Below are 70,459 nucleotides of genomic sequence, written 5' to 3' on the forward strand. Positions count from 1 at the left end.
GCCTATACATCTTACAAACAGTCACAAGAAATCTTGAGAGCATGGGAATGGCTCCCTGTTATTATTTCTTACACCAGATAACATTTCTCTGGGCGTGAGAAGTTTGCACAGAACTCCAGGTGCCTGCAGTAAATAAGCGCCTAATCTCTGGGGTGGCGGGACAGAGAGCTATGTTTGCAAGCAAACCCTCAAGGACTGAGGCAGCTCCCAGAGCTGTGTCCTTCGGACAAAGGACCCCGTTCTCACGGGCAGCTCCCCGAAGGGAAGCTGAGCTGTGATGGATTTAAGTGGGAGAGACCGCATCCCACTGTTCCCCTGGGGACTGAGCTTCTGGGCGAAGATGCCTGGGTACTGGAGCGAGTGGCCCCTGTGTGCCCCTGCCCTGGGATTCCCAACCTCTACTCCTGTCTCTAGAACTCTGCAGGCGGCCTCTGCAGACAGAGGAGGGGTGCTGACAGCTCAGGCCTGCAGCCACAGCAACCAAATCAAGACCACTTCAAGGACTGGAAGCAGTCAAGCCACAGGCTGCACTCCTCCCCACAGTCAGACGGTATGGTGAGCCCTGCAAGCAAGGTGGCTGCTAGGTGGCATCACTCATGAGAAGCTTAGCATATGTTCTGGCATGTCCTGGTTGCATAAATTTGAAATAAAATGATACTGTTTGTCGTGTCCGACTCTGCGACCCCACGGACTGTAGCCCACCAGGCTCCTCTGTTCCTGGGATTTTCCAGGTAAGAATATTGGAGTGAGTTGCTATTTCCTTCTCCAGGGGATCTTTCCAACCCAGGGATGGAACCTGGGTCTCCTGCATTGCAGGCAGATTCTTTACCATCTGAACCAAATAAACTAAACCAGTATATTAATAATAATACTAACGATGATGCCGTCATGCTTGATAAAAGACAGAAATGAACATTTTATAACTGACATGAAAAAGAATAAACCTGTTGCAATCCAGTTATTCAAAACTACTTGAAAAATGAAATATTTTGAAGTATTTCATCCACTTTACATAACTATAGGTTAGATACAAGTAGCTATTAATGACCATGACATTTAGCTTAAAAGCTTGATGGTTTTTATCTGAATTGCTCCTAAGCAAAACTGGGAGCTTCCGCAGGCAGCCCATCACACACAGCAGCTTCTTGGAAAAAATGAACAGCTTGGTCTTCATTGTCTGAGCCTCTTTGGTTCCTTGAGAAATCAACACACAGGCCTTCGTCTCCTCTGTAAGCAGGAATCTGCCGGCCCCACAGAGCACATGTTTGTTTGGTAGCGTTTCCTCCTCTCTGAGACAATGGTGACAACTTTGCTTAAATAGATGAACATCCCCGTGTCTCCGTTTGCACGTGGCAGGAACAGTCAGTGAATGTGGATAACGAGTTCTCATCACTGAGGCTCCCCTGGACTGGAGTGTCATTGCTGCCAAGTCACTTGGTTCTTCTCTTCCTCCACTGCTTTTCTGTCTTCTGCCTGTGACTTGATCATGGGATTCTCCAGGCAAGAATACTGGAATGGGTTGCCGTTTCCTTCTGCAGGGGATCTTCCCGACCCAGGACTGAAACCACCTCTCCTGCATTGCAGGCGGATTCTTTACCACTGAGCCACCAGGGAAGCCTGTGATGCTGCCACATGTACCAAATATTAAGTGTGCAATACATGCCCCGATGGATACTAGTTGCCAGAAATAAAGCCAGGATCTCTATAGCTAATGAATTTGACCATTTCAACTAATATTTCACTTTGGCATGCTTCCTTTTAGTACTATTTTGAAAATTCCTTAGATCTTCAATCCATGGAATGGATACATGCAAAATATCTAATGAGGTCTTTGCATTGCTGTTAACTGTTTTTAACAAAAGTTCCCCATAAATTCTATGAAAAGGGGAAAGGACAGGAAGAAGAGGAGAGGCATTTTGCAACTTACCAGAGATCTTAGTAATGATGACTGTAAACAGAAGCACTGACTAATCCTTTCCTAGGTTGGGTGGGGCATCTGGAAACAGGATTTAGTGGAAGAGGAGCAGATGCCTCAGCAGGTCCTTGGGGTGTCAGGGGAAGTGGGGGGCACCTTTCTTAGAAGCTCTGTGTATATCACTGACTGCCCCAGCATCAGATGCCTCATGTTGAAAAGACAGACCCAGAGTATCTGGTTAATCTGGTTATTCTGAGCTGTTTATGTTGGGAGTTTGTGAGTAAATGTGTTAGTCACTCAGTCGTGTCCGACTCTGCCACCCCATGGACTGTAGCCCACCAGGCTCCTCTGTTCATGGGGATTCTCCAGGCAAGAATACTGGAGTGGATAGCCATGCTCTCCTCCAGGGTATCTTCCCCACCCAGGGATTGAACCCAGGTCTCTTGCACTGCCGGTGGATTCTTTACTGTCTGAGCCACCAAAATAGTCACACCATTTTCACTGCAAAGAAATATTTTACCATGAAAAAATTCTTTTTTTCCAAAAGTGCACAAAACTCTTTGGTCAAATCAATAGACATGTATCAAAGCATTAACTGTGCTTCCACTATCTGTATGATCAAAATATTAATTTTTTTCTTTGCATTTTGTTACATAGGACTTCCCTGACAACTTGGTAAAGAATCCACCTCAATGCAGGAGATCCTGGTTCGATTCCTGGGTTGGGAAGATCCACTGGAGAAGGTATAGGCTACCCACTCCAGTATTCTTGGGCTTCTCTTGTGGCTCAGCTGGTAAAAAATCTGCCTGCAGTGTGGGAGACCTGGGTTTTTTTGTTGTTGTTGCATATGAAGTCTTTTTACAAGCTGGTTGTTCTTTTGCTGCAAAACCATCTTTTGCTGATGTATGTGTGTGTGTGTGTGTGTGTGTGTGTGTGTGTGTATGTATTCTGAAGAGCAGTATTCATGTTTTCCTTTTTCCAAGCCTGCTCCTACAGAAGTTTCAACCTTCCAGAGGCATTAGATGCACATTATTTTGGTTGTGATTTTGTTTTACTAATCCATGAATGCTTTCAGCTGTGACAATACTGCATCTATAATTTTCAGTCTTCTATTTCTTAGAGCCGGCACGCTACGACTTCAGCAGCTTTTAAAGTCAGCTTCTGAGAACTATGCTGTCTGTGTTTTAGAAGTATGTCTAGATGCTTCTAAGGCTTGGATTTAATACAACTTTTGAAAACCTACTATCTTCCAGATATGCTAAGAACTGAAGGTACAAAAATGAAAATGATACCTTAAAAGGTACTGTAAGGTTGAATGCATGAATGAGAATGCCTGTTTCTGGTTTCCAGTAACAGTAAAGAACAGTAGAGCCCCACGTCCCCCATCTAGCCAGCCGGCCCCACGTGAATGTGAGGACTTAATGAGACCGCATCTGGCAGGTGGTACTTTTGGCTGCACAGGTGTGTGACTGGGGCTGCAAAAGACTGATGTGTACCTCTTGGTGTGCTATAAATGCATGGTCAATAACTTCAGGGCAAAAACAATGCCTTGTGACCCCAACTCTCATAGAAGACTTTTGAAAATGCCACTGAGGCAAGGACAAATCCTACCTAAGTGGTAGCTTCCATGACTGCTTTGCCAGGAAAGGAATATGAGAGGCCTGATTAAGAAAATTCCAAGTACCTGAGAATGTTTGGTAGCAAAACACAGATAAAACATCTTAAAACGGTTAGTTCTCAAATATTTTCAAATGTTCATCTCGAGTCTGATTCCAAAATAGATGAAAAGAAGCTGCTTTGGGCATCTTTTTATTCAGTTCAGTCGCTCAGTCATGTCTCTTTGAAACCCCATGGACTGCGACATGCCAGGCTTCCCTGTCCATCACCAACTCTCAGAGCTTGCTCAAACTCATGTCCATCGAGTCGGTGATGCCATCTAACCATCTCATCCTCTGTTGTCCCCTTCTCCTCTCGCCTTCAGTCTTTCCCAGCATCAGGTCTTTTCCAATAAGTCAGTTCTTCTCATCAGGCCAAAATATTGGAGCTTCAGCTTCAGCATCGGTCCTTCCAATGATTATTCGGCACTGATTTCCTTTAGGATGGACTGGTTGGATTTCCTAGCAGTCCAAGGGACTCTCAAGAGTCTTCTCCGACACCACAGTTCAAAAGCATCAGTTCTTCGGTGCTCACTTTCTTTATGGTCCAACGCTCACATCCATACATGACTCCTGGAAAAAACAATAGCTTTCACTAGATGGACCTTTGTGGGTGAAGTAATGTCTTTGCTTTTTAATATGCTGTCTAAGTTTGTCATAGCTTCTTTCAAAGAGCATGCATCTTTTAATTTCATGGCTGCAGTCACCATCTGCACTGATTTTGGAGCCCAAGAAAATAAAGCCTCTCACTGTTTCCATTGTTTCCCCATCTATTTGCCATGAAGTGAGGGGACTGGATGTCACGATCTTAATTTTTTGAATGTTGAATTTTAAGCCAGCTTTTTCATTCTCCTCCTTCAGTTCCATCAACAGGCTCTTTAGTTTCTCTTTACTTTCTGCCATAAGGGTGGTGTCATCTGCATATCTGAGGTTACTGATATTTCTCCCAGCAATCTTGATTCCAGCTTGTGCTTCATCCAGTCCAGGACTTCGCATGATGTACTCTGCATATAAGTTAAATAAGCAAGGTGATAATATACAGCCTTCATGTACTCCTTTCTCAATTGAACATCTTATTAGTTTCAATTTTATTTCACAGATTTTATACAACATAAAAAAGCATTGATTACTGAACTTTATTTTATTACATGGTGTAAAACTGTTAATAACAAAAATTTATCACAAAAGATGTTAAGTACAGCAGAAACTCTGACCATTAATGCAAAGATTTAACATAAAGTATGCTCTATTTCATGATCTTTCACTCTACGAGAAAATCTCTAATTCAGTTTGTCTAAATGTAACAACTACCCCGTAGCCTTCACTTTTATGAGTTTTACTCCCTCCTGTTTTATTCAAAACAGAGGCTGGCGGAGGGCTGTGATGATCAGAGCCTGCCACACTCATCAGGAAACACAAGCTTGCTTGTTCTTCTGATTGTCTCAGGATCGATTATCTTCAACGACAATAGTTCTAGAATAGGGTTCAAGTTCTACAAATATATACCGAAATTCATATTCACCACTTTCTGGGTTCTGGAAAAAAAAAAACAAAAACAAACGAAAGAGCATCAAGGCCGTGCTTTCCCCTCGGCACTTCCCGTGAGTCCGGGTTCGGGACCCCTACCCCACACGGCTCACCTCCTTCACTTCAAGGTGCACGGTTCCCTGCTTCCCAGGCTCCCAGCCCTGGATGTAGAACTTCACTCGCATGTGTTTCAGCCCATCTTTCTTGTATTCAATAAAGCTGTCAAGAAAATGAAATAACACAAGCCTGACTTCCTTTCACTTAAGCCTCTCCCACCAGCCCCCCGGATCCCGGCTGATCCGATACCTAACGTGCTGCCTTCGGCCTCGCCGTGTCACCTCCCCGTAGCCTTTGACGGGCTCGCCGAAGACACTGATGACCTAGAGCACACAGACCAGGCCTGCTCCATCAGGGTTATGGTTTTTTAAAGCTTCCTGGAAAAATATTTTCTGACAAACCAAGCGACCCCACGAACTGCAGCATGCCAGGTTCCCCTGCCCTTCATTATCTCCCAGAGTTCACTCTAATTAATGTCCACTGAACATTTTTAGCAACATTTACCCAATGGTGTCTGATACTAAAACTTATGAGAGCAAAATGATACTTTAGTCACTAAACACACATATAAAAACAAATGACCCTATTTAAAGCAAACCAGATCGAGGGGTAGGAAACCATTATTCCTAATGGGAAAACTCAATGAAGTGGAAATGAAATTTTCACTGAACTGAAAATGCAAATACTTTGGAATATTTTCATAAAATACAAATTTGATATGAAAGTAAAACAAATATTGCTTCAACTCTGGAAATATTTAGTTTGTTTGCTGAGTGTCTTCAGTATCAGAATTTTCAGACATAAAGAAAAAGAAGTAATAGGTAAGATGAGACATATTAAAGAACTATGTAACAATAGTAACTATGAAACAAATGGGACAATTCTTCAAATAACTCACTATAATAGATTAAACATGTCAGTATCAGAACATTAGAATTTTCTGTTTTTCAGTCAGTCACAGTGCCTGGCAAAGAACAGGCCCCTAATAAATGCTGACAAAATCAAGTTGTTAAAGTTTAATTATTCTTTGTAGAGCTCATTCAGGCAGCAAATTAAGTTATGAGCTTGAAAACATCCCACTCCGTGTTTATTCAGGGAAGTTCTCTTTTGTTCCAAATGCTGAGGATCACTGAACGGCTAGCTTGTGAACAACGCAGCAACTCTTCATCTCTTCCAACATTTAACTACGTGACTGGTCATATTTATCATTGGAGTGTGTAAAGCGTATCTTTTCAGGTAGAATTAGGTTTCCCAGGAACTACAATGGGAACTTCCTTATTCCCTGCTGAGTTTCACTCAGAGTGGCATCTCCCCACAGCTCTCAGATCGCCCAAGTTCAGTACGAAGGAAAGACGTCAGAGACCGTTAGCTCCCGAGGCTTCTGTCCCGACAGGACTAGACACTGATGGAGCATATGGAGGCGGTGTCCAGGGAAACCCAGGGCAGGGCATGGATGCTGACAGGACTTATGCTGACAGCGTCTGCAGGTTCGAAACCTTCCCGCTCTCCCCAGGGACCGTCTCTTTGTTATTAGTCCTTGGTCTATATGAGAAACAGCCCTGCGATTTATGATGCTATATGCCATATTCTTTCAAAGTACAAGAATTAAGCTTTAAATGAATTAGATTTTTCAATGCCGAAGCTTTGCACCCAGGGAGTAAGAAATCTGGGCCTTCACAGGCTACACTGGCTTTCTCTCTGTGACTGGAAAGCCCTATGGAAAACTTCCTTCTCGATGGGATCCTTTAAAAAAAAAAATCAACGCGGTTTTTCTGCGCCTGCCTACTCCTGGGGTGTGGTTCAGGCAGGCTGTGCTTAAGACATAAGATCTGGAATCAGACAAACTTGGACTAGGTTCTGGCTCTCCCTCTTACCAGGCTTCCACCCTGGCTCAGAAGGTAAAGAATCTGCCTACAAATGTGGGAGACCGAGGGCTTGATCCCTGAGTCAGGAAGATCCCCTGGAGGAGGGCATGGCAACCCACTCTAGGATTCTTGCCTGGAGAATCCCCTGGACAGAGGAGCCTGGCAGGGTACAGTCCATGGGGTCGCAAGGAGTCAGACACGACTAAGAGACTAACACGTTCACTTTCTCCCTCTTACTGGCTTGGTCATCTTAGCTTTGTTAATTTACTCTCTTTAAATGTCAGTGTTCTTCTGCACGCAGGATAGAGACTGAGCGCTTAGAGCCTGGGCAGAGCGTGTGGTGTGCACTATGCTCTCAGTAAGCTCCAACAATTCCCACTATGATCATGAGGTCATGGATCAGGTTTTTAAAAAGACTGGACACTTACTGCATGAGTTTAACATGCTGATATAGTCTAAGCTTTTACAATTAGAATTGAAATGTCCCTGTATGGACCTCTGGGTGCTGCCCATAAATCAAAGTATTTCAAGTAGCGAACAAGGAGCTAATAACATAATCAAAACCTAACCATTCCGATTTATTACATAAATTTCACCAGTCTTGGAACCACTATGTGACTTCTACCCACCACTCCCCCGGTCACCCCAACGTTTTTTCCTTCCTATTGTCGGAGTCTGTATAACTCAGCCTTGAAGACTAACCTCGGGATGTGATCTGCACTTTTCTAGGGCTTTCCCATATATCTTATTCGGACTAGATGAAGAAAAAAGTTCTCTGAAGATCGTGTAAAACAAGCCACCTGAAAATCACAGAAAAAGGAGATCTAGCAAAACAAGAATGAGACAAATGGAAAGTAAAAAAGACATTCAGGAGGTTTATACTTGCTGTGATTTCAACCTGTAATGCTGATTCCAATAAGCACCACTATTAAGTAGGTAAAATCTCTTCCGGCTTCTTTCACTGTAAAGAGAAAACACCCCTGGTTACATGTGTGCCGGACATGAGCTGGATACTCTTGGCTTCAGGATGTCTAGCAGATGAGATGTGGGTTTGGGACATGGGAGGGGTCAGCGTGTGTTCTGGAGCAGCTGCTGTCAAATCTGCGCATTGGAATCACCTGAAGAGTTATTTGCAAAGAACCACAGCCGACTCTGGGAGCAGGGCTGAGGAGTTGGTACTTTAGGTACTTGATCTTAATGCCTCCTTACTGTCTAAGATGAGGAAATCCTTTGATCCAGTTCCTCTGAAGCCTCCCACATGAAGTGGCAGCTCATGCCTCCCTGTTAAAGGCTAGCTCTTCCTCCTGCTCGAAGACCTGGTGGGGGCTTCCACCTTGCAAGACACGTGTTCTGGCCAGGGTACAACGTAACTGGAAGGAAGGAGGAAACGGGCCACCCCAGCCCTGAAGTGGCTGGAGGCCCCACCAGCAGAGCCAGCTATATCCCAAGGGAGATGGGAAGGGGCACAAAATACAGACCGGGACGAATGGGAGCTGACTGATCAGCACTCTCCGATCAAACACTGAAGTCTGACAAGCAGCCTGGGAGCTGGTGCACAGCTCGGCTCGTGCTTGGAAAGATGGAGCGAGCGGGGTCCACATTAAGTGAAGTAAAAATGACAGCACTGCCACAGCGAACTGTGGGTGTGCTCGAGTGGATGTCAGACACTAAGGCCGGCTGTCCCGAAGGAGGGCCTGGAAAACACTGCTCACAAGGTGCTCTGACAGCCCTGGGGATGGCCCAGCACTGAAGCCAGGTGGGAACAGTCGTGACAACGAACAGCTCGGTTTCTGGACCTGAACCGCTCTTCACTCCTGGCATTCATTTACCGAAGGAAGGCCAACTCCATCAGGAGGCACTTGCGCAAGTATAAGATTCCCCTGGTCCTTCACCAGAGCCCCTCGGCCATTAACTTGGTGACCCTATGCTGGAAAAGGGGACACTTCAAGGTCCACTGGACAGTGTCTAAGCTGACATCAATAACCTAAGGAGTCTCTACGGTCCCTCTGTTAAGTACCTGTGGTGGCTATGTAATAAAGAGCCTGGCATGTAAGAGGGTCACAGCTGCGTGGACTTACCAGATGGTCATTTCCCTGATTTTCAAACTATAACTGGAACGGCTATACTCAGTCATCAGCAACAACAGTCCCTAAACTAGGTCCTTTGAGGTGCATTGCCCACCATACCATAATGAGTAAAGTCCAATGGAAGCCTCTAAAACTGCCTCCCACTGATCAAAATAGTAAATAAAAAACAGCACTGCATCTAAGGGCCATATGTCAAAGACAGCGCTATTCTTAGAGGCTAAAGACAGGTGTGGTTGTCCCAAGAGGTACTGGCATGGCTATTAGGAAACTGAGATTAGAAATACTCACACTCAATTTTCAGTTGTGCGAAACCGGGGAAATTAGCCTTATACATACTACTGAGTCCTGTCTGAAAAAGTAAACGGTGAAATTCAAATGAGATGAAGTAACACCTGGGAAATCTACTTGTCTGTTACAAAACATTAAACAACGGTTTTATAAGCTCTCTCCACACCAAACTAATAAAAGTTGAGAAAAATCTTACAGGCATAATTCAGCAAAGTTGCATCAAAATCAAGCGTCAAATGTGAGTTCTCAAATCTGGGAAGAAAATTGTAGGCCTATCTTCTCTGCTTCTGAACTGCCTTCAACGGTTCTACCTTTTAATTTGCGTGTACCGCTTATTCTCGGTTCTGAACTTATATAAAGGGCACTGGCAGCTCCCGTCACGTTTGCTGAGACTGATCGCTACACGGAATCCCCTTTACCTTTCTGTGACGTTGAGAGGACGGTTTCCCCGCCCTGACTCCTGTGCACAGACACTTGCTTGCTGCCGTCCTCCTTCGCGCTCTGGGGGCTCCGTACTTGCGTCCAAATGGATCTCTGGGTGACTCCCCAAATACACCTAGGTCGCGCCGTCGTGTTCTGCTCTTGCAGCCCCCATCTCCACCTGGGCTCAGTCTGCGAGCAAGCTCTGTGAGGCACAGAGTGTGGCAGAAACCATGGCTTCCCGGGGCACCCATGCAGCCTCTCCGTGCACCGCACAGCTCTCAGGAGAGTGCAGATCATGCTCCCGGAAGGCCGCCCCGCTCAGGGAAGACTCCAGCTGTGAAGAGGAGACCTTCGCGACCTGCCACACACCCGGCCGGACGCGGGCTCCAGCGCTCGCGCGCACACCGGTGACGCTGCACGGGTGTGCTCGGCAAAAACGTTAGCTCCAACTGCGTCAATCAAGACAGAACGTCTCCCGAAAGGAGCTGACGCCCACTTTCCCTTCCCTTCGGCTCTCCTTTCACTGGACTGAAAATACTTGGATTCCTTTCTCTGCTGACATTCACCTGATGTCCGGCAGGCCCCTTGCAAAGGGACCTGGAAGACCGCTAGGAGTTCTGGGAGTGGTAGTTCGAGGGCGGCACTCCTCCCGGAACTGCCGCGGCGCGGGACGCTCAAAGACTACATCTCCCACAGTGCAAGGCAGCCGGGGCGCGCGCCGATGCCGTGAGGTCTCCCACACGCCCCTGCGCGGACGCCCCTGCGCGAACGCCGCGCGGCTCGGTCTGACAGAAAGGCGGGGCTTTGTTGGTGGCGGGCGGGATGGGAGCCCCTGGCGCTGCGTACTTCAGGAACCTGCAAAAACCAAGTTCGCGGTTACAAACCGTCTATCCCGATGTCCCTCTAGAAGGGGCCGTGCCAACTGGGGAATTCTCGGTCTAAATGTGGCCCTGCTGTTGCCTCTGGGCAGACGATGTAGCCTTTTCGTTTGGTGTTCTTAAACAGTCGGGCAGGAAGCAGCCCAGACTACCCCAGAGCCAGCAGGTGGGGAGGGCGAAGCCGCCTCAGCCCCCGTGGGAGCACAAAGTCCAAGTTGTGTTCTCGCCGCCGCCAGGCGTCCTCGACGTCGGCGTCGGTGCCGAAGCCGGCTGACAGGCGGAGTTGTCCTCGGCCCCGCCCCCCACAGTAACTCTGCGCACGCGTCAGCGTCGAGGGGGCGTGGCCCGGGGTGGTGCGACGGCCTGGAGGAGGAGCGTCGGCGCTGGGTATCCATGGCGATCGGACGCGGCCGGCTCCTGCAGCTGCAATGGCAATGCCTTTTGGCGCGGCCCCCGCCGCTTGGCTGCTTTGGCTCAGCTTTCGCGAGCCCCGGGGCTGCCGCGGGGCGCGCAGGGTTCAGGTGACTCTCCGGGGGTGGGGTGGCGTGGGGGCGGGCTCCCGGGAGCCCCGACGGGATTAGCCCCTCACTCCCCCGCCTCCCTTTCTCTTTCTTTTCATTGATTCCGATCTGTTTGCGCGGGAAAGGTCTGGAAGGACGGAGAGAGGCAGTGTCTAAAACTTGGAAGCCTGGGGTAAGCCCAAGTCACGGTTCAAGTCGAGGAGCTTCCCTGGAATATTCTGTCTCCTCGGTTCATTCAGTTAGTGGGCCTTGGGGCTACGGGGGCGTGCGAGGCCCTACACCTGGAGCAGCCCTCGCGGAGAGCCGCCGCGTGGACGCGCCCACCTGCGGGGGCAGGTGCGAATCTCCGCGCTCCCGCTCCGGGTAGCCGGCACGGCTCCCCTCCAAAGCGTGTTCCCGAAGTTATTTCCTAATTCTGGGGCCGGGTTTTTGTCTTTTTTATGACTTTATAAAAGTCGATTCTACTTATCAAAACATAATCAATTTTCTCTCCTGCACCCAGTTCAGGAACGGAGGACTCAGCCCCTAACCAGGTAACGCTGTTAGGCAGGTTGGTCTGGGAGCTGCACCTCCGCCATCAGGGCCAGGTTTGCGTTTCTGAGCAGACCCTGGGGGGATGCCTTCTGTTAATAGACAGACACCCCTCGGTGCTCGCTCCCTGATTCTCTTCTGCGGTCTTCCTGTCCAAGCGGAGGAGGGTGTGTGTATGTGTGTTGTTGTTGTTGTTCTGGTGACAGGGGGCTCGTCTTTGCTCCAGTTCTCTTGGGGTACCCTGCGCCTGAAGGGTGGTCCTCTTCTGCAGTCACAGAAGGAGATTGGAGGAGTGAGATCGGGAAGGGGTAGGGCGCAGGAGGCGGCAACTGCTTTCCAAAAGGAACTTCAGCTTAACTCCAAGAACAGTGGCCCACTTCACAGAGTGAGTGGCCCAGGTGTCAGAGGAAGTATCCCTGGTGCTGTCTTCATGTCTTATTATATCCCTTTCTTTCATCCTGAGCTGTTCCCAGCTCTGGACTGGTCTTCCCAGTTAGATTGCAAGGTGGAGGAATAGTGCTAAGGACCGTTTGCATTCTTGAAGACTCTCTTTTTGCTTGTAGATCTCGATTTATGGATATAGAAAGTCTGCCATATTATGCCTTCTAATAAACCAGATGTCTGTGTTTAAGCATAGAAAAGGATTCTGTTACTAAGCAGTGACTAACACTACACGACTACTACTTACCAGCTCAACTACTTAAGGTATATTTTTTTCCCCCTGAATCTCCAGGACTGTGTCCCGTGTCCATCCTGCTGGGATCCATTACCCCGTTTACCCTAGTTTCAGAAGCAGGGCCCCCCTCGCTAGGTACTACAGTGATAGTTGGTTCTTGAGAATAGCTGTAAACGCTGTACATATCACAAGCCTCGTGACAAAATGGCGACAATGCCTGCAAAATTTCTATTATGTAGGAAAGAAAGACAGGAATTTAAAGTAGGAAGATTGAACTTTAAATCAATTTGCCACTGTTACTAAAATTAGTCTTTATATATAAGGTTCTGTTAGTGGGAAGCAGGATGATTGTTACATGATGAATCTTCTATTACTTTGTAAGTTGAGTGAACTTGTTGAAATGATGTAATTAGAATGCCTGTAATTATGCCTGGCATGGAAGTGTGCATGGCAGTCTGTGATTTGGTGGTATATAAATTCTTCTTGGTCAAGAAAAGTCAGATCTTAAGAATGGTTGTAGTCTAAGTAAGTGGTTATTTTTAATGTCTGGAGGCAGAAAAAATTAGATTTTAACAAAGAATCACACAAAGTGTTTAATATGTTTAGATCTTTTTAACACAAAATATGAATTTGTATAAATAAATATCTTAAACTGTAAGAATATCACAGAAAGCTGTCAAGTTGGTGTAATTTCTGCTTGGTCTAATTTCTTTGATTTATCAGATATTAAGAATCAGGCCCAGAAAGTAGGTTTTTAAAATACTGAACTTAATTCAAAGCAATCAGGTAAAGTTTGTCACTTGAAAAAAAAATCGGTTTTAAACTAAATGTTATCTTCCTAGTTATAAAGCTTAATACGCACTGCTTAACTTTGTAGCCATACAGAGCTTCATGTCATGCATGGGACTTCCTGTTGGTGAACTGTGTAGCCCTGAAGAATGTGCAGTTAGTTTATTTTATGGAGAAATGCAGATGTGCTCTCAATGGTGCCAAAGTCCAAAACGATAAGATGTATGGTGACACAGTCGTCACTTAATTACCTCACTAGAGCCTCAGTCTTCTGCTCTGGCAATGAGGGGCTCAGGAGATCTAGTTTAATCATGGAAAAACAAAACAGGAACAAATAAATAGGCTGTACTTTTCCAACAGATATGAGCTAGTGGGCCGGGAATTCCCTCTTGACCTGGAACACTAGTGTAACAGTTTTGGGGAACAATGTTAAAGAAGTTTTGAGGTTTCTGCAGGGTGTGCTCAGAGGACCTGGAGCCCAGAATGCTTGGGGGCTTTGAGATTGAAGGCTCCAGCTGAAAGGATGTTTTTTGCTGTGATAGCTGTGCTCCCAGACCTTCTTGTGTGTGGGGTTTTTAGTTTTGAGATGAGAACAACAACCCTCCCTTACAATTCATTACATTTTCAGTACACAGGAAGTATTAGAGAGTACACTGTGTTCTCTCCAGTCTTCCAAGTTCTATTTAAAAACAAGCACCACCAAAAACTCTATAATCCCCTAATCTTGTGAATCAGATGTATTATCAGTTAATACCTTGTTATCTTTCCTGGCAGACTGCTTTTCTTTTTGTGTGTGTGTGTGTTTGGTTTTTTCCTCTGAAGAGAGAAATACAAACATAAGATTTTGTAATGTATGCTGATAGAATGTGCATTTTAGATCAATGTGTTATTAATTTAGAAAATATTTATTGAATGCCTTCTTCATGCTGGGGGTGTTGTGGGTGCTGAAGAATAGGCAGCGAGCAGACCTCATGCAGAAGCCCTGCCAGCACAGCCCTTCCACCAGTGCGGTGGGCGATGGTGTCTGGTGATGCGTGCTAAGGAAAAAAATGGGGGGAGCACCATGTGTGTGTAAAGTGCAGATTGGAGTTTAGAGGGCACGGCCGGAAGACCTCGGTGAGACGGTGATGTTTGAGAGTCAGACGCGACTGAGCAACTAAGCAGGTACACACTGCATGTAGGAGGTGAGGAAGCAGGCTGTGCAGACGCTGTGAACTTGTTTTTATGCAAACACTTCCACCTGTGTTGCAACTGTCCATTTTAACTGGCTGAATGTTGCTTACTTTATGGAGGCCATGGGAAAGAGCTGATCCTGTACTGTTTCCAGGGGCTTCTTCCCTGGTGGCTCAGCGGTGAAGAACCCACCTGCCAGTCCAGGAGATTCGGGTTTGATCCCGGGGTCAGGAAGATCCCCTGGAGAAAGGAATGGCGACCCACTCCAGTATTTTTACCTGGAGAATTCCATGGACAGAGGAGCCTGGTGGGTCACAAAAGAGTTGCACACGACTTAACGACTAACAGCAACAACCAAATACTGTTTCTAGTACTTTTCCCAGTGTAGGCAACTTTGAGATGCATATTCCTGAGTGAACTCTTTGGGTTCTTTTTTTTTTTTTTTGCCTTGGGATATATTTCTAGACCTGAAGTTCTTGGCTTAAAAAAATACCTGCCTTTGAAGGATCTCAGTATATACTAGGACTTGACTTTCCCTGCCCTTGGCACCAATCTGTGCTCACACTAGTGAAGGAGAATGCCTGCCCATCTGCAGCCAGGCCACCCTTGTCATCGTTTATTTGGTCTTTGCCACTTTGCTAGATTGAAACTGATGGATAGATCTATTAATTTACTTTTCTTCGGTTTCCTTGGAAAGGCCTAGGGTGATCGTTTTGATTTTTTTTCATCTTTTGATTGAAGAAATACATAATGGCAAAAAGCTGTTATCAATTTACTAATGCTTCTAAACAAATTTGTATTTGATCAGCCACAGCAGTATTTGTTTAAGTTATAAAATAGTATCTATCTGTGAGAGACGCTCCTCAGTCATCAGTCAGTAGTATCTACCTGTGTACAGACTCACAGACTTCTGGGCACACTTGTGTAGGGGTCTAAAGGTAACCCATTCAGGACTGGATAGATATTGTTACTAAATGGAAGAGTAAAAAAAATCCTTCAAAGCTTAAGTAAGCTCAGAAACCTTTGTCTCCTTAAGATATTTTCTTTGTATAAGAAGCACAGGTTATCTAGAGTTTGCAGGATTGGTTAGCTGCTTAAAATAAGGAATGCTTTAAAAAACTGTGTGTGTAGTGTTGAATTGTGTATTGTGCCCCCTTCTCCCATTCTTCCCAAGTTCTTGTCTACCCAGAACCTAAGGATCGGCCTCTATTTGGAATTAGGGTCTCTGCGGATGTCATTAGCTAGGATGAGGTCATGCTGGATCAGAGTGGGTCCTAAACTGAACGCAACTGCTGCCGTGTAGGAAGACACACACACCAAGGGAAGGCTGCCTTGTCAGGAGGGAGCAGAGGTTGTGGTTAGCTTAGCTGCCACAAGTCAGAGAGCACGGAGGACTGTCAGCGCCCTCAGAAGCTGGAAGAGACGGGGACAAGTAGGTCCTGGAGCCTGGGGAGGGAGCATGGCCCTCCCTGCACCTTGGTTTTCCTGTTTGGCCCCTAGGTCTGTGAGACAACGCGTTTCTGTTGTTTGAAGCCACCCTGGATCAAGGTACTGTAAGGCACGTTTGCGCGGTCTCTTCTGACTCTACGACCCGCCCTGGACTGTGGCCTGCCAGGCTCTTCTGTCCGTGGGATTTCCCAGGCAAGAATACTGGGGGTGGGGGTGGGGTGGTTGCCACTTCCTTCACCAGAGGATCTTCCCAATTCAGGGGTCAAAACGACATCTACATGGCAGGCAGATCTTTGCCTCTGAGCCACCTGGGAAGCCCACTTTGTTAAGGCAGCCCTAGGAAATTAAGACAATTAGGAAATTGTCTTTTACCTCTGGTTGCCAGTATAGCAAGATCAGTGGAATTGAAGCTTGTTGGCTATGGAAATCTTTGCTTAAACAAAAATGTCAGTAGAAGTATAAAAATTACTGCCCAGGAGGGATTCTCTGACTAAAGGGGGAGAGGGCATTGCAGAGCTTTCCAAACGAGCATCTCGCCCTGCCCTGTCCCACTCTGCGTCTCTGCACTTGGCCAGGAAGTCAGGTAAGATGAAGAGCACCTGAGTGCCTTCTGCTGCATGAAGCCGGGATGGAGGGGCAGCAGGAACTGGACGGTACTCTGCCTCTCCTGGGTTGAGATGCCAGCACACAGAGGGTCACAGTGTTTCCTGAGGGCTTGCCATGTGCCAGCCAGTATGCTCGTTTGTGAAGAGAAAAATCTAGCAAGGGAAGAGAAACTTGTGCTCTGGCTGCTCGGAAGCACCTGGGGGATCATCAGGCTGTTTGAGTGCTTGCTGGCATGTCCATCCTGGCATGTGTGTCTCCACGGCAGGCACCAGGGGATGCCAAGTCTGTGGGCAGCACCATCCCCAGGCCTCCTGAGATCAGGCTGTGCTCACGGTCAGGGCCATCCTTCATCTAGATCTGTCCATGTGGACTTCATTCTTCTGCTCCCAGAGAGACTATTGCCCTGACTTCCAAGTTCTTGGGGTACCCTCCCTTTGCCCCCCAGTCATCACGCATATCTGGTAGGAAAAATGGGATGGGGTGATTAAACCAGTGGTGAACAGAGTGTATCCTCAGAGCCATAGGGTTGGTGAGCCAAGCATGTGGATACTGCGTGCTCTAGGTTCTGGTTGATTCTGAAATGGTGTGCTGGCTGGGAGGGTCAGTGATCGCTGTGTCTGTGTGGCAGGGGGGTGGGGGTCAGGTGTGTGGAGGGCAGGTAAGGAAGCAGGTTCCATATTGCCCCAGCAGAAGCAGCGTGTCCACCGGGAGGTGTGCACTTGCTGGCTTTCTGGGCATCTCAGGTCCCTGCCCAGCTGCTGTTGAGAACGGCTTGTCTTGAGGGGTGACTGTAGTGAACATTGATTTTAGCAGGTGGGTGTTTGGTCCTCCTGTAGCTGTGACTGCCAGAGCCGGAACTGGAACCGCTCGTTAGCCCTCCAAGATGGGCAAACCTGAAGATGGTGCCAGATCCAGTTCAGGAATTAAAGTGTTTTTTATTTTAAACCCTACTGAGACGTGCTGCAATTCATGGGGTCGCAAAGAGTTGGACGTGACTGAGCGACTGAACTGAACTGATGTTAACTTTACTGTTTTTCTATTGTGTTATTTAAACTGGACAGTTGACATATTTTATCTTCCCTTTTTGTTTTCATTCAGTACTCTTTTTTTTAATGTATTGATTTTTTATTCAAGGATAATTGCTTCACTGTTTCCACTAAGTTCTTTCTGTAGCACCTTTTGGTTTGCTGATGGTTTATAAGATGCAGCAGAGTCAGCCCAGCCTTCAGGTTTGCTCAGAACACTGAATGTCTAACTGCCCCCCCACCCCCACCCCCCTGCCTTCTGTAGACGAAGTTTCACAGCGAGTTGTCTTTGGAGTGTATGAATCCTTTCTGTTTTGCAGAGGGGAACGGACAGTTCACCTTTGTAATTAGTATTTTCCACGTCTGCTTTCAGAATGAGGCCAGGAGCCATGTTGCCTGCAGGCCCCGCTGCCCTGAGTCGCCGTGCCCGGCAGGACAAGGTCTGCAGAAGGCCCAGCACAGGCTGCTCTGCATCCCTGGACAGGTAAGGGGTGAGGTGCTCTGCCGCAGCTCAGGGCTGCAAGGGCCGCGTTATTAGAGAAAGTTTAGTGCCGGGTACACCAGGTTGCTATTTTGAGCTCTCTAAGAATAGACGTGTGTGGGGAGAATGTACAGCGTGGAGAGCTGGCTATGAGTCATCACAGCCTGTCACCGTCATCGTCAGACTAGTTTCATGAAGCCGAACTTGTAGAAGTGACAAGTGCATTTAATTTTCCTTTTTAAAAAATGTTCTTCACAATTATTCACTTTCCACTTGATAAAGACCCTTGAGAAAGGAGAAAGAAGATTAAATTGTGTCCTTTGGAGAGCTCAGGAGGTCTCTGACCTACTTGGCTTTCAGGATTTGGGACGCCCTTTTCTGTCACGTCAGGTTCCGTTCTGTGACCCTGAACAACAAGATCTGTAGAAAGTGACAAAAATATTTTGCTTCGCACTGCACTAACATCTCTGGAGCAGCGGCTGTGCGCTCAGTGTTGTGTGCAGTCCTGGAAAGTCGGCACCACCGGGGCCATCTTACAGGGCGGGGAGCGGGCTCACCTAGTCCACGTGCTACAGAACGTGGATTCGTACATAAAGCCTGAGTTCAAGTTTTGGACTTTTAACACTGCATCATAACTAGCTCAGGTAACAGTGTCCACACTTGTACTATGTTTTTAAAAAGAAAGGAAAAGCCAAAAAAGAAAGATTTAATTGAGGACATGAATTTAAACTTTAACCCTAACCATTCACTCTGGGAATTTTGTCATTGTTGATTCACTCAGTCATGTCTGATTCTTTGCAGTCCCATGAACTGCAGCACGCGTCTCCATGTCCTTCACTATCTCCTGGAATTTGCTCAAACTCATGTCCATTGAGTTGGTGATGCCATCCAACCATCTCATCCTCTGTCATCCCCTTCTCCTGCCTTCAATCTTTCCCAGCATCAGGGTCTTTTCCAACGAGTAGGCTCTTTGCATTAGGCAGCCAAAGTATTGGAGCTTCAGCATCAGTCCTTCCAATTCAGGATTGATTTCCTTTAGGATTGACTGGTGTCATGTTGTTATCCAAGGCACTCTCAAGAGTTGTCTTCTTATTCTTCTCTGGGAATAGACTCGTCATACAATAATCTGATAGGAGAACTAGAACAAATATCGCTTTAGCTGATCTGTCCATGGGTACCCGAGGGCCTTCTCTGAACCAAACGCTCTGCTTGGGGAAGGAGGCAGTTGGTGAGCCACTCACATGTGTTCTCATGAGGCTTCCAGTCCTGTGGAGGACCCAGATTGAAACAAGGAGTGGATTATAAATTGGGGTACGTGCTGTCCAGAAAGCAAATGGACTCTTTAATCCAGATTAGTAGGGCAGGATGGTCAGGCAAGATGTCTCTTGAGGAGCTGACATTTAAGCTGAGAAGTGAACACGGAGACGACAGGGCCTGGGGAAGAGCCTCCAGACAGGGGCAGTGCAGTGGGGCAGTGGGCGGGGGGCCTGCACGTGTTGCCGGAGCCGGGTGCTGGGGCCGGGGGCGAGGGAGGCAGCCCGAAGGCCCAGGGGAGGGGCGGGCCTTGTTCTCCCTGTGGGCCTTTACGCTCAGAGGTGCGACACCGTCTGCTTTCTGACATTGCCTCGTTTGCGTCTCTGCCCGTGTCCCTGCTGCTCAACGAGGGGAGAGGGAGAGACACTGGCAGAGCCAAGATGGGAGCCCTGGGACTCTTGCACAGAAAGGGCCACTTGCATTGGCAGATGAATGGCCAGGTGTTTTCTGGAAGCTGCTCTGACTCCTCTCCTCCCCCCGCCCCCAGTTTGCCCTCAGAGGTCCTGCTGAAGATCCTGTCCTACCTGGATGCGGCGGCCCTGCTGTGCGCCGGGTGCGTGAACAGGCGCTTCTATCACCTGGCCAACGACAAGTAAGGAGACTGCACGTTGCTGGCGTGTCCAGTGGCATTTTGATGGAAGTTGTGAAAACTGGCGAGAGCTTCTGAGCCATTTTTGAGAATGTAGAAGAATTTCGAGAGTTTGTTTCAGATGTATGTCTCCCGGGTGAAGTTTTCAAAGGTTTGCCCTTCTGCGTTTTAGGAAAGGGATACTCTTTGCGTGAACTGGAAAAGGTCCCGCTTGTTCTCAATGAAGCTGTTGGAGAAAGTGGCGTCAGGTCTGTTGTCTGGGAGGACTCGCTCTCCCCCAGAGGTGGGCAGGCTTCCCCACAGCCCGCAGCGCCGCTGTGGGACCTGCCCTGACCCGCCCTGCTGCGCCTTGTGGAGCAGACCCCGCAGGAAGACAAGGGAGGGGCTCCCCGAAACCCGCCTGCCGTGGGACGTGCTTGGTGCAGGGGCGTGAGGGGAGGGCAGGGAGGACAGAGCGTGCCCAGGGAGCCTCTGCCCCGGGGAAGAGGCCCGCAGAGCCCCCGGGCTGGTGGGGGGGGGGTCCCTGGGAAGAGGGGTGAAACCCCTTCTTCTGTGCTGTTGCTGTGATCTCTGTAGGCGGCTCAGAACGTTGTCTCGAGGGTGAGAAGTGGGCTCTGCCCAGCTTCTGGCAATCGTCGTGGGGTCTTGGCTGTGACGCCCCTCTCTCTTCAACATCAGAAGGTCCCACACAGAAACCCCATGTCAACCAGGGCAGAGAGCATGACGGAGGGGAATGTGGATTTCAGGAGTGGTTTACTCGGTGAGGGGGTGGAGAGGGACAGGGGAGGGCTGTGGTATGTAGACACAGCTGCACAGCGCTCCTCAGTGCGGGGCCCACAACAGCTGCATCAGAGCCAGCGGGAAGGCGAAAAAAGTATCGGATCCCTGGTGTACATTTCTGCAGATTTAAATTCTGTGTTCTAGAATCTGTGTTAAAAATCTTTCCAGCCACATTCTCATAATAAGAAGGGGACATATGTCATTCTCTGGTTGGTCAGGGTGGTTTTTTTATCTGTTAACTTAAAAAACATATTTCCTGTATGAGAAAATACGTGTCTGTGTCAGTATATATGTGTAGTGTCAGTTCCTGAGATAGCTCGAGAATGAATGGAAAGCAAGTTTTGTGTGTCTCTCCCTTGGTGACCCTCAGAGATGAAGACATTCACTGAAGCAAAGAGCAGTGAGGCGTATTTCAAGGAAGGGGTTGACTAAATGACCAGAGCTGTAGCTTCTTGGGAGTTCTTACTTAATTCAAGGACAGAACTGAGACTATTCAGATAAAGTGCTGCTGCTACTGCTGCTAAGTACTAAGCCGTAAGTTTCTTAGGCTCTGTCCCCTCGGTCCAAGGCCCACGGGGTGCAGGCCCTGGGCTCTCAGCAGCCTGGGAGCCTCAGCTGTGGTTAGATTCTTTGCACTTCTGTTGTTGGTTATCTGTCCATCCCACTTGCTTGGAAGTGGTTGTGCTGTAAAAATCTGAGCTTCTTCTGAAGTTACCCTCGTGTTTGTTCTCTTTATGGAGGAGAGTCTTAGTGGGATAAGTTGAATTGTATTCTTAAGGGTTACAGTCTGATTTCACAGCCAGACTTCATTAAACAACTTCATGTTAACAAGTGAATAGGTAAACCATGAATGTTCCTGAGAAGTTGGTGATACTTTCTGAGCCTTGTTTGAAGAGAAGACAGGAGCCATCCCGTGACAAGTTACACTGTTGACTTACGGGGAGATGCGTCAGGAGGGTGGGGTCTCCCTTTGCCCCTGTTGTTTGGGGCGCTGTCCCCCCCACCTGCATGGGGCAGCCCTCGGCATGAGCCCCGGGCTCTGCAGTGGTGGTGGGGGGTCACAGGGAAGCCTGGATAGGGCTGAACCTGGCTCTCTCCAGTCCTCTGGGAAACACTGTTTATCAGAACGTAAAATTTGCCCCATTTCCTGACCAACCTGATGGAATTCTTCTGTGCATGGCTCATAGTCAGATAGCTCTTGCCCTTCAGTCTGCTCTAGCTTTTTAACCAGGTTGGGCATTTTGTGATCAAGAAATGAATGTTTTTGGGTTTAGGGACTGTCTAAAAGCCTCTTAAGCTTGACCTTTGTGTTTTATAAATAGTGAAGTGGAACAATATACGTAGTATTGAATATTTTAATTGTGTAGGATGTTTTTTATTCTCTTGAGGCTCCACTGATGGTGAATTAAGTGAGATAACGTGTGTTACAGTGTAGGGTGGTACCTGTGGCCAGCCGAGGGTGTGGCGTCACTGCCCTGCCCCTCACGCCCTCCCGGCCTATCTTCTGTAGTTTGTGGGCGCTGGAGCTTGTGGGAAACAGAATGAGCCGCAGTTCCTGTGGAGCGGGGGGTGGGAAGTTTGGGGTTCAGTGGAGATCTTGTTGAAGTAGAAGAACACTGAAGTGGAGTGACCTGAGTAAATCAGAAGAAAGCACGAACAGGCATTTATGCAAAGGGAGTTTTCAGAAGCAAGCATCTTCTCAAGGGATTTTGCTGAAAGAGCTCAGATTACCTGGGTGTTCTCAACTGATCATTATTTTGTATCTGTTAGTCCATGTACGAAAGCCTGTAAAATTTTGAGCTGAAACGTGAAGACAGAAACCTTGGAGTGAAATGATTTTGTGAGGGGAGAAATGACTAGAAAAACTCATTCTAGAAAGCGATGTTGGTAGTGGGTAGGGGTCTGACTGCTGGCTTGTTTGCTGGGAAGTCCTGTAGTGAGAGTGTTGGAGGATCGCTCTTACTACGCTGTCTGAAAAGGCTGACCCCTCCAGACCTTCCCCTCCAGAAGTCTTGCCTCCCAGGCCTCCTGCAGATCATCCTTTTTTGCATTCATTAGAAATGAGACAGGAATTAGTCAATAATTATGTAAATTTCGCCCTTCATACCAGGAAACCCTCTGTTAACTCCTGCCTTAGTTTCCCTCCTGAGTGCCTTTCCTTCCTGATGGAGAGTTTTGGTGAGGGGAATCCCCGGCTTAGCCCATAACACTGCTCCACTCCTGTGACGCCCGGCCCTTTGCCTCCTCTGGGTCAGAGTGGTGTTGGAATTCCAGCGCCCCGGCTGGTGGGTGCTCTGGGTGTGGATATGATTGTTGGCGCCTATGTCTCCGTGCTGCTGAGAGTCAGGGACAGGCAGGGGTTGAGGCTGTGAGGATTCGGTGGTGGTTCTGTCACCAGTGAACACAGACCTGGGCCGGGCACCTTGCAGCTGGGCCTCAGTCACATCGTCTGTGCAGTGGGGACAGTCGTAGCCGCCACCTCCTGGGTTTGCTGGAAGGGTGAAGTGAGTGAGTGCCTGCGAAGTGCTGAAGTGTGCTCAGGGCTAGTGCTCTGAAATGTTAGCTGCTGTTAGGTGTTATTAACCGTCTTCAGTTTTTCCTCTTTGTGCAAGCAGTCCACGTTCATTGTTAAAAAATCAGAAACGTGTCAGTCACCATCAGCGTTTCTCTCTCTGTGTGTGTACATGTGTGTGTATGCATAAAACTGCTTTCTGATCTTTTCAAAGACATGCATGATATAAGCTAGGAAGTCACACTGTGCACCCTTCTTGCTCTCTCCTGTATTAGGCCTGTTCGATTATTGGTGTGAGAGGGCAGCTCTTATTTGGGATGACACCAGGGTAACGCGAGACCGCTTGTCTCCCTCGGCCCTGGGAAGCACGCTTTTCCCGTTAGTGTGTGTCTCTAGGGCTGGTGAATCTAAAACGCTAACCTTCATGTCGACACTTAACAGCTGTGAACGTTTAGCTTGACTTGGTCGTGGAACTAAGTAGGTAACAGTTACTTGACTAGCTGTTAAATCACGTAAAGCTGTTGCGTGATTGTTCTCTAACATTCGTCGCAGGTGCATGGCAGTGTCTCTTCATTAACGCGTTTGTTTCCTCTCCTCCCCCAGTTTTATTTGGATCAGAATCTACTCAACTGCCTTTTCACCTAGAAGATCTCATTGGAGAGTTGATCCGGCAGAGAAGACAGACTTGTCTGTGAACTTACTGTCAGCGGGGGATAAAGAAGCTGGATATTGGAAGAAAGAGTATCTTACAAAACAGATAGCGTCTGTAAAGGCGGCTCTAGCGCGGGTTCTCAAACCTCTGCACCCCCACACAGGCCTCCCGGTGAAGACCAAGGAGGCCCTTAGGTAGGCCTCGCGTTAGCCTGAGCCCCGAGTACTGTGCATACAGGTCCCACACACAGCTTACACGGGGAGGGACTGTTGGATGTTTTCTGGTTTTGTGTACCTGTAAAATGAATCGTATTTTCCCACCCCATACGTATGGTCCAAAGGTTTTGTGAGGCCTGGCAGTCGGCTCTAATGAAGCGGGAGATTCAGGGCCCTGCTGAACGGGCAGAGCCTTGGCCGTCTTCATCTGTGTGTCACTGGCTCCTGGCACAGAGCAGCAGTTCCACAGGTGTTTGTGACGTGAGGGGGCAGGTCCCTAGAGAGAGCTGCTACGGCTTGAAAACTCGGGTCAGGTGTGTGCTAGGAGCTTGGGCTTCTAGGGTTCCAGGTGCTTTAGAGATGACAGGAGGCAGACCTTCTCGCCCGCTCTTCTGTCTTCAGAGTGTCTGGCCTGGGCTGGGTGATCATCCTGAGAGCAGCCGATGGGCGAGAGTACACCATGGAGCACGCCGACCTCTCTGTCAACGACTCCTCGGTCACCGTCATCTGGTACGGCAAGGACTGGCCGCCTCTGGCCACGCTGTCCACCCTGGACCTGTGTGGGGTGACGCCGGTGTTCATGGGCCAGTCCAGAACCCCCAGCAGGATCAGGTGCGTGCTGCCGGGTGAGGCCGTGTCACGTGGAACGACACTTGGCCTGCCTTTCGTCGTTAAAAAGTATCAGTGGTATGTTTTGATCTGATTGCATCTTCAAGCCTTCTCTTTCATTCTGGGTTACTGTCGAATAGGAAAAGAAGGGGCTTATCGCATCGACAAGCTGATTGTTGTTGTTTAGTTGCTCAGTCGTGTCCAACTCTGTGATCCCGTGGACTGTAGTTCCCCAGGCTCCTCTGTCTGTGGGGTGTTCCAGGCAAGAATACTGGAGTGGGTTGCCTTTTCTTTCTCCAGGGGACCTTGCCGACTCAGGGACTGAACCTGCATCTTTTACATCGGCAGGAAGGTTCTTTTCCACTGAGCCATCAGGGAAGCCCTGTCCATGGTTTAGGGAATGGTTTTTTCGTGACAATTGCCTGGATAATAGGTGGCTGACTGAGTTTTTTAGTTTTAAAAGCACTTTAACACAGAGACATATAAAACGATTATATTTTCCTTCTTTAGTAAATGATACAGTAATCATGGTTTACGCGTTAGATCGTACAGTCACTATTTTCTGTGCTTTTCTGTTGAACTCGCTCATCGTGTCACCTAGTGCAGACGGCTTGCTGTTCCAAGTCTCCACATTCTCACCTGTGGATGGGGTGAGGCTGGCTGTGATGCAGTGTTTAGTGTGCATGGCTGCTGTGAGACCACAGAATTTCACCGTCCAGTGCGAACATCGGGTCTTATTGCTGCACCTACATCGGGTCTTATGTGTCTTATTGCTGGTGCTTATTGAGTCCTTATTATTATTCCGTTGTGAGGTAGCTGTGCCCTGGGTTCACACTCATTCTTAGGCTTTTGGTTTTCCCAAGAACTTGGTCGTGCTGACTTTTCTAAGCTGGATGTTGTCACGTGTGGTTTCCTGAGCTCCTGGCTGTACATGTGTGGCAATGCAGAGGTGGCGGCTGCCTTCTCTGGCGCCGCTTTCTCTCCCGCCCCCAGCCCCTCTGACCTCTCAGCGCACTGCTCTCGCCGCCCTTCGAGCCACAGCCCCACCACAGGCTCCTCTCCCAGCCCCTGCCGCGGAAGGTGTTGAGATCTCACTGCAGCATCTGCCTTCTGCTCAGTAGAACTGTCTTCTTTCCCGGTGTCCCTGGATGTAGAGACGATTCTGCAGTTTGTAGCCGAGCCCCTCTTCTGTGGTCCTGCCTCTGGCGCTGGCTCTCTGAGGGCTCTTCCCGTGATCACTGGTCCGGTTGTCATGCTGTGACCGTAGGGGTGTCGTATTCCTAGTGCTAGTGAGTCCAGGTTTTATTGTATTCCGAAAATATTCTTACTACTGTGAAGGAAAATATTGGCATCAGTTCCCCTGGCTATATTAACCGAAGATATTTTGGGAACAGCTACTTTTTTGGAGTGGTATCTTTATTTGCATGACTCTCTGAAATTCTACCTGATATCATGGTGGACCCCAGATTTTTCTTCTGCAGTGTTTACGTTTTATGCACTGTGAAATCGTTTTCAGAGAGTGAGTCTGCAGCCTCTGTACCAGTGTGACTGAACAGTACCTTATTGGCACATCATGAGATTATGTTTATAGGGATGAGGACAGAACAGTTTGCATCAAAGTAAAACGCTTATGAACGTTCATAAATGGATGGTGTTGAACTGTAAACTCACTCAAAGATACTATGTTCCTGAAATTGTCATCCAAGTCAGGAATACCCAATACTGCACAGTGACAGAAAGCTAGAACTCACTGTGAAAATTCATTTAATGTAATTTATTTCCATTAAAACTCACTGAACTTCAGCCAGCATTTATTTGATCAGCGGTGGTGAACAAACTCTGAAAGTGCTTCTCAGGACTCTGTTTTGCTTGACACGTTTGTTGCAGGTTTGTGAGCAGGTGTGTCCATGGTGCAGAAATACAAACGCTTGTATGCATCTGTGTGATGGCAAAGGAGAGACACAGTGATTTTTATTTTGCTTCCTCCATGATGACTTTGTTTTTAAACAATGAAAGCCTTATTTATGTGAGTTCCAGTTTGCACATCCCTGTAACACGTGCCTTCCTGGTCGAACGTGTTATGCTGCGTCCCCGGTGTCCTCTGTTCTTCAGGGGATGCTCTGCCTCCCGGACTTCTGAGAAATGTCGGGTCACCGTCAGCCTTAGTGTCTGCGTCAGAGTGAATTGTAAGGCCAAGGCCAATGGGGACTGGCATGGCCCCTGTGGTGGTTATCAAACCTGTCTGGAGTCGTGGTCTGAGGGCTGGGGTGTCAGGCTCCTGTCGGGGTGTTTTCCCAGCCTCGGCCACTTGCATCCACGTTGGCGACTTCATCGCAGTGGCTGCCGCCCCGGAGCTCCTTGGGTGCTGCGCGCTCTAGGGAGGGGCTCTCCTGTCATCTCCCGCCCGCCCGTCCTCCAAGGCAGGGGCGGTCTCCCGGGACACAGGTATAGTCACGCTGAGACGGTGTGCAGGGTTGGAGCTAAGCATTCAGCTCTGGTTCTCCTAACTCTACACTCGGTCCCCAGCCTGGTGTTCAGCTTCTCCCAGGGTATTCGGCCCGCACTTGGTGTATTTTTAGATCGTTGCCTCACACCCATACTCACCTAACCTGTGTTTTTTGCACAAGAAGCTGGGTGAGGGGCTCAGGTGGTTAGGTAGCCACGGAGGGGTCTGGTTTCCACGCTTACAGCCCCTCTGCTTTCAGAGAGTGCACAGTGGGACACCCTGGTTTTTACATGCTCTGCCTAACGAACATCTGAACACCCATCACCAGCAGGCATGTGCCTTAGGTGCTGGAGGGGCCCCCGCTCCTTCGAGAGCTCCCTCTGATGGCAGCTGAGCTGTGTCAACTGGCCACTGCGCGCTCCTCTCCCCTCCCGGTTTCCCGGATTGCCTCCGGGAAGGAGAGACACTTCTGTCTGCTGCGGTGAACCGATAGCGTGGTTTCCTTCTGTTGATCTGTGTCATGAGCAGTAGCGCTGAGCTGTGTTCTGCACGTGGGAGTTATTTACTCTCAGACTCTCAATCCTAACAGAGTTCACGCTGCATCTCGTTCATGAAAACCCTTGTAATTTTGGTTTAAATTTATTTTCTGACGTTAACAACTTCCACTCTTTCTGAGTTGTTCTTGACAGTAACTTGAAGAGGTATTCTGCTTTCAGGTAGCCCAGTGGACTGCTCCTTTTTTGCCATTTAAGGGATTTCATCTGCATTACCGAGGGCCGTACTTTGAGGCTCTGCTCCTGGTGGCGGTGGTGTCCAGGCTTGTGAGGACGGCCCCTCCCCTCGCCCCTGGGCGATGCTGCCGCTCACTGCAGCGAGGGCAGGGGCGGGGAGAACTCTGGTTTACCTGGTTTGCCTTTTATTTATGCAGGTTGTCTCTCCCTACGAGCTACCTGCGCATGGTTAGAGGTTCCTAGAAGTCTTTCTAGATGCACTGAAGAGCGTTGGCAGCACGGGCCAGCCAGCGCTCATGTTCCTCTCTGCTTTCTTTGCATGACGTTCAAAGACCCCGATGGCACTCTCTGATCACCAAGTACCAGCTGAGCCAGCTGACCGAGTCCAGCGCGGTGGGTGGTGACAGGCTGATGCGGGTCTTCTGCCTGCCCCCTGGCCTGGTGGTTGGGCTCTGGAAGGTGAGCCCGGCGTGCACCTGCCCCGCAGCCTCCCATCCACACCCCCATCGCTCCCCTCGAACATGGGGCAGAGGGTGCGGTTCCTGCTGCCCCCTCACGACTCCACGTTTCCACCCGGGGTCCCTTTGCTGCTTACGCCCACGGCATGAGCCCTTCCTGCCCATGTGCTGGGTTCCCGTCACCCTGTGATTTCCCAGGATGTCCTGTCTCCTCCAGGCAGTCCACGCTCCTGCCTGCCGCTCCTTTGTGCCCTTCCTCTGTGGAAGCTTCTTCCTGCCCGTTTCACCCGGGGGGCTCACTGGTGTCTCTGTTCATGGTGGGGGAGCAGCCCGCCAGGCGTTTGCTTTCCCCAGGGCCGTTTCCAGTCAGCCAGCTCCTCCTCATCCCCTGGGCGGTCGTGGCAGTGAGGGGCGACAGTGTCCTCCCCACGTGGCCAGGCCGGCTTGCCCCTGTGGCTGTGGCCTGTGAACAGGCTGGTTGTGAGAACAGTTCACACGTGTTCACGATGACCAGGCGGCGCCCAGGCCCCCATGCCAGCCTCCAGACCGCTTCTCCCCTCGTCCTGCCGTGGCCTCTGCTCTTCCTCCCACCCTCCCTCCGCGTGCAGCGACTGTGGACCAGGCCGCATGTGGCTTGCTCTGGGCTCGTGAGTCGGTCCACCTGGGCTGGCCGCACAGATGCCAGGACTCTGGCTGACCCCATGGTGGAGGTCTCGCAGGCGTTCCCTTCATCTCTGAAAAGCCTTCGAAACAACCTGGAATTAACAGTGTATATTCTCACAGTCAGCTTATGTCACAGGGCACTCTGATGCTTCACGAGTGCTGGGGTGTTAATGGTTCTGGTTCCATGCACTGTGCGTCTCGGGTGCCTCGTGGTCCTGCCGTCACTGTGACGTCTTAAGTCTTATCAGGCAGTGATGGTGAGTTAGTGCTGCGGGGTCTTAGATGGTAAGAAACCACATCTCTCTGTGAGATGCATGTGCTGAGATCAGAAACAGTGACCCTGTGAACAATGAAAATATTTCTGCTGACACATGTCTTCTTTTAATTGCCTTTGCAGAGGGAGGAGGAGCTGGCGTTCGTTATGGCAAATCTGCATCTCTACTGCCTCGTGGAGAGGAGCATGCTGGGGTCGCCTGCTGTGTACGTATCGCTGTGTGGTGTGTGCAGTTTTGTACAGTCAGCATAAGGGAGTCTGAGGTGAAACCGTCCTAACATTCCGAGAATAGCTTCAAAGATACCGTGTTTTTAATCAGTAGCCACAAGCTGACGGGCATAATTATGCAGTTGTTGCCAACAGTAACTGGGTTACCTGCGAGTAGCCTCCACTGCACTCGTTAGGGCTCAGGCTGGTGCGCCTTGTGGGATGCGGTCTGTAGATCAGGGCAGCGCCTCACAGTAATGAGGTTCAAGCGCACTGAGACCCTGCACGCTCTTGGTGCTGCTCTGCTTGCTCGATCATGACAGCAGGCAGACCATGGCCCCTGGGGTCTGAGCTCCAGGCATGCGCTGTGCTTGGTCAGGACAGCACGCCTGTTAATGGACCTCAGGTCAGCGTGTGGGCCGTGCTTTCCATTTCTCCGCTCCTCTCACCCCCCGGGGCCAAGGCACCCACATACTGACCTGGAAAGCTCCTGAGTGCTTCTCCGTTTGCAACGTTAGCTGCTAACGTGTTTCTTCCTGGATGAAGCCTTGTTCATCGTAGCTCTGGGTCTCCTCCCGGCGGTCCCTGAGCTGCTGCTCTTGTCTGGCGTGTCTTCCTGCCGCACATTCAGCCCTCTAAATGCCGAGACCGCGCGGAGCAGAGCTGCTGTCCGGGGCGGGTCCCAGCCACGTTCTGTCGTGGTGGTCCGGGGGTGCCCAGGGAACATGCGATTTTTGCCCATTTGTATAGAAATAGAGAAAAGGAACATGTCCTTTCTTCTGAGCCAGTGGTATTGAACCCTATCGGGAATCCACAGAGGGCTGGCGGCAGCTGGTGTTGTGAAGGGGTGTTCATTTTCTAGGGAGTCTTTCCTGTCAGAGCCTCTTGCCTCTGGGGCTGACAGATTCGCGTGTGTGTGTGTTTCGCTCCTCAGCCCCTACGAGTTGCCTCCTCACACACCTGTCTCGGACGACAGCCCTGAGCGTGGACTGCACGGCTACAGGCTCCACGTGGACATGCACAGCGGGGGCGCGTCCTGCCTCTGCGGCTCCTTTCACAATCTCTCCGCCAGCAAAGGTGAAGCTCCCTCAGTTTGAGTGTTTGATTCGGTGTGAAATTCAAAGTCTGAAGAGGCATGGGGACCACTTTTTATACCCGAGTTAAGGAAGGCCCCCCGAGTGACCAGTACCCATGTCTAAGGAAGGCCCCCCGAGTGACCAGTACCCATGTCCTTCCTGGCCCTGCACGCCCTCTCCCCCCGCAGACCCCTTATCACGGGCTGTGGGGCTTCTGGGCCAGCCCCGCTTGCAGTTGCTGGCTCTGGCTCCATCATCACGTCCCCCTTCTCTACCTTCTGGAATATTCTCTGCTCACCCTTTCCGCTGGCAGCTGGTGCTTTGCCTCACCACATGCCCCCTCTCCCATCCTGACTTCTTCCTTCTCAAAGGAGTGTGGTGAATGTGGTGGATGCCCCCACAGGCCCAGTGTGGGGCGTGCCCAGGTGAGGGCAAAGGAGGCCAGACGGCGGTGGACGGGAGGCAGGGGGCGTCACCTGGGGGTGGGGGTGACGCCGGCACCTGCCCTGGTTCTGACTGTTTTTACCTGGTGTCGTTCCTTGTATCCTGTAAACTTGAACTTCGATGTAGAGACTTGCTTAGACTCAAGTTTCACACTGGTTATAAGAATATTTTATAGGGGGAAATTAATATACTTCATTTCTGAATGTCCTGTTCCCCCAGATTCTTCCACCTGCTGGATTTGACATCCATTAATACTCCCTGCCTGGGCATCCCAGGTGGCACTGGTGGCTAAGAACCCACCCCCCAGTGCAGGAGACATGAGAGGCTTGGGCTTGATCCCTGGGTCAGGAAGATCCCCTGGAGGAGGGAACAGCAACCCCTCCCAGGATTCTTGGCTGGAAAATCCCATGGACAGAGGAGGCTAGTGGACTACAATCCGTGGGGTCACCAAGAGTTGGACACGACTGAGCAACTTAGCAGCATGTTAGCAATACTCCCTGCCTACATCATCTTTTTGGGGTTTAGAAAACGGTGATTTAAAAATTGCGTCATTCTATCCGCAGTTATTAGCTAAGCTCTTGTAGAGAACCTTTTCCTTCATCAACTGGGTGACTTCCTATAACGGCAGGGTAAATGCTTTAATCCTTTCTCTTTTAACCACCAGTTTGCAGATTACAAAATTGATGTATTTGTCACCTGCTTCCTTATTCTCTGAGTCATCTTTGCATTTGTCTCAAGATTTCTAGGCTTTTCTGTGCGTGTTGGCACTTTTATTACAATTATGAAGAATGTATATGTTAACCTAGGGTGAATTGACATCTTTGGATCTTCCCTGGTGGCTCAGATGGTAAAGCGTCTGCCTACAATGCGGGAGACCTGGGTTCAATCCCTGGGTCAGGGAGATCTCCTGGAGAAGGAAATGGCAACCCACTCCAGTATTCTTGTCTGGAAAATCCCATGGACGGAGGAACCTGGTTAGGCTGCAGTCCATGGGGTCTCAAAGAGTTGGACATGACTGAGCCACTTCACTCACTCACTTCACTCATGGTAGAAACGGTTTTGAGGGCGCTGTCTCCTGTCTGTCTTGTTTAGTGTCACTTTGGACTCTTGGGTTATTATGTACTCAATAATTTATAATCAGTTATAGACAGTATTCTTCGTAAAGCTAAAATTGTCCCCAGTTTGGTCAGTGGGCTCTACTTCAGGATCCTACTTCTCTGCCTGTTCATATACCTTTCTTCTTCTCTGAGTCATCTTTGCATTTGTCTCAAGAAGATTTCTAGGCTTTTCTGTGCGTGTTGGCACTTTTATTACAATTACGAAGAATGTATCTGTTAGCCTAGGGTGAATTGACATCTTTGTTGTTTGTTTGTGCCCCTCTCCCGAAGTATGTGGAATGTCTTTCAGTTTGTTCACAAATACTTTTATGTCTTTTTGGAATGTATCAATTTTCTTCATACTAATTTTGCACATTTCTTAAGATTTTTAGTAACTATTTCCTCCATTGTTTTTGCTATATCTTCTAACTGTTTTGTAATGTCTTTTTGTGGTTTTGGTCTCAGGTCACTGCTGATCTCATAGAATGAGTTGGGAAATATTCCCAACTCTTGAATTTTTTTTAGGATTTTGGATACAATTTTTTTCTTAAGTGGTTGGTGGAATTCACCTTTGAAGCCATCAAGGCCTGGAGCTTGCTTTGTGGGAAGGTTTTTAGATACACTGTCAATTTCCTTTATAGATGTAGGTCTGTTTAGGTTATCTGTTCTTGTGTGAGCTTTGGTATTTTGTGTCTTTCAAGTTATCTGTGTAAATATAAAGATTGATGAGTGGGTTCATCAATGAGTGGGTTCATTGGTGGGTGGGTTCATCAACAGAAGAACAATCCCACTTCTTCTGTTGTAAATTTCTCCATGAATGTTTACCAGATGACGAGTACTTAAATCCATTATTTTATTGGTGGTTTAGTCACTAAGTCATGTCCCATTCTTGCGACTCTGTGTACTGTAGCCCACCAGGCTCCTCTGTCCATGGGATTTTCCAGGCAAGAATATTGGAGTGGGTTGCCATTTCCTTTTCCAGGGGATCTTCCCCACCCGGTCTTCTGCCCTGCATGTAAGTCTCCTGCATTGCAGGCAGATTCTTTACTGAGTAAGCCACCAGGGAAGCCTGGTCCATCATTTTATTAGAGATTATAAAATGGTGATTCCTTAATTGTATCATTCCTTCTTCATCTATTATTAGCATTTGATAAGAAGGGTTTTCTTTTGTCAATTATTAAGTTACCATGAAATATAATTAATACAGGAAAGGCCTGATACATGCTTGATTCTTTCTTGATTTACATACAATGTAGTAATTTATGCTGTAATAGTCTTTGAAGATGACTTATAAGTTTTCTATGCTCAGTTGCTCAGTCCTGTCTCTTTGTGACCCCATGGACGGTAGCCCACCATGCTCCTCTGTCCATGGGATTTTCCAGGTAAGAATACTGGAGTGGGTTGCCATTTCCTTCTCAAGGGAGGTATTATTGTTAATTCATGGATTGAAAAAACAGAGGTTATTTATTTTAGTCCATTTGAAGCCATTGTTTTTATTACTGTGATGTTCAGACTGTCCTGTCATGGGTCATCTGCTTCTGTTCTTCTGACATGACTCTTCCTCTTTGGTAACTTGCTTGTGTTCCAACAGGATGAGATGCTTCAAGCTCATGTTGTCTGTTTCCCACCCAGACCTGGACTTGGCCATTTCCCCAGGACTTCTGTTTCCTTTTATTTCTCACTATAGACTGTGGCATTTAGAGATCATAATGTATATCCTAAGGACGCCTGTTGCTCTTGGGTTTTCATCTCTTCTAGGGTTTTCACTGGGCAGAGCTATGAGGTTTGTAGACATTATAATATGTAGAAATAAATTATACATTCATTTAAATTAAAGATCTTGGGGTTTTTAATTCACCTATCATTTTTATATACTTATATTTCTTTTCTTATACTGAAAGTCTTTGTTCCAAACAACATCAAAATATATAAAATTTCAACCCCCCCCCTCAAATACTGATATAATTAGTAATAACTTATTGCATGTTAGGGCTTCCCTTGTAGCTCAGTCAGTAAAGAATCTGCCTGCAATGCTGGAGACCTGGGTTTGATTCCTGGGTGGGAGTTTGATTCCTGGGGAAGGAAATGGCAGCCCACTCCAGTATTCTTGCCTGGAGTAATCCCACGGACAGAGGAGCCTGGCAGGTTACAGTCTATGGGGTCGCAAGAGTCGGACACGACTGAGTGACTAAGCACACATTAGATGTTATTTTAATTAAGATTTTCCTTGTGGCTTTTAATGTACTTAAGATATATATATCACGTTAGAAAAAGTTAAGTCACCTAAAATAATTCTGCTCTGTATGGTTATGCTCTCACCTTGATATACAATTAGGGTGATTTGTTTCAGTTGACTTTTTATTTTTCAGGATTGCTTTGCTTCTGTTTTTACACTAAGAAATTACATACCACATTTGTATGGTCCAAAGTTGAAGTTATAAAACAATGTAGTTCAGAGACGTTTACTTCTGCCCTGTCTCTTCACTTCTGTTCTTTCCCTCCCTCCAAAGGTAATCCTTCATATTAGTCTGAAGTTTGTTCTTTCAATGTTTCATTTTGAATACATAATGCTATATATTAATATATTCATATTTCTCCCAATTTTTAAAATGAGACATACTAGACTCCCTTTGATGTTCCTTCATTTTTTCCAATTAATAATTTATTCTGAAGATTAGTTTTTAGAATAAGATACAGGTCTTTCTCTTTTTCTCCTTCCCCACCAGCTCAGTTGGTAAAGAATCCACCTGCAATGCAGGAGACCCTGGTTCAATTCCTGGGTCAGGAAGATCTGCTGGAGAAGGGATAGGCTACCCACTCCAGTACTCTTGGGCTTCCCTTGTGGCTCAGCTGGTAAAGAATCTGCCTGCAATGTGGAAGACCTGAGTCCTATCCCTGGGTTGGGAAGATCTCCTAGAGAAGGGAAAGGCTACCCACTCCAGTATTCTGGCCTGGAGAATCCCATGGACTGTATAGTCCATGGGCTTGCAAAGAATCGGACATGACTGAACGACTTTCACTTGTTAATGTCTTTTTCTGTGGTTTCCAGCCTTTGCTGTTATAGATAGTGGTTTAGTGAATATAAAGTGAATAGCCGTGTTCACATATCACTTCATGTCTTTGTCAGCTTGTCTTTGGGACACTTTCTTAAAAATAGAATTGCTAGCTCAAAGAGTACATTGCAAATGTAATATTGAAAGATACTGGCAAATTCCTCTTTGTGAGAGTATTTCCAACTTAATGGGAAATTAAGTTAATAAAATATGTTGTCACTAAGTACATTTCTTCTAGGTTTTTGTTATATGTTCTCTTGAGTTTCTTTCTATTCTTGGATTTGTTGGATTTTTTTACAAAAATCAGGAATAATTATTAAATGTTATGAAATACATTTGGGCAACTATTGATGGTATGATTTCTTCTCCTTTACAATATTAACAGTAAATTTCATTAATACATCTTCTATGGGAATGTTAACATCCTAGAGTCCCTAAGACAAGCTCTTCTTCTCATATATGTGCTTATTTTAAAAATACTAGTTTCAGTTATTTGGTTTTTAGTATTTTCCATTTAAACTCAAACTATAGTTTTCAGTTTTGTATGTGTTAAATTTGTTTCGTTTTCAGTCATAAGCAAGTTTTCTACTTTGAATCAGTTTAAGATTTATATAATTTCCTAGAAATCATCTGTTTTGGGCTTTATTTTGATCTTTTCTTAGCTTTTTGAGTTGACTGCTTAGATTGTTTAACTTTCAGGTTTTCGTTTCTTTTTTTTTTCTCCAGTTCCCTTTATGCCCAGAATCTTGGACTCTCGAGGTTGGAAGGAATTGAAAGGTGATCTAAAGAATGATCTATTCTGGGCTTGAATTTGCTCTGCCCAGAAACAGCCCACCTGCCTTTTTTTCTGCTTTTCATTGAGCCCAAAGTAGTTTCTCTGTCCATCCACCCATTTGCCTTGATTCTGTTATTTAAAAGAGAGAATGAAATCTCATCCCTTTTCCTGGTACGCACCGTGGAGGGGCTGCTAACGTGCGCACCTGTTCCCAGGGCGCCACGTGCATGCCCGGGGCTGCTGCTGGCAGAGAGCTTAGTCTCGCGCTTCGGGGCTCCAGCCCCGGGTCCTCGGGTGCCCTTCGCATCCCGCTTTCCCTGCCTGACACGGTCTCTCTTCTCCAGGGGCTGGGCTGAGGCCCGTGTCGCGGGGGCTGCTGGGAGTTCAGAGGAGAGGACTGCCCGTGCCTCGTTCTCGTTCTCGGGGAACACCGAGTCCTGTTGACTGCGCTCTGTGTGCGTCCCTCATGCCCGAGCTGTGCCCTCGACTGTGATGAGGACAGGACGAGGGTGGCAGAGAACCTGGGCGGGTGCTCATCACAGGTGCCTGCTGCACGCTTCGTGCCCGTGTTAGTCTTCACGGCAAGCCTGTGGGCTGGGCACTGTGCCCCCTCCTGGGTCACTGCTAGAGCGGCTGAAGCTTGTGCTTGGGGTCCTCCCTCTGGCTGCACCCCGGGCTGACCGCGGAGCCCAGGGTCTCAAGCCCTGGGCTGCTGTCTCCTGTATGGTGTACTTTGCAGCGTTGTGCGTCTAGGGTGTGCCTTCTCCTGTGTGACTCTGTCTTTTCAAGGTGATGGGCTCGTAAGGGTGTCAGGTGGGGGCCCTTCTCTGCCTGAACGCTGACGTACCCTGAGAAGGTGAGATGATTGTTAGGACAGGAAGGAGGCTGAGTAAAAGAATGGGAGCCTGTGACAGGAGCAATTTAATTCGCCTTTCATCTGTTTTCACCATAAGGGACGTTTTCCCCATAAGGCTTCACACGACTCTCTTGCATGTTTCCTCTGCCTGTGGTTCCGCGATGCGGACCAGCAGAGGGCGCTGTTGCCATCAGAGTAGTCATCCCTCTACCAGAGCACAAACCCACGTGTCCTCTAGGTTTTTGAGAAATGGGCTTGTGGTTTCAGGTGGAATATTTAATAAATTCCAGCTCTGTCATTGCAGGAGGGGATGACAGCACAGTGCCCCTGTCAAGGGTAATGTTTTATTCTCACGGTCCTAGAATTGCAGGACGCTGAGCAGCCTGCAGAAGGGAGTGGCAAGACCTTGGCAGCTCACACCTCTTTCCTCCAGACCCTTGAGGTTTTTCTCTTTCTCTGACTTTGCTCTGTATCCTCTCGCGGTAATAAATCTTAGCCATTAAGACAGCTATGCCCTGAGTCCTGTGAGTCTTCCCAGTAGGTCCTCTGGGTCTTGGGGACCCAGTGCCAACCATCTACCCACATCTGCAAAAGTACAGAAGTCATAACGTGCCCAGGGAAACCCAGGAACCCCTCCCAGGGCCGTGCGGTTACACACGAGTCGCGAATCCACCTGCCCAGTGCTGTCTGCCTGAGAAGCATGTTGGAGCCTCAGCACCCAGGGCTCTTACTGGGGCTGGCCACGTGGGCACCCTCTGCCAGCCTCACCCACATTCCAGACTCCCAGGAGGAAAAGTATTCAGCATGGATCACTCTGTCGGTACAGACTGTTCAGTCAGAGAGGAATGGTGAGGTAGGAATCCTCCTGAAACCCGTCTCCAGACCTCAGCCAGAGGCTGGCAGGCTTTCTAAGGGTAGGCTGTCTCAGGATGCGAGCGCACTTCACCCAGTGGAAGAGCAGACAGGAAGCATCCAGTCATGTCTTTGAAGTGTAAATGGAGCCTGAAAAAGAGCACGTTCAGCAGTGCAAAGTATGAAAGAATGTGTATTTTTTTGATCTTAGTATCAAGCTAATTATTACCAATTTTCAGAAGCTGGAGGAAAAAGATTTTGCACAGTACAGCATGTTGAGACTTTTTATCAGTGTTGAGAGGGAGAGTGATGGTAAAGAGGCAGAGGAAAAGAACTTCTAGATAACAAAGTATGCTGCTAGTGTCACTTATTTGAGTTGCTACAAAATGCATTTAAAAACTAATGGCTTTTTCCTTTTATGGGATTTGAGAATTCTGAATATGTGGACATTTGTAAAAAACAAAAATCACCCAAGGACAACTCTTGTTTCTCTTTTGGTTCATTTTCAAGTCTAGAGCTATGTTTATATTTGCGGACCACACTGTGGGAGCAGTGCCTGCTTTTTCCCCATGTCACTAAATAGCCTTTGAAAAATTAGACTTTGGGAAGTTGTATGACAACCTGTTGTTGGGTCTTATCATGCTTTATTGACCTATTCTCCTTCTGTTGGGCATTTAGGTCTCCTTTTCCATGATTATACCACTATTATCATGAGCATTATTTTGAAAAATGTTTGGTAATTTGAGAGGTGACAATGACATCTGATTGTTTTAACTTCGTAAATGTTGAATATCAAAAAATATCAAGGGTTTGGAATAACAGACGTGTCTAAAGATTATCTGAAGATAATTAATCTGAGAAAATTAGCAAAGCCATGTGTATTGACTGTTTTAAAAAGCCTGTGGACTGTAGCTGAGTTGGCGGTTGCTGAAGCAGCTGTCAGGTGGGCTGCTTAGGGCACCTAACCGCTCAGGCTGCAGTGGCACCTGCCACAGGTGTGTGGCATGTGGTCAGGTGGAAAGGAAGTGAGGAGTGTTCCAGGAGACAGGGCTATACCAGTGCTGTCTGGTTTTCATATCTCTTTCCTAACAATTTCCAGTTGTTTGTGTTTGATTGGTTCCACTATTTTAAATGTTTACTAGATCTATGTGAGTTTTAGTTGCAAATATTTTCAACATTTTGTCTTTTGCCTTTTAAGTTTTGTACATGTTGCTTTGGATTCCTGCCCCCACCCCCAAGTGTTGTTTTTTTCTTAATATTTATTTATTTTGTCAGGTCTTAAATTCGGCACGAGGAATCTTGAGTTGCAGCATGTCGGGTCTAGATCCCCCACCAGGGATCAAATCCTGGCTCCCTGCATTGGGAGTGCAGACTCTTAGCCACTGGACCACCAGGGAAGGTCCCACTAAAAAATTTTTCATTGTATATAATCAGTCCTTTTTTCTTGTTGTTGCTTCCAAGATTTTTACACATAAAAAGTACCCACTTGGCAAGGCCAGGCGAACATTCACCTGTGTTCCCTTTCTGTTACTTCCCTTCCTTTTGTAAACCCAGGGCTTCCCTCGTGGCTCAGCTGGTAAAGAATCCGCCTGCAATGCGGGAGACCTGGGCTGGATCCCCGGGCTGGGAATGACCACAGGCAGCCTGCAGTTCCCTGCCTTCCCACAAGGGCTCCTCCTCTGCTGTGGGTCGGCCCCCTCTCCCTGTGACTCTACCAGGCAGGAAGTTCGTCCAGGCTTTACTCGTGGATTTTGTTATGAAAATGTGTCCCCTCCCCCAGGGTAACGTTTCTTACCAATGAACTTTTATCAAAAACGTCTCAGTTATTTCCATCCATTTATTCTTTTAGATGTATTTAAAATAATCACTTGGCCAGATTTTAAGTGTCTTATTTGGATTTTGATCAGATTTGTATCAGATGTGTACATTAATTTGGAAGGGATTGATGCAGTTTCATTCAGGGCTCTGGACCTTCTGTTTAAGTTTTCTTCCCTGTCCTTAGGAGAAATGTTTGTTACGTAGGTCTTTGACTTTTTTCAACTCATTTTTGTGTCATTGTGAGTGAATACTCTTAGGTTATGTTTCCATTAACTGTTACTAGATTTGTTTTATATCCTTTGGAGATTTTGTGATGTGCTTTTCATTAAAATGCTGATTAAATAATAAATAGTACCGTACTCTGTAAGGTGCAATAGAAAACACTGAGGGATCTGAAAGAAGTTATGGGCCTGAGAAACTTTTTACTTTACAAAAAAGTAGGGTTGTTCTTCTCTTGAGGAACAGAAACTGTTTAGCCCAGATAACCTCTTTTTAAGAAATTCTACTTTAAATTTTGTATGGTTTGTTTGAGATATGTTTCTTATATAGTATGTCACCCCATTTTTATTGGTTGTGATTCCAAAAATAGTTTTTTGTTTCCTCTGTTCCTTGATACTAATTACTTTCTGTGTTTCTAGGTCAAATTATCCTCTCTAAACATTTGTGGTAACAGGAAGGCATTAGAAATTGTTTAGTATTTTCTAGGTGGTGATTATCTAGAAAAATTAGAGCAGATAATTTGTATAGCATCTTCGTCAGTGGTGGTGCTTACCTTTTCCCTGGTTTGCACATTCGGTGGCCCGTTATGAACAAATTGGCGCTACAGACTGCTGTCCACACGGCAGGAGAACACAGACCTCCATGCATTTCACGTCATAGCTCATTGGGAGCCAGTGGTCTTTTCCCTGAAGCGGGACAGGTGATGTGATTTGTGGGGCCCAGCGTAAAATGGAACTTCGAGGCTCCTTGTGAGAAAATTATTCAGTTCAGAATGGTGACAGTAAACCAGGAGGGTCCTCTGCAGACGCACAGGTTGTGGCCCCTGAAGCTGGCCCCCCCGCCCCCTGCCTGCCCCAGCCTGGGGACCCAGGACCTGTGGGGAGGAGCCTTGAGGTTCTGAAAGCGTTCATTATTGTTTAGTCACTCAGTCGTGTCCTACTCTTTGCAACCCCATGGACTGTAGCCCACCTGACTCCTCTGTCCGTGGGATTTCCCAGGCAAGAATACTGGCGTGGGTTGCCATTTCCTCCTCCAGGGGATCTTCCTGACCCAGGAACAGAACCCACGTCTCCTGCACTGGCAGGTGGATTCTTTACCACTGAGCCACCTGGGAAGCCTTTACAGGAGCCCTTTTCCTCCTCTTTTGCATTTCTGGCCTCTTTACTTCTGTTTGAGATTCTAACTTCATGAATGCCCAGAGGTTCCTTAGAGAAAATCACAAATACATGTCCAATGGGTCTGTCAGACTTTTTTGTTCATGTTCAGGGACTTGGTCTGTAACTGCATTTAACTATTTACATTTTATGTATATCAGGGGTTTGGAATAACAGATGTGTCTGAAGATTATCTCAAGATAATTATCTGAGAAAAATAGCAAAGCCATGTGTATTCCAGGGGAGATTTACTTTAGACAGCTGAGAGGAGATTTTCTCACTTTAAGAATTAGTGCCATTTCTGTTTGATCATTAGAGTCTTGTTCCTAATTACTACTTTGTAGCATCAGGTCTCTGTAGCTGTGAATTGTTAATACTCTGTAGCATGTATTTCTAGGTTTATAGGGTCTCCCTCCCTCTTTATCCAAAACTTGCACAGACATCTGAGAGTTGCTTCTGTTCCATTTATTTGTGCTCCTGAGCTGGTCTCCAGATGGTGATCGAGGGTTCTGTCTTGTTCAGTTTATCTGTTTAGTTAACCTGTGCTCTGTTGTTCTTGCCTCAGGCCGTTCTAATCTAACTGAACCCCACCCCCCGCCCCTTCTGTGTTCTTTGCTTTAGGAAAAAATCACTGGTCTCTCCTCCCCACTGTCTTTACTTCCCACTTTTTCTATGTTCTATTTGTGATGCAAAAAATGAACTCTAATCATAGCTGAGAAATGAGAACTGTTGACAGTAGTGTCCTTAATATGCCACAGAACACATGACCTTTATTCCCAGAGACTAGGTTATTTTAGGAAAGAGATCAACAGTCCAGTATCTTTAAATGTTCAAGAGTATAGGGCTCTCTTGGAGGCTCAGGCAGTAAAGAATCTGCCTGCAGTGCTAGAGAGCCGAGTTCAGTCCCTCGGTTGGGAAGATCCCCTGGAAAAGGAAATGGCAACCCACTCCAAAGAGCTGGACACGACTGAGTGGCTAACACACAGGGGTTTAGGAAAGGAAGAGATGAACGCAGTTAGAAGTGTGCCGTGAGCCGCAGGGGTGATGGGTAAGCTCCCTAAGGCACTGGGGGACGAGGAAGCTCTGAGGACTCAAGTGGGCCCTGCCCGGAGTTACGGTTGTATGGGAAAAGCGGGGCTGGTGCTTACGCAGAGGGGCCTTCGGAGGAACAGTGATCAAGAAAACAGCTAACGCTTGAGTGCCTCATTTTCTGTAACTTTCCCCTCTGCTTTCCAACTTAGAAAAAATTACAGGAATAGTTCAAGAACTCCCATATACGCGTTTCCTTTTTTAACGATAGATTGGTCTTGCTTGTTCTAGGACGTCATACAAACGGGCTCATACAGTATGTCCTCGTGCGTTCAGACTCTTTCAGCATTGTGTTTTTGAGATGCAAGGGTGATTGTCATTCCTATTCATTGATGAATTGCATTCCATTGAAAAAATACACCAGAATTTGCTCACCTATTTTCCTGTTGCTAGAGAAGGAATTTGGGTTGTTTTCTGGTTTGGACTGTTAGGAATAAAGCTACCGTAGACTTTTTATGAAAGTCTTTTTTGTGGGCATATGTTTTTATTTCTCTTGGCTAAATACCTAGGGCTGAAAAGTTGAATCTTAAGGCAGGTTTATGAATTGAAAGTTGATAATTTTTTTTTTTTAAGTATAAGAAATTTTTATGTATTAGAAGTTACCAAATTTCAGTTTTTAGAGTGGTTGTGCCATTTTACACTCTCATCATCTGTGTCTGAGTGCTCTGGTTGCTCCATATCCTGGGCAACCATTGATGTTATTCGTCTTTTAAATTTTCGCGGATCTGGTGTGTGGCACTGGTGGTCTCTCCCTGGTGGCCGCCAGTGGTTAAGCGCTTTTTCGCGTGCTCGTTATCCGTTTGTATGTCTTGTTTTGGAGTATCCTTGTGTCTGTGTATTCTGTCTCTTTATTCCTCAGTTGTAAGAGCTTTTTATATATTCTGGGTAATAGTCCTTTACCAGATACATGTCTTGCAGATATTTTTTCCCCGGCTGTGGCTTGCTTATTCATTTTCTCAGTGGTGGTGGTTTAGTTGCTCAGTGGTATCTGACTCTTTATAACGCTATGGACTGTAGCCCTCCAGGCTCCTCTGTCCATGGGATTCTCCAGGCAAGAATACTGGAGTGGGTTGCCATTTCCTTTTCCAGGGGATCTTCCCGACCCAGGGATTGAACCTGGGTCTCCTATATTGCAGGTGGTCTCCTGCATCACAGGTGAATTCTTTACCGACTGAGCTTCCAGGGAAGCTCCAAATTTTCTTGATGATTTACCATTTTAGTGATCAGAAGTTTCTCATTTTGATGAAATCTCATTTATTATTTTTTTGTTTTATGGTATTGTTTTCTGTTTTCTGTTAAAAACAATCTTCTGCACCAGGTTATGGAGATATTCTTTCTTCCAGCTGGAGTATCGTTTATGTCTGTGAACCATCCTTAATTAATTTTTGTATGAAGTATGAGGCAAGGGTTGAGGTTCGTTTCATTTTCCCAAATGAATAGAAAGTTGTTCTTACACCATTTGTGAAAAGGCTTTCTTTTCTCATTGAATTATTTTGATGTTTTTGTCAAAAAATCAGTTGCTTGTAACAGTATTGGCCTATTTCTGGACCCATCTGTTCTACATCATTCATCTGTTGATCTTTATAGTAATCCCACACTGTCTTGATTGCTTTAGCTCTTTAGTAATTCTTGAAGTCAATTACTTTTCTTTTTTTTCAAGATTGTGTGGCTATTTTAGGCCCTTAGCATTGCCATGTGAATTTTAGAATCAGCTCGTCAAATCTTACTCTTTATTGATAAATTAGTTATTAAATACCTGCTGGATGGTGTATGTGTGGTTGGATTCCTTTGCTGCTCACCTGAGACTGTCAGAACAGGGCTTGTTAATCAGTTATACCCCAACACAAAATAAAACGCTTAGGAGAATACCTGCTGGATTATCATTATTAAGCCTGTATATCAAATTTGGGTAAATGGACATCCTGACAGTCTCGAGTCTTGCAGTCCATGAACATGGTGCATCTTTCTGGCTGGCAGTAGACTTAACCCTTTAGATGGATTATTATTGTTGAGATAATACATAAAAGTACTTAGCGTGGCATTTATAAGGACCCATCCTCTAATGTTGCTATTTACTGTTCGTTCCATTAATCACACAGCTTTATAAAGTACTTTCTGTTCATATCTCATTTTGATTAGCGTGGAGCTTGACCATGGTCACACTGCTAGGGAATGCCTGGGCAGGGTTTGAAATGAAGTCCTTACGACTCTTAGATTTCGTGCTTGTAAGCGTGTGTCCTGGAAGCCAAGGGTAGTGAGCCTTGTGTTGTATTTCTCTGTGTTTTGGGGGTGGCCTTTATATGTTGGCAGGTTAAGGTTAGACAGGATCCAACAACAGTTTATTCCAAATGGTTTAAGCATCACAGGAGTTAAATGAGGATGTGCTGGCTCACAGTCTCCCCAGAGAACTGTGGCTTCTCCCGTGAGAGCATCACCCTGTCACCCCAGGAGCTGACCGCAGAGTGCTGCCTGTGCCCCTGGCCCCACCCGTCAAGGCAGCTTTCCCTTGTCTGCCCCCGCCCTCTGTTCACACTGACCCAGGCGAGCAGGGACGCGCCCCTGCCAGGAGCCAGGCCACTTACCCCTGGTCTCAGGAGAGCTGGGGCGGCAGGCAGGGAGCCCAGGGGATCAGCCGTGGTTGGGGGGCTGCAGCTGGTTCCCCAGCACGTCTGGTCTGTGCATTCATACTTTCTACTCTGTTGGTAGTAAAATGAAAACAAAGCCTCTTGAGAATCTAAATCCACATTACACATTTTCAGCTAGTATGTAAACCAATGGGAGATCCTGTTTCCCTGATTTCATATCCATTTTAATCTGTCCTAACATGTCATAGACACAGAACACAGTCTGGGTTGTATTTCTGCCGCTTCCCTGCTGTGTGGCCTCAGAGAGGGCACTGTTCGCCTCTCTGCTTTCTCAACTATGAGCTCAGAGAAGCACAGTGTCTAATTAGTAGTCCTGTTCTAGGCTGTTCTTTTAAGCTGCTGTGCACAAAGTGCTTAACTTACGCTTGGTGTGCAGGAAATACCCAGAAGCATGACCCGTTTTATGTACACTCACCTTCACACCTGCGTCCTGTGTGCAGATTGCTTACATGGAGAGAGAGCTTCCCCTTGTTCCGTCTCAGAGATGGAAGTGGTTGCCAGGGTCGGTGGGGAGAGCGCTGACTGTGAAGAGCCACATTGCTGGTCTACAGGGAGGATGTCTGGTAATGACGGAAGAGCATCGGTCCTCGCTTCCTGGAGAGATTTCATGTTTATCAACTCGGACGGATGTCACTGAGCTGTCGCTGGCTGTGGTACCTTGGAGTCTCCTTTCTGTCGTGGCTTGCAGACAGGCCGGCAGTCCCCCGCGTGGCTGTGCGGTGACATGGGTCTGAGCAGGGCCACATCTGCTGGGCAGGATGGCGTTGCCTCGGCTCCCCCGAGGCCTCGCTGGAGAAGCTGGCGAGCAGGGACCTGGGCTGCCCCGTGGAGCTGGAGCGGCACTGCCCGATGGGACTCCCGCTCAGAGCCCGTGTCCTGCTTCCGGTCTTTCGGTTGCGCCTATGTGAGGACACTGTGCCGTGTTCCCAGAACAGGACTGTGGCTCCCATGACAGCTCAGCTTTGGCTTTCTCTTGTCCTGTGAATGAAACGGCGTGGGGTCAGAGAGCTTGTGCTCTTCCTGGCTCTCCTCCCCCTGCTGGCCTGTGACTCACATCGCACGCTGGGGCAGGTGTGGCCTCTGAAGAAAGCTCACGTGCGAGTGAAGGCCCTTGACCCTGTCCTGGCTGATGCAGCCTTAGCAGGGCGCGTTACAGTGGGTGCAGGAGGGTCAGCGGCCCCGCAGGCCCCCAGGCGTGCGTGCAGCCCCACCGTGACGGCCCTGGCGGTCAGGCTGCTTGCAGGCCGCTCAGCGTTGGTCCTCACGGCCTGGGCTCTCGTCTCAGCGCTGGTCCGCGTGGGCCGGGATTTCTGCTCATTTATGCGCTTGTGAGGAGACACTGTGTGGGGGCTCCTTCCCTGACCACGTCCACGGTCACCTGCCCTCCCGGCTCCTTTCTCTGGACGTCTCTCCTTCCCTTTCTGTGCACTTTCTGGCCCCTGTTTTCTTAAGCTCCACAGCTCTGTTTCCCCACTTTCCTTGCTGTTATGTTTTATCAGATCAGTGGAACCCCTGCCTCTCAGCGGCCTCTCCATGGTGACAGGGTGCTATCTGGGTTCACCCCAGGGGTCTCCCCATCTCCCCGGTGAGACACGCTCATTTCTCTGTCTTGGGAACGCAGGTGCAGATGGTGGTGCCCTGGCCTCAGCCAGACGCCGGGGTCTGTCTTTTCCTTCCATCCCCAAACCCAGCTCTTAGATCCACGAGGCTTCCTTGTAGTGGCTGACCTGAGGAATCTTGACCTGTCGTCCTGCATTGGTTGCTATATAGTAATTTAAAAAATCTTCAATCTTTTCAGGATACCTTGAAAATGAATACATGAAGCTCACTGTGATAAGTTTTAAAAATAACACAGAACACCTACCTCTTATTGGAAAAGTTGGCCTTTCTTGGAAAACTAATAGTTTTGATGGCTGTATAAAGGTAATTTTTTTCTTAAAGTACTCGGTCTCTGTATAATTAACGTGTCTGATGATGTGTGTGTGTGAGGCTGCTTTGAAAGTCCTAGATTGATTGTTCTGGTGTCGGAAGAGCTGTGCACATCTTCTTACTGCTGACCATCAGTTGATTGACTTATCCAGCGCTTACTGAGCGCCTTTTGTTTTCCACTGAGCGAGGTGGGTGGGCGGCACTCAGCACCGTTTCTGAGTGGTGTTGATCGCGCCCCTGCGCTCCCTCGAAGCCCTTTGGCTGTTTGTTTTATGGGGAAAGAGTGGAGCTGTAGGTTGCACCAGGCAAGTCGCATTTACTCAAAAACGTCTTACTCATACACCCATTTAAAGTATATTGCAGTTCTGTTCCAGCATACAGATATTTCCTTGAACAGTTAAATTGGAGCTTGCCTGTCACAAACCAGCCGCACAGCGGGGAGGCTTGCTGTGGGGGCTGGTGTGGCGGAGGAGGGTGGTTCTCACACAGTCTGGCTCCTCTGGTGACCCCTGTGCCCGTGGGCGCCCTGGTTCTCACTCCTCTCCTTCTGTATTTTGTGGGGTGAACTAGATTTACATGGGACGGTTCTGCTGTGGATGCAGAAGCCCCCAGTGAGCTAGGCTTTATCCTGCCTAGGAGCACGGAAGCCTCGTCACAGGGGTGAGGGGTGATGAGTGAGGCAAGAGCCGCGTTGTCGCCGAGCATGAAGACCACTTCATTATCACTAAGGCGCCTCCCTTGGTCCACTTGCTCTTTGCTGTGATGAGATGTTTTATTAATTGTACGTGTAAACAGGCATTTAAGCTTCGGCAAAGATCTGTCGTACACAAAAGAATATTGTTCCGTTTCTTCAGGAGCACAGGCCTGGCTTTTTAAAATGGGTTCAGGTGAGTCTTACAGAAACATGTACGAGAACGTTGAAATCACAGTAGATGTTGAGGACCAGGAAAGGCAGACTATCAACCTGGCAGACTTAAGGGGTCAGGAAGTGCACACTCTGCACATTCCCGCCTCCTGTGATTTTGTTCTCTTTCCTCTTCTCCCTCCTCTTTCACTTAGTCCTTCATGACGAGGCTCCGTGTCTCCCCAGGTCTAACTGGGGTTTTTATGCTTGCCACTTATGAATGTTTGTGTTTATTTTGTAGAGTTGCTCTATAATGGACCTAACTCTTCTGGAGGAGTACGGGAAGCCCTTCTGGTGCTTCAGTTCCCCGGTGTGCGTGCGGTGCTGCCCCGGGCCCTCTGACGGCCCCAGTTTCTTGGGGGAGGCATACTGTGTGGACTACTCGGATTCGGAAGGAAGGCTGCACATGGAGCTGGTGTGGGTCGAGGAGACGGAGGAGTACTTCATCGTCAGCCTGGCCCTCTACCTGCGGTTGGCGAAAGTAAACCAGTGGTTTGGGACACAATACTAAGCGGTAGCAATCGGTGGCAAATTATTATTGCTGTTTGTTTTCATCGGACTAACTGGTTTTGTTCCTGGTGTTTGTCGTGAGTTAAAATAAAGCACTGGTCTGTTCGGTATCTTCTTATTTCACATTATAAGTTATGCTTCCTGGGTCATTTTAAAGTTAACGTATAGAAGATTAAGTTACATTTTAAAAACACGGAAGTAGCACATCACAGTGGAAATTCACATACAATGAAAAAGGGAAATATTTACTCTTCTGCTGCCCTTGCACTTTAAAATGCAAGAAAATGGATGAGACTGGAAACTGGTAAGTTTGCTCTTGGGGGTGTGTGTGTGTGTAGAATAAAGATCATGTGACCCGATCTTTATAAAGGTGGTGTGTGTTGGGTAAAGATCATGTGACCACTGTATGTATCTGTCAGTGTGTGGGTGTGTGGGGGGGTGTGTGTGTGTGTGTGTGTGTTGGGTAAAGATCATGTGATCACTGTGTGTGTATATTGGATACATAGGATTCTTTCTTTGTAGGTTAGAAACCCAAATAAGGAAACACATTTAAATCTGAACTTCATGGTATTCATTAGGATTAGAAAGTGCTGTATTCATGGCATTTAGCAGCCACATTAGTATTCAATAAAGGAAAGTAAAATAGACAAATGACCTGCTTCAGAAGGAAAGACGCGTGTGTAATCATCTGAAGAAATTGTCATTCCTTAGAAGAGAGAAGTGTGGCGCACGTGCTGTTCAGACAGCAGCTCTGTGTCTGTGGCGTTGGAAGCAGGTCGAGCTGGGGAAAGAGGGCCGCTCTCCTTTCCCCAGCTGGACAGCACCAGGATGGAACGGGGAGCCCCGGGTACTTGATGTTGGCAGCACCGTGGGGGCTCACAGTTACAGAACTTTGTGCATCACAGCCGGCTGGTCCGTGAGTGCACACCAGGCTCCATCCGTTCTCAGCTGTTTGCACATCCGTGGAAACTGCTCTGAGGGGCATACCACCAGCAGGGGGAGCTTGCTGGAGGCAGGGATTGGCGGGTGATCGAGTTCTTCCCATCTGAGCTAACGATGGAAGGGAAAGTTAGAGGTGGAAGCGAAGGTTAGAGGGCGAGGCCGGTGAGGCACTGACAGTCCTGGCGTCTCATCAAAGCCTTGTGCTCACCACCAGGCGAGGCTGGAAGACTCACCCTTGCCCCCACTTGCCCTTTCATGGGTCTAAGAGAATGTTTAGCTGAGGGTAGCTCTTTCTTCTCGTTTATCTCCATATTTCTAAGTAAAGATCTGTAGCTGATTCTGGCTTTGTTGATTTTAGCATCTATTGATTTACGGTCGATAAAATATCTCTGTTACACCAGCCATCTCCCCTCTTGCATCATACCAGATAATTCCTGCAACATAAAATCCGTTGTTGTGATTTGTTACTATGTAATATTGCTCCTGGTGAGGCTTCTCTCTTCTACAGCCTTTTATTTTTCTTGGATTAGTAATTGCCTTCTTTTGTTGACTTGCATGGGTTTTCAATGAGCCTCAAGTTTTCCTTAAAGGTCTGTCCAGTGTTGCATGTGTTGGCCAGTTTTTCAGTGTATCCCACCTCCTCCACCACCCGTACAGGCTTAAATATGTCAAAAACTCTCTTAAGTTCTACTGTGTCTTCCCACTAGGCTTATCCCCTGAGTTCTGTCTCTGCTTGCTTCAATCTAAACTTCTCTGTCCAGCCCTCCTGGACAGCCCTCATCCTGAGAAGTCTCCTGTGTGCATCCTGTCCATGGAATCTTGTCTTCATTCTTGATTTAAAGTTGAGCCTTGAACAACGCCTGTGTGGACCCTCTACGTAGTTGAAAATTGGAGTATAGTATGAAGTTGGCCCTCCCTGTCCGGGCTTCCTCAGAATCTGCGGGTTCACCCAACCTCAGATCGAGCAGCGGAATAGTAGTAACTGTGGGAAAAAGCCCAAGTGTCTGTGGACCCACCCAGTTCAGACCCACGTTGTTCTGGGGTCAGCTGCACATCTCTTCAGTGGCGCAGGTTTTCCTGTAGGTCTCGAAGGAAGTGCCACGGGAGATGCATTTGAGGTCCATGAATTTCTGAAAACTATCTGATAGTTTAACTGGGGACAAATTGTAGGAGGTGGAATATTTTCTCTTAGAGCTTTGAAGACATCTTTTCTTGAGCATTTATCCTGTGGTTGTCTGTGAGTATCTAATGCCATTTGGGTGGATCTTGCTTTGTGTCTGGTCTGTAGTTTTTCTCTTCTCTCTGGAAACTTTTGAAATTTATGCTTGGTGTTTTGAAATCTCCAGATAATGTGTTTTGAAGTAGGTCTTTATCCTTCATTATGGGTCATTTTAATCTAAGAATTTGTGCACTTCAGCTATGCATTAAAAATGTCAGTCATTTTCTCTATCCTATTTTTCCATTCCTTTTATTAATCTACTGTTATCCTTTCTGGGTGGATCCTCTGAGTTTCTTATCTTTTCCACCTTCTGTCTCTTAGTCCTTGGTTCTACTTTCTGTAACAGTGTCTCGGTTTTCCTTTTCAACCCTTCTGTTTAATCTTTTTTGATGGTGATGACCAGGCTTATACTGTATATGGATTCCTTTTCTGGCTCCATATAAGACATTCCATAGCTGCTCTGCAAGTGCAGTCTTTCTCTACGGTGGGCTGGCAGACTCTCTGTGAAGGGCTCAGTGGTGGCTTCGGCATTTGTGGAGCATATGGTGTCTGCTGCATCGACTCGGCTGTGCGGCCGAGCGTGAAGTCAGCTCCGGGCTGCCTGCAGGGGAGGGGCCCACGTTCTGCAGAGCCTTGATTCACCTGAGCAGGTGCAGGCCGAATCGTCCCCAGGCTGCAGTCTGCAAGCCTGCACACAAGTCTCTAGGGTTATCAATTTCAGTTTTCAAAACAGTTTCCACCTTCACTCTTTGGCAAAATCACAGCAAGACTCATCCGTCGGTGCTGAGTTTGTGGGTGACAGAGTGATGAGAAACGAGGGACTCACAGTCTTGGAGGAGAGGATGAGTCCACAGTGGAGGAACCAGGAAAGGCCACACCTGGACCCAGTCTCCTGATGGCCCCCCCGGCCCCTCCGCCCCCTCCCCTCGCCAGGCACCCCTCCTCCCCGCTGGTCTGCTGCGCTGTGGCTGGGTGCCCTTCCTGGAGGAAACCCTTTTCACTCTGCCAGGGCTCCTGTGCCCCCTGCCCCTGCGAGTGCAGCCTCTTCACCCCACCTGGGCTGCTCAGAGCCCCCTCCCTGCCACTGCAGGTGCCTGCCGCGCCGGACGCTACATCGTGGCTAGAAATTGACGTGGGGGACGGTGGATTTCTCAAGGATTAACATGCAGACCTGTATTAGTTCTGTACATTGTGAATGTCCACAGATAATGCCCGGTGTAAATAATTTAGCCCTACTGGGGACTGGCCCATCTTAGTATTATATGCATTGAGATTACATTAACAGCCATGAAAAAAAAAACATTTACTAATCGTACTGCCTTGTCAGAGAGAAAGTCTTTTTGTCTGTAAAGCAGGAGAATCTATTATGCTGGAATATTTTAAATACAAAGTGGAATAAGAAGCAGGGCTCATGGAGCTCAATCAATTCAAGTAAAGTAATAGGTGCAAACTCTTCACTATGCAGTTGGCAAAGGAAGCAAGCGTGAGTTACATGCAGAGAAATGTACCTCCCACGGGCGTGCAGTCAGAGGGACATACTTTTATTTCAAGTGTACTCCATGTGTAAGATTTTGTCCGATTCAAAATCAGACCAGAGATCTGACCTTGTTTAGTCACTCAGTCGTGTCCGACTCTTTTCGACCCCGTGGACTGCAGCCCGCCAGGCCTGCTTCCTTGACCATCACCATCTCCCTGAGTTTGCTCAAACTCATGTCCATTGAGTCAGTGATGCCATCCAACCATCTCATCCTCTCTCGTCCCTTTCTCCTCCTGCCTTCAATCTTTCCCAGCATCAGGGTCTTTCCCAATGAGTCAGCTCTTCACATCAGGTGGCCAAAGTATTGGAGCTTCAGCAGCAGCCCTTCCAATGAATGTTCAGAGTTGATTTCCTTTAGGACTGACTGATTTGATGTCCTTGCTGTCCAAGGGACTCTCAAGAGTCTTCCCCGGCACCAGTTTGAAAGCATCAATTCTTCAACTGACCTTGGGCAAGATGGATTTTATAGTGACTTGATAGTTGTCTATTGTTCTTATTAACATCTCTCTATGAGTCTAATGATTATAATTGCTGCAGAAAGAAAATGCTTACATGGGAAGATCACTGTTTACAAAGTGTTTTTCCAGTGTTTGTAAAGAAATGTGCCTTTAAAAACTGCAGGCACGTGTTGGTCCTACGCACCGGGTGCGTTTCGCCTGTGGAATAATACATCATTCAGCTTCAGCAAAGGACGTCGTCTGTGGTCTCCTGGGGCTTCAAGGAATAACACCTGGATTTTCTGTGAGCTCCTGCTAGGCATGTCCTGGGCTGCGGACACCCCTGGGGCTGAAAGAGCACGCCCAGAGGAACATGGTTGGGGTATGGTGGTGAGCACAGAGGTGCCGTCCAGGTGGCTCAGCCGAACATCTGCCACAGCCTGGAGGTCGGGAGAAGAGCGGGCTGGTCTGGGGCCTCGATGGGCTAATGGGGCGGCTACAGAGGGGCCCTGCCTCCGGCGGAGTGTGAGGACCAGGCCTCGAGGGCCTCAGGCTCACACATCCTCTGTTTCAGGTCCAGGTACCACGATGCTCTGCTCTGGAAAAGGACACGAAGGATGCGTGCCTGCTCCGAGAATGTGTAGAAACTGGGAATTGCTCTCCAAACGTCAGATCTTAGAGTCTTCCTCAACTGGCCTGGCCTCAGCCCCGACCGCTGGCCTGAGTACCCTCTGACTTCTCTCTCCACCCTGGAGGGGGACACAGTGAACTACCCTGGCACCTGCCTCGAGGGCATGTGTGCGTGTTTGCTGATTGACATAGAGGTATGTCACAGTGAAATGGGTGTACGAAATACGTTCATTATAAATGTATGCTTCAGGAAAGCGTCCGCGGACTCAAGATGAAACACCTGTGCTCGCTCCCTGACTTAATGCTGCCTGGGGAGAAACTGAGACATTCACCACGATTAATAATAAAAACTTTCACTAAAGAGCGGGAGCTTACTGTGTGCCAGGCACTGTGCAACAAGCTTTACTTGTAGCTTTTTAATAAACCTGTGGGGCAGATGGTACGATGATGACCTCATACGGTAAGGAGCCAAGGCTCAGAGGGTAAATACCCACAGGTACACACAGCCGTGACTCGCCCCTTTCTGGAGCCGGTGCCTTAACTGGTGCCGTGTATGTGTTCTATGTTATACCACGTGTCCTGTGGCTCTGGGAGGCAGAAGGACCATCGGGGACATGTAAGACCTGAGAAAATGTCATCAGGTAGGTAGTTAGCATCATGTAAATAAATACATATAATGAAGCCATTTCTGCCTAATCCAAGGATACAGCTGTTTAAAAGAGTTATGCCTTTCCTGAAGCAGACATTTAAATTGGAAAGAGTTTTGTACACCCATTTCATGCCGTGGAAGAAAAGTTATGACCAACCTAGACAGCATATTAAAAAGCAGAGATGTTACTTTGCCAATAAAGGTCTGTCTAGTCAAAGCTATGGTTTTTCCAGTGGTCATGTATGGATAGAGAGTTGGACCTTGAAGAAAGCTGAGTGCTGAAGAATTGATGCCTTTGAACTGTGGTGTTGGAGAAGACTCTTGAGAGTCCCTTGGATTGCAAGGGGATCCAACCAATCCATCCTAAAGGAGATGAGTCCTGAATGTTGGAAGGACTGATGCTGAAGCTGAAGCTCCAGTACTTTGGCCACCTGATGCGAAGAGCTGACTCATTGGAAAAGACCCTGATGCTGGGAAAGATTGGAGGCAGGAGGGGAAGGGGACGACAGAGGATGAGATGGTTGGATGGCATCACTGACTCAATGGACATGAGTTTGAGAAAACTCCAGGAGTTGGTGATGGACAGGGAAGCCTGGCATGTTGCAGTCCATGGGGTCGCAAAGAGTGGGACAAACTGAATGAACTGAACTGAACTGATGCCTTAAATCAGTGAAACCAGTATATACCAATGGAAAGACTGAGAGTAACTCAGTCACTGTGAACAAGCCAGGGAGGCAGGGCCTGCTCTACCACGAGGAGGGCTTGGTGTAAAGCCAGGAGGTATGAGGCTGCCCTTTGATGCAAGGCAAGAACGGATAAACGGAGCAGAAGACAGAACTCAGAGACAAGTTTGATGGTACAGGTGGCTCAGAGCAGAGAAGAGTGGGCTTTAATGGCTGATGCTGGTGGCTGTCCGGAGGAAAGAAAAGTGGACCCACTACACCACACCCAGAAACACATCCCTGCTAGACTGTAGATGAAAATGTGAACAGCAAAATAAGAAAGCTCTGGGAGACAGTATGAGGGGCTTCCCTGGTGGCTCAGTGGTAAAGAATCCACCTGCCAAGGAAGGGGACTCGGGTTTGATCCCTGGGTCGGGAAGATTCCCTGGAGAAGGGAATGGCAACCCACTCCAGTATTCTTGCCTGGGGAATCCCATGGACAGAGGAGCCTGGTCGGCTACAGTTCATGGGGTCACAAAAGGGTCAGACACAACTTAGTGACTAAACAACAACAATGACAACCACTATTTTCAAAAGACAGCCTGGGCAGTATTTCCGTGTGTTGAGGTCACTGACAGGCACTGGACTCAGGCACCCTTTTGAACTCTTTTAGAAACACGATCCTCATTGTCAAGGGAACGTAGTCCCTTTCCTGATAACTCATGCTGAGCATCCCTCCCCGTGTCATGCCAACACCTGCCTCTGAGTACCTGTAGAGAAGAGAAATGTCACTCATTGGCCATAGTCCCCTCCCCTCTAGAGATGCCCAGAGTCAGCTTGATTTCCGCTGGGTCCTCCCGGGGTGGCTTTTACAGGGAAGCCAAGGCAGGTCTCAAAGCATCAATCAAAGAAAGCTGAGGAGTAATCTGAGCTACTAAGGGGATTTCAGTCACTCATGGATGATTATGCCCATGAGAAAAAAGGGACGTCTATTTATATAATGTATGCATAAATAAAGCAGAATATCTGGACTTGACCATTTCAGCTGCAGTGATGTTTTGATTGCATACGTTATTAGGAAAATTCAGACTTGGTAGAAATAGAAAACCCAAAATACAACTGATAGTAGCTAAATCTTCACATAAGAACATTAGACTTGGAAGAAATAATGAGCTTGTAAGAAAATGCTTAGTGGCCAAAAAAAAAAAAATGTTAATTTGTTAAATTTGATAGGGACTCAAAAAATCAGGAAATTAAATTTGTGCAGTGAAATATGTATGGAAAGGGATTGCTCCTGATGAAAGTGAAAAAATGCACACAGTTTTCTTGCGTGCTCTAGAAAGCTGATCAAGGATTATGCTGGTTTAATGGCATTTAATGTTGCTAAATTCTAAGGGAAATGTTTTTATTGGTGAATAGCGTCTAAACACCCTCAGGGTTAAAATGATGGGGTGAAAACATTCTGTATTGATTTAATGTGTCGAGTACCTCTTCACTGCAGCGTGCCGTTAAATTCTGATGTCACTGGACTATGGAGCCTGCAATAAAAATTATTTGATCTTTTATCTACACACAGCCTACACCCCAGTGGAGGTCTGTAGCCCCTAGTTCTTGTGCTTTTCCAATGCACATTGACCTCTTGCCTCCGGTTAGGGCGGAAGAAATTGCAGTTGTCATGGAACAAGATACTAAGTGGTATCTGGAACCACTTAGATTTACAAACGCCATCCACCCATTTTCCCAGAAGGAGATCCTTTATGTGATAAGATTCTGTTGGCTACGGTTCCACTGCTAAATTGCTCATTTGCCCCGATGATCTCCATTCTGCTTAAGTGGAGCGAACGGTCAGGTGAGAGAGGTTTGTTTCTATAGCAGCTTGGTGGCGAAGCTGATGCTTCAGTTCACGACGTGCTCTTCATGAGGCCCCGACAGGCCGGCCTGATGCCGGATCGTCAGCTGGACACGCCCTTTTCTTGCAGGAGAAGATGATTATGGTACATTTATAACTACTTTAACAATTAAAAAAAACAACAACTGTTGTTTTACTTATTTTTGGATGCGCTGGGTGTTCGTTGCTACAGGCAAGCTTTCCCTAGTCGCGGAAGGGTGGGGCTACTATGCGCTTGCGCAGTGCCGACTTCTCCTCGTGGCGCACAGGCTCTAGAGCCAGAGGCTGCGGTCGTTGGGGCACACGGGCTTAGGTGCTCCGTGGCAAGTGGGATTTTCCCGGGCTAGAGATCAAACCTGTGTCCCCTCATTGGCGGGCGAATTCTTAACCACTAGACCACCAGGGGAGTCCTATAACTACTATTTAAAGAGATTCTCAAAGCTTTCTGTAGGAAAAAGTTGCCAGCTGGTGAAACTTTGTTTCATAGGGTAGAACAAAAAATGGAAAACCTTTCCGCACTGGTATTATTAGGAAAAGGTTAAACGTTTCATTCCGGAGGCAGAGAGCAGCGTGATGTCATCTCACGGATTTATGTCACCGTCACATTTATTCCCCAAGGGCGTTGTTACATTAGGAAGTGTAACCATGCATCTCCGTCATTGTGATTTATGTTAAAACCTAATCGCAACAGGGAACATTACTTCTGTGGGCGGCGTGTCCCCCCGCCAATCTGTGGATGGTTGGGCCATGGAGGAATTTATTCCCTGAATGTTCTGTTTGGGACTGAAACCTGGCCCCATGACAGGACTTGAGTATGGATCCTTGGACGGAATACAGAGGGAAAGTGGAAATGTTAGCTGCTCAGTTGTGTCTGACTCTCTGTGACCTCATGGACTGTAGCCCACCAGGCTCCTCTGTCTATGGACTTCTCCAGACTAGAATACTGGAGTGGGTTGCTATCCCCTTCTCCAAGGGATCCTCCCGACCCAGGAATCAAACCTTTACCTCTACGTCTCCTGCATGGACAAGTGGGTTCTTTACCACTAGCACCACCTTGAATAATTTTCTGGGAAAGTATTTCCTGAGAGCTCTGAGCTGTAGATCAAGGCCACCAGGGATTCACCTGCAGTGTAAAGTCTGACAGATCACCCGGTGGTGAGTGGAGGAATCCCAGTGGACCCAATGGTGTGTGCCCTTAGAAAGTCCGGGGGACGATAGGGTCCAGTGCTGAGAAACACAGGAGAGGCCACAGCTGTGATAGAGAGAGAGCTGCTTCTGTTCAAACTGCCCCCTCGCCCAAGTTGTTCCATTCAACACAACAGATACTTAGTACAGAGCGGGTGCAACTTTTTACCTGTCTCTTTATAGCATTTACTCCATTTCAGCCTGGAATAAAATTTGTCTATGATTCAACAGTAATTTCTCTGTTTTTACCTTTCCACATCTATTTAACTCAAAGATAAGGCTGAAATTCTCAGAGTTCGAATGAGAGTTCCCCGACAGCTTTCAATGAGGGAGTCAAAAACTCCCCAGGAATGAAAGCCAGGCTCCTAGCTCTGTTCTCCGCTTGCTGAACTGGAATCTTAGCGAAGTTGTTCCATGGGAGGAAGTCAGTGATGCCCACCTTGGGATCGGAAATCTGATATATATATAACACGCAGCTGCAGATGGCACTGAGCCTGCCGCGTCATTCTCTCCTTCCTCCTCAGCCACAGAACCAGGAGAACTGGAGAGGGAGGCATCAGCCGTGTGGACGAGGGAGGCAGAAGGCAGCTGAGAACGTCCCATTTTAGGAAGTTGAGAGCATCGTGATGGCGCTGTGGCTGCAGTGTTCACAGGAACCATCTGGGCCTCGGCGCAGGCGTGGAGGGTGTTGTATCCTGGTTCCAACTCTGCGGTTCACCTTCAGAATGACCTTGAGGGTGGTGTCTAGAAGAGGATGCTGACCGGGACAGCGCCCTCCTAAAGCCCGCAGACAGGGCACGAGGAGCTGATGAAGCCTCCAGTCTTCTTTAAAGTTTGCCAAGGGCAAGATACATGATGATGTCATCCCTCACAGAGCAGTCAACTAATGTCCAGTCCAAGTGCATTTATAGAAGTGAATGCAATTACCATCCTCGCCCCGCTTGACTCAAACAATTAAACCGCTAATATCCATTAGAAAAGCAGTGCTTTGTTATGGGATGAAGCAAGTTATTTTTAGAAACAAATGAGTGCTGGAGATCTGCCCTCCCAGCACGTTTTATGGCCATGGATGTCCAGAGGAGTTAATGGCTTCGTTTTGGGGGAATGTGGCTTTCGTGAAATTCCTCAGCCACAGCTGTTCTCTGGAAGATGTATGTAATTGGGATGAAATTTCCTATGGGACATTGCGGTAAGTCCTGTTTTCACCACCTGGGAACCTCACAGCTGATGCACCCCAACTCCGGTCACCACACAAGTGTCCTACTGTCTATTAATACCAGACGGTGCGGAAGATGAAGAAGAGATTGTGAGCCTGACAGCCTGTGGGTGTGCGAGGCGTGACAAAGAAATTGGCAGTTAAATGCTGACCTATGAGTTTGATGTTTTCACTGATATTTCTCTGCAGCTCAACACACGAGATCAACTGAGCTCATATGCGCGGCGTGCTCAGTGGTGTCTGGTACATTAGGGAGAGATTTTTTTGGTGAGGTGCTTTTTCACATTATGAAAGAATTCTCAAACGTTTGACTGTTTTTCCTCCCCAAATTGAAATAGGCTTTTTAGATTGTTATGGATTATAAAAGAAATACACACTTTTGGTAAGAACTTTTAAAAGTACACAACAAAGTACAAACAGGAAAATAAAAATCACCCTCAGAGGGGCAGGTACAGAGAACAATAGCAATGGGAAAGTGGACGGAAGCACCAATATGACAGAAACTCACAAACATGAGAACATTAGGAACTGATCTGGTTCAACAGAAAAGAAGTTTTTAGAAAAATATAGCAAAAGTTCATTCAATAAGAAATGGAACATGTGAATAGAATGTAATCATTAAAAAATCAATCAGTAATCAAAACCCCATATATTTTTTTAAAAAGCAGCAAAGTTCAGACTATTTAAATCTGCTTTTTTACATTATATTTAAGGGCCAGAGAGTACCACTAGCTGTCAACAGAATGTTCTAGAGCATATGAAGACAGAGAATGCTGTCCAATTCATTCTTAAACAATGAAAAACATTTTTAAAATTGTAAATTGTAGCACACATATAGAAATTGCATGAAGGAAAAATGCACAGATTGACAATTACTGTAATTCAAAATCATGACTGACCTTCACCCAATATTGCCACAGCCCCTGAGTCCTCAGGGCCTTTCCCATCAAAACACTCTTTTCCCTAAAGATAACCACCGTCCTGACTTTTAGGTTATCACATTCTTATTTGTCCTCATTCTTTAATAATCTAAGCATCCATTACTAAATGCTTTACTTTTGTTCATTTGTGAACTTTGTGTGAATGCTTTGGGTGGAGGTCCAAGGCATGCCAGTAGGACTGGAAAAGGGGGAAACAATGAATAAGGACCAGAAAGAAGTAATCAAACTGTTATTGGTAAATGATATGACTTTCTACATCAAAAACCCACACTAACCCACTGAGGAGTTATTAAAATTAGAAACTTCATTAAGGCTTCTGGAAAAATATCTATGTGTAAAAATCAATTTAATTCCTTTAAAAACCAACAATCAGAAAGTTTAATTAAATAATGCTTTATTGTAATTGCCCTCTAAATTCACCCAAATAAAAACAAACTATATAGTATTTGGGGAAAACACCCAACCAAAGATATGTAAGACCTTTATGGAAAAATCTTACAACTCTCTCAAATGACATCAATAGAAATGTAAATAAATAGAGAGTTATCACTTTTATACATGGAAAGACTGACTCTTAATAATGTCAGTTCTCAATAAGTTAATCTATAAATTCAGTACCATTGAAATCTAATTGCAAGAAAAAAAGTTTTACTTTATAAGCTAATTAAAAAGCCATGTGGAAAGCTGTGAGTTTAAGAATGGAGAAGACAAGTCTGAAGAAGCAGGTAGCGGGAGATGCTTTGAAGATTTATTTTGTAGCTACAGTAAAAACAGTGTGGGAAGTAGCTCAAGGGCAAAACCTTGATTTATAAACACACAAAATTGAGAACACAGAAGCAAAATAATGCACAATGGACACAAGTTAATGGCAAGGTAGCCATATAAATCAGGTGGGGAATATGGACTATTCAATAAATGGTACTGGGACTATAGGATACCCATTTGCAAAAAATCAGAATTAAAATTAGACAATCTGCACAAAAATATAGCCCAAGTAGACCAATGACATAAGCAAACTTTCAAATTTGAAATGAAAACATCAGAGAATATCTAACCTCGGTGTAGGGATGGATTTTAAATGAAAAACATAAAAAATACAAGCCATAGGAGAAAATGAGGATTAAATCAATTGTCTGTAATCAAAACTTCCATTCATGCAAAAATGAGAAGATAAATCAAAGATTGTGAGAGGTTTGTGAAGCATATAACTGATAAATATATTAAAGTATTTATTGAATATAAATGTGTAAATATATTTAAGCAAATATACTTAAATATTTTAATTATGTTTAATATATTAAACTCCTTCAAAGCAATAAGCTGAAGACCAGAAACTTGATAGAAATTAACAAAGGGTATAGACAGATGTCTGACTCTTTGCAAATCCATAGACTGTAGCCCACCAGGCTCCTCTGTCCATGGGATTTCCCAGGCAGGGATACTGGAGTAGGTTGCCATTTCCTCCTCCAGGAGATCTTCCTGACTCAGGGATGGAACCTGTGTCTCCTGCGGCTCCTGCATTGGCAGGCAGATTCTTTACCACTGAGCCACCTGGGAAGCACTATAGACAGAAAAGTCACAGGAGAGGGACTGCAGGTCGACACTGAACACATGAACGGAGATCTGCATCATCGGGGAACTTCAAATAAAACCCAAGTGAGGTACCAGCTCACACTATCCAGTTGGCAGAAATGAAAAGATCTGACAATTCCAAGTCTTGGTGAGAACGTGGAGACTAGAAACGCATATGGTCTGCTGGTGGTTGATACAACCACTTTGGAAAGTAATTTTGCATTTCTCATAATTTTAAATATTTCAGACTCTATAATTTAGCAATTCTAAGGGTCTTAGAAAAGACCCCAATGCTGGGAAAGATTGAGGGCAGGAGGGGAAGGGGACTACAGAGGACAAGATGGTTGGGTGGCATCACTGATTCAGTGGACATGACCTTGGGTGGACTCCGGGAGATGGTGAAGGACAGGGAGGTCTGGTGTGCTACAGTCCATGGGGTCGCAGAGAGTTGGACATGACTGAGTGACTGAACAACAACAATTTAGCAACTCCATTTCTCAGTATGTATGGAAGGGAGACTAGTGCACAAGGAGAGATGCTTAATATTTATAATGTGCTGTTTGTGATAACACCATTGGAAAAACTGGAAAAATCCTGTATGTCCATCAATAGGAAAATGAACAAAATATTGGGTATATTCATAAAATATAACACAATACACCAGTTAAAATGAATGAATCAGAGCTACATGCATGAACATGAATAAATCTCATAGACATAGCATGAGAATATGGTACAATTTATATAACATTTAAAAACATTTAAAACCAACTTGCATATATTTTTGGAAGTATGCATTCATAGAAAAATGCTTTTAAGGCATTAAAAACATGTATAAGAATAATAAACTTCAAATAAGTGGTTAAATTTGGGTAGAGAGGGATGGAAAGGGTTAAGGGACTGAAAATTCTTCAATATGGCAAAATAGTAAGAAGTGACCAAGTGACTATGCTTGAAATATTTCATATGTCAGTTAAAACTGTTATCAATATATATAATCATATCTATCCATCCATATCTATCTATGCATCTATTATCCATCACCTATGTATGTTAGATTTTAAGATCTCTACTGTTCTTTATTAAGGACATATCATATTTCATAGACATACTACATAGTGATTTCCTGATTGTAGTTTATGTAAAGTTTGAAGGCTTTGTTTTTTTTATTTTTATAAAGAGATATATATGTATGCATTTATTAGTTTTTAATCGGAATATAGCTACTTTACAACGTTGCATTAGCTATGTATGAAGTAAATCAGCTATATATGTACATATATCCCCTCCCTCTTGGATCTCCCGCAGGGAGATGTAAATATACATACACCTGTAATCTCATTTACTGCATCAGCTGGAAATTCTGAAGAACACTGTGAAAGAACAGACCTCTGACCTTCAGACAGCCCCTCTGACCTTCAGACAGCCCCCTCCCCCAGCCCTTCCATGCCAATCCCTCACACCTGAAAGTCTGAATAAAGGATGTGAACATAACAAATAGAATGACTGGATTGAGGAGGTGTCTGTGATCTGAGTTTGAGGATATAAATTTATACAGATTGTCCAACAAGAGGACAATGAGATTGCTGTGATGTCTTTTGCTCTGTACATGAGATTATCACATATTAGACCACACTAGGTCCCTTGTTCTTTAGAATGGATGCAAAACGAGATGTAATCCTGCTGTGAGCAGGTGACCAGTGGTGTATGACTGGGTCCTTAGATCTCACACTCAGAACTCTGCTGTCACTTCCAGGTACGACTGGGAAGAGCTACAAAACCTCATGAAGACAAGAGCTGCCCTGAGCCACCTGGGGCCCATCCTTACTAGGTGCCAGTTTAGGTGACGGATGAATCAGTGGGCTTGCTGTGAGTGCCACACCATGACTCAGTTCCTGCTGCTCTAGTTAGAGATGCATTTCAAGGGCATTTGCATCAGTTCAGAAATCTTGAAATGAGTTCTGAAAATAGGACTCTACTGGAAAGGGAAAAAGTGAAAACAATGACAGACCTTATTTTCTTGGGCTCCAAAATCACTGAGGACGATGACTGCAGCCATGCAATTAAAACACGCTTGCTCCTTGGAAGGAAAGCTATGACAAACCTAGACAGCATATTAAAAAGCAGAGACATCACCTCCCTGACACAGGTCTGCATCGTCAAAGCTCTGGTTTTTCCAGTAGTCATGTACGGATGTGAGAGTTGGACCATAAAGAGAGCTGAGCAGTGAGGAATTGATGCTTTTGAATTGTGCTGGAGAAGACTCTTGAGAGTCCCCTGGACTGCAAGGAGATCAAATCAATCAATCCTAAAGGAAATCAACCCTGGATATTCATTGGAAGGACTGATGTTGAAGCTGAAGCTCCAATACTTTGGCCACCTGATGAGAAGAGCTGATTCACTGGAAAAGACCCTGATGCTGGGCAAGATTGAGGGCAGGAGGAGAAGGGGATGACAGAGGATGAGATGCTTGGATGGCATCACCAAATCAATGGACGTGAGTCTGAGCAAATTCCGGGAGATGGTGAAAGACAGGGAAGCCTGGTGTGCTGCAGTCCATGGGACCACGAAGAGTCAGACTCGACTCAGCGACTGAACAGCAACAACCCTGCAGTAGAAAGATGGGAACTTAGATGAAAATATTGGAAAACATCTACTATCTGCCCCTAGATTTCTGAAGCTCCTAGGGCTCCCTCTCCCATTCACCAGCCATTCCTACTGCAAATGCAGTATAAGCTGACGCTAGAATTGGGGTGCTGGCTCCCCCCAGGCAGGGTCAGTTACCACATCCGTTTCTGGGTGCAGCTGGGAGGCTTGGTCCAGCATTGGAGGAAGAGCATTGCTGAAGGGGAGAGGCAGATGAGATATTTGAGCAGCTTCCCTCCCCCTGGAGCCCTTATAAACCACGGTGCCTGGCACACGGTAAATGCCCAATAAAAATGTAATTAATGAACAAATGCATGCATCCATTGTTAGTTTGCAGCCACAGCCTGAATTGGTTTACTGGGTAGCATGTTCCTGGCTGTTACCTCTGAACATACAGTGGCCTGTTTTTACCAGCTTGGCAAGCTTTTTTTAACCTTCTTGTACTTATTGCAGGTTGAGGAGATAATTGCTATTTAATATTTGAAAAGCCAATAGATGTCTTGGATGGTGAAGTCCCAAAGCTTTGCATTTATAGCTTTATTATCCACTGTCTCCATTTTTTCCTTTGACATGGCCTTTGGTTCTCATCACTATTTGCTCACTGTGACTCAGAGGGCCCTAAGGCCCCTGGGAAGAATAAATGCAAGGATGCCAGTGGGCAGGTGCCTTGGGGAAGATAAAAAAGCATTTGATAAGTCAAAGGTGGTGGCCTTATTTTGATCACGTGTTTTAGCAGGAGCATGGAAAAGGTAGAATGTCCATCATTTGCAAGACCCACAAGGTGATTTGTGTGGGGAAAAGAAGGGGCAGAGAGGTCAGCTGAGCTGGGCTTGAGGGGCACCCAAGGGGGAAGGATTCCCATGAAAGGTATAGATTAAGGAGTTTTAGACCCCAAAGGAAAGCATCTTTACCCTCCACCTTGGCACTTTTCCTGTAGGAGAGAGAAGGGGTCGGCAGAGGATGAGATGTTTAGATAGCATCACTGACTCAGTGGACATGAGTTTGAGCAAACTCCAGGAAATGGCGAAGGACAGGAAAATGCATTCTAAAGCTCCCATTTTCTTCAGGGCATAGACCGGATCCCGCCACACAGACAAGACACAGTTGAAAACCTCAAATTCTGCACGCTGTACAATAACCAGCACAGAAGAAACCCATAACCGGAAGCTATCTGATATTTGGGTAGTTAACTGAAGAAAAGCTATGGTTTTGCCAGTAGTCATGTATGGATGTGAGAGTTGGACCATAAAGAAAGCTGAGCACCAAAGAATTGATGCTTTTGAACTGTGTTGTTGGAGAAGACTCTTGAGAGTCCCTTGGACTGCAAGGAGATCCAACCAGTCCATCCTAAAGGAGATCAGCCCTGAATATTCACTGGAAGGACTGATGCAGAACCTGAAACTCCAATACTTTGGCCACCTGATGCGAAGAGCTGACTCCTTGGAAAAGACCCTGATGCTGGGAAAGATTGAAGGCGGGAGGAGAAGGGGACAACAGAGGATGAGATGGTTGGATGGCATCACCGACGCGATGGACATGGGTTTGAGTAAGCTCCGGGTTTCTTCTCTGAGTGCAGGTTGCAAGTCTGTGTTGTGTTTCTTGCATAAACCACAGCACAGTCCATCAACTGTGGTTTCTAGTTCTGATTTCTTTAACGTGGATTGCGAACTTAAATTGCAAAGGAATCTAAGTTCAGCATCCCTCAAAAAGCAGTCATTTTTGTTTCTATTGGCAGAGAGTTAGGTTAGCCTCATTCCTCAGGTGATAACAGGTTTGCAATGGGTCCATACATGCCCCTTTCTGGGTTTTACTCCAAGGCATCGTTCTGTTACCCGCATTACTTCATGTTGTATTATGAAACTGTTACCCTTCATCACCTGTTTTCACCCCAGTAGATCCTTATTCTTGTTGATTACCCTTAAATATACATTTGTCTTTGTCAAATAGATGGTGATTTTTGTGTCTTTAATTCACCTAAATGGTGATGCTCCTTACCTTTTTGGGATCATCTATTCATAGCACTGGTGGTAAAGAACCCGCCTACCAATGCAGGAGACATAAGAGTCTCAGGTACGATCCCTAGGTCGGGAAGATCCCCTGGAGGAGGAAATGCCAACCCACTCCAGTATTCTTGCCTGGAGACTCCCATGGCCAGAGGAGCCTGGTGGGCTACGTCCATAGAGTTGCAAAGAGTCGGACGCTACTGAAGTGACTGAGCACACACGCATTCATACTACCAAATGTATACTTAGTTTTCAGCTTTTAACTAGAGTGTCATGAATGCAAGTATGTATTTTTCTGTGTATTTCTTTGTTGTTATTCAGTTGCTAAGTCATGTCCATCCAACTCTTTGTGACCCCATGGACTATAACACACCAGGCTCCCCTGTCTTTCACTATCTCCCAGAGTTCCCTCAGATTCATAGCCAGTGAATCAGTGATGCCATCTAACCATCTCATCCTCTGCTGTCCCCTTCTCCTTTTGCCTTCAGTCTTTCCCAGCTCATTCCTTACTTATAGGCAACACATCAATTATCTCATGTTGTGAAACAAAATATCCCAAAAGTTTATGCCTTGAGTATTTTACTTGTTGATGATCCTGTGTGGCAGCAGATGGAGAGCTGAGAAGTTCTCCGGGTCTTGTCAAGGGTTGCTTGTGGGGCTGTGGTCCCCTGGGGACCATGTGGTTGCTCCCCTGGGGCCCCACGACCTAAGGCAGCATCACCACCATGCTGACCGTCCACTGGGCTACACATCCTGGCACCTGGAGAGATGTTCAAACCCTGATGCTACCTTTAGAGTCGTGGGTGTCTTATTGTCAGGAAGTGTTACCTGGTAATTGTGCAAGTTTTGACCAGAGTCAAAAACTTAAATTTTTTTTGTAAAACAGAGCTTCAAAATTACTTAAGTTTTTTGTTGTAGGAAATGGCTCATAATTATGCCCAGCACATAATTTTCTGTATTGTCACCAAAATGATCAGTCTTGATAAGAAGAAGTTATTCTTACTTTCAGAACTTCTGCAATGACTACTTATTACCAGACTCCATAAGGAGTGATTCATGTATCTATATGACTTATTATAAATAAAATATCAGCAATTGAAGTAGAAAAATACAAAAAAGTTTGGACTGCTTCATCTTTATTTGCTGGGCCATTTGTTTATTCACCAAACTCATCTATTCAGCAGATGTTTATTGAACACTATTTTGTACTGGACTATGGGAAAAACATAATTGGATAAAACAATTTGTTCTTCCAAGGAAATAATAATCCAGATGGAGGGTGTGAGATGTCCCCAAAAATGATAATACCAGGCAAAGCCAGAAAAATGCCATAAGGTATTTTTCGACCAAGTGCTATGAGCCTTGGAGGGGTAGATGTTTTCTTCTAGCCACGAAGGGAAAGGATTAATATTTATGAGGAAGGTAATGGATATCAAAGATCATTTATCTGGATCTTAAATGATGGACTCTGCTGACGGGTGGACATGAAGGTCAGAGGAAGTGAGAACCGTGTTCTGGTGGCTTGGGGGTGAGAGAGGGGGTGTTCACGAAAGTGAATTTGGGCAGCAAATCCAAAGATAAACAAGCTGGAAAAATGAGACGATTTTAGAACAAACTGCAGAGAAATGCCAATAAGGCACTTGGACATTTTTCTGTAGAAAAAGGGAAACCAACACAGCTTTTTAAGCAAGAGAATAATGTGATCAAAATTCTGTTTTAGAACAATTAATTTGAATGAATTCAGACTTTGCTTAAAGCTCCTTTCTGAGGTGGAAGGAACTGAAATTGGGCTCAGGAAATACTGGGAAAAACAGAAGAGGGTTCTCATTAGCGGGAAGCTGATGGTCCAGGAGAACGTGGCCCCTACACCCAGGACGGCTGCATTGCTTGCTTCGGGGGTCCGGTCATTACTGCTGACCTTGTTTACTTATGTGTTTGCTTGTTTAAAGTTTGCTTCTCGCCTCCCGACTAGAACAGACTCTCAAGGATCTTGTCTGCATCCTTTGCCTCAGTGCCTGGAACAATGCCACACCCATAAGAGGTGATCCTTCATTATCAAAGAGGCAAGATTAATGGAATATCGAAAAGATTAGAATAAGTGAATCTCAGTTTGATTTGATTTTCTCCAGGAAGAGTGAGTTTGGGGACCGACATGGAGAAAGATCTAATTTTTGTGTAGAGTTGTATGTACCATTTTCAAAGTACTTATGACTATTTTATTTACATAAAAGACAGTTATTTATTCATTGGATGTTTACTGAACAGTTGCTCTGGGGCAGGGTTGTGCTGTGTGCTTGTAATTGTGAGACAGTCGCTGCCCTCGAAGCCCTCACAGGCTGATGGAAAAAACCAGAATGCACAGAGAATTATAATAGACCGTGTCTATTAGTCAGGGTTCTCTGGAGAAATAGAACTGGTAGGATAGGCACTTATACAAAAAGGGATTATATAATAGAGAATTAACTCATATGATTATGGAGGTGGAGATGGCCCAAGACCTGCAAATCCCCAGGGTCAAGACCCAGAAAGCTGATGTTTCAGTTCGAGTCCAAAGGTTGGGGAAAAACCAATGTTCCAATCCAAAGGCAGGCAGTCGGTGGAGGGTTGCTCCTTCGTTCTGTACAGGCCTCCAATGACTGTATGAGGCCCTGTCTCACGGGGAGGACCATCCACTTTACTCAGTGTTCTGGTTCCAATGTTCACTGCATCCAGAAACATCTTCATGACACAGGCAGAATCATGTTTGACTAATTGTCTTTGTACCTGTGTCCCAGTCCAATCAACACCTGAAATTAGCCATCTCAGGGTCTCCTGTTATGACAGAGAAATAAACCAAGGGCCGCTCTAACTAATTCCATCTTGGGCAATTGGCAAAGGCTTTGGAAAGTAGGTAGCAAGGGAAATAGTTGCTTGACATTACTGTCCTCTCTATTTTTAAAGGAGAAGATAGAGATCCAGGGAGATTAAGTCACTTCCCATCACAGAGACAGAAAGTGATAAAGCCAGGAGTTGAACCCACATCTTCTGGTTCCAGATTTTATGGTTTTGCATTATCCGGAATAAGCAACTCAAAGAAAGAATTATATTTAAAGATGGTGAAAGAACATCCAGTTTAAAAAAATGATTTGTGATTCAAGCTGTAGCTCGGTTATACCCAAAGCTGACAAAGGGACTTGGGAGGGTCACTTTAGAGCCACAGAGGAGAAGCTTTCTTCGGCTTCTCTATGCCTGTCAGCACGACCCCCGAGATGGCGGTGGGACGGGCAGGGGTGGCCTGTGGCTTTGGTACTCGGGGTCTCATGGTCATCCTGGTTTCCAGGTGAATGAGTTAATGATACAGCAGAGTCCTGGAGCTCCTGAGTATAGGCTTGGAGATGCTGGGGAAGTGTTCTGAGCCATTGTCCCCCCAACAAGCTCATTTCCTGGGGGCTTCTGCTTGATGGTCTCCCTCTGGCCTGGTTTCCTTCAGGCTTGTTAGCTCTTACCCCCGCGTGATGTTGGCAAGCGAGTGGCTTCTGGGTGTGAGACTCGTCCAACCCCACCCTATATGAGCTTAAGTAGGTGGTACCAGAACAGTTGTGTCCAGGTGGATTTTTTTTAAATTTTAATTCAAACTCTTAAAATTAAAAAAAAAAAAAAATTCTGTGAGTCCACTTGGGTCAGTGGCAGCTCTTACACAATGCAGAGTGTCTGCGAGAGCCACCCCCTAACTCAGTACGTGGGTGGGATTCCAAAGATGCAGTGGGCTCAGAAGGAATCTCAGGTTTATTTCTACGAGAGTCTTACTCTCGACTTCCTTCTGTCTGGGACTCCACTGTTTACCCCATCAGTGACTGACTGTGTCCAGGCCTCATCACTTGCTCTTCCTGGGAACACCAGGCCATTCACTGCAGGGTCCTCCAGAAACCACGATGACCTGCCAGATGCCAAGTGCATCCTGTTCAGTCCTGCTGAATTACAGAAGGAAAGAGGACATAACCTTCGCTCCCCCTCCATCTGCAGGCAGATCACTCTCAAGGCTGTTCTTGCCGTGGGTATTCAACTGCCATCTGAAAGGCGCGTTAGTCATCTTAATAATGTGAATTAATCACAAGCCCATCCTGGTGGACAATATCGCAATCAAAACAACGGAGTCTGAAATGTTCCAGCGAAAATGAGAACTTATGAGCATAGCTTAACTCAGAAATATTGCAGCTGCAGTCAACAAGCTTCCAATCAAAAGAGACTCACAAGCCATATCTGAGATTTTCTGTCTGTTCAAAGTGCTTTTGTCACTAAAGCGGTATCAGCAGTGTAATTTCAGACTCAAACAAGGAAGAGAATTACAGTAATTAAGGACATACTGTGACCAGAACACTTCCAAGCAAATGATACTGTTGAAGTTGTAACTTTCTGAACCAATTGAATTCTGTCTTATATATCAATTTTTGAAGATGTAATTGTTATTAATAAGACATTAACAGGATATCATTTTCTTTGATAATAACTTGGTCTCTCCATAAAAGTGAGTTATTAGAATAATCAGAAACTGCATTAGAACCTACAATATAGAGATGATACAGTGTTTTCTTGCATTTCTGACATATTTGATGCTTTTCAAAATGTGCCTGTTCCTTTTTTCCAACTTGTGTTAAATTATACAGGAGACAAAAACTACCTCTTTGGTTCTTTGGAAGATTTTACAACTCTTTTTTGGACTGACCATGCAACTTTAGAATTCTGTGTTCTCTTTACCCAATCATGGAGTTTAATAGCAAAGAACAGAAACCAACATTGACCATGTACTAGGCACTATGGAGATGCTTTCAGATGATGCAGTTATCTCAGGAATTTGAGAATTAGTTCCTATTACTGAAAGTTTATAGCATAAAATAAGTTTTAGAAGTTTAATCGGGTTGAAATGCTATTTTCCCAATTAATGATTTGCCAAGAAGTGGCAGTTTCCTATAAACATAGGTAGCAAATATAAGTGGCAGGTACAAATGCTCTAGAAACATGGTCCATCCATCCATGTGATTTTAAACCAATGGATTGTGAAATTCTTCTGTCAGAAAAATTGATTATGACTCTTTAGGCCTTAGTCTTAAATTACCCCTGTCATCGTGTATTAACGTG

The 70,459-nt window shown here is 46.5% G+C and overlaps 2 protein-coding genes across 4 annotated transcripts; one reads left to right on the forward strand and one right to left on the reverse strand.

Moving 5' to 3' along the window:
* Positions 1 to 4,687: 4,687 nt before the first annotated feature.
* Positions 4,688 to 10,658, reverse strand: TIMM21 (translocase of inner mitochondrial membrane 21). Its single transcript, XM_027525646.1, has 6 exons — positions 9,814 to 10,658; positions 7,918 to 7,980; positions 7,722 to 7,819; positions 5,404 to 5,477; positions 5,211 to 5,316; positions 4,688 to 5,105 (listed from the first exon to the last, which is right to left on the reverse strand). Exons 1-6 carry the CDS (start codon positions 10,112 to 10,114, stop codon positions 5,013 to 5,015), a joined length of 735 nt encoding a protein of 244 aa, XP_027381447.1. The 5' UTR covers positions 10,115 to 10,658; the 3' UTR covers positions 4,688 to 5,012.
* FBXO15 (F-box protein 15) lies at positions 10,618 to 47,945 on the forward strand. 3 transcript variants are annotated; one of them, XM_027525643.1, is made up of 10 exons: positions 10,618 to 11,216; positions 17,839 to 17,949; positions 19,748 to 19,852; positions 23,745 to 23,987; positions 24,411 to 24,620; positions 28,127 to 28,253; positions 29,313 to 29,395; positions 30,331 to 30,473; positions 46,273 to 46,397; positions 47,549 to 47,945. In XM_027525643.1, the coding sequence occupies exons 1-10, from the start codon at positions 11,089 to 11,091 to the stop codon at positions 47,816 to 47,818; spliced, it is 1,545 nt and encodes a 514-aa protein (XP_027381444.1). In that variant the 5' UTR covers positions 10,618 to 11,088; the 3' UTR covers positions 47,819 to 47,945. The 3 variants fall into 3 exon arrangements, with proteins under 3 accessions (XP_027381444.1, XP_027381445.1, XP_027381446.1); XM_027525644.1 differs by lacking the exon at positions 10,618 to 11,216 and adding an exon at positions 11,270 to 11,388; XM_027525645.1 differs by lacking the exon at positions 10,618 to 11,216 and adding an exon at positions 11,581 to 11,749.
* Positions 47,946 to 70,459: the final 22,514 nt, after the last annotated feature.

Source organism: Bos indicus x Bos taurus, chromosome 24, assembly GCF_003369695.1.
Source record: "Bos indicus x Bos taurus breed Angus x Brahman F1 hybrid chromosome 24, Bos_hybrid_MaternalHap_v2.0, whole genome shotgun sequence".
Taxonomy (NCBI): domain Eukaryota; kingdom Metazoa; phylum Chordata; class Mammalia; order Artiodactyla; family Bovidae; genus Bos; species Bos indicus x Bos taurus.

What these genes read in the sequence shown, in the direction of transcription:
- TIMM21 (XM_027525646.1), bottom strand. Translation starts at nt 10,114, where the DNA reads ATGATCTGCACTCTCCTGAGAGCTGTGCGGTGCACGGAGAGGCTGCAT. An exon ending in CCTCTCAACGTCACAGAAAG is followed by an intron (nt 7,981 to 9,813) that starts GTAAAGGGGATT and finishes TTCTCTTTACAG; the next exon opens with TGAAAGAAGCCGGAAGAGAT. An exon ending in TGCACCTTGAAGTGAAGGAG is followed by an intron (nt 5,106 to 5,210) that starts GTGAGCCGTGTG and finishes TTTTTTTTCCAG; the next exon opens with AACCCAGAAAGTGGTGAATA.
- FBXO15 (XM_027525643.1), top strand. Translation starts at nt 11,089, where the DNA reads ATGGCGATCGGACGCGGCCGGCTCCTGCAGCTGCAATGGCAATGCCTT. An exon ending in TGGTGGTTGGGCTCTGGAAG is followed by an intron (nt 28,254 to 29,312) that starts GTGAGCCCGGCG and finishes TTGCCTTTGCAG; the next exon opens with AGGGAGGAGGAGCTGGCGTT. An exon ending in GTTTTGATGGCTGTATAAAG is followed by an intron (nt 46,398 to 47,548) that starts GTAATTTTTTTC and finishes TTTATTTTGTAG; the next exon opens with AGTTGCTCTATAATGGACCT.